The sequence below is a fragment of the Diceros bicornis genome, chromosome 5 (genome assembly GCF_020826845.1).
Source record: "Diceros bicornis minor isolate mBicDic1 chromosome 5, mDicBic1.mat.cur, whole genome shotgun sequence".
Taxonomy (NCBI): Eukaryota; Metazoa; Chordata; class Mammalia; order Perissodactyla; family Rhinocerotidae; genus Diceros; species Diceros bicornis.
In genome coordinates, this window is record NC_080744.1 from 26,326,344 (window position 1) to 26,398,432 (window position 72,089).

The window sequence follows — 72,089 nt, forward strand, 5'->3', positions numbered from 1 at the left end:
TTCTCTTTTTTTCCTGATAATTAGCATCTTTTTTTTATTTTCGGCTTGAAATTCTACATTTAAGGGACTGAGCACAATTCTAGGCATGAAGAAGAAAAATGTTTCATAGAAATCCAGGTTGACTAATTTCCTTATATTCATCATGTAAGTGAAAAGCATAAAAATGGTGGTGAGTAAGTGTTTGAGGTGAATGGAATCCTATAGCCATTGGGCTGCAAGGAGATAGATTTCATCTAGTTCTAACTTGTATTTCACAAATTAAGAAATCTGAGTGACTAGTAGAATTGCCCAAGGTCATACAAATTGACAATGGAAGTAGAATACAAAACATCAATGTATTCTTTATGGGTTAACACACTTGCTTTATTACCATTCATTTGTAGCAAAGGGGAATCTCATGTAGGTAACTTTGGCCATCTAGATCACTCAAGTTTGAAGCTGGAAACTGCTTATGTTTTTGATTAACTGACAACCAACTGGAGATCCCTGATTTAATCAACGTTTGTGATATTTCCCATATCTATGTTCTTGTCGTCCTTGAATAACCTTGGCCTAGTTCTTCACTCTCAACTTTGAGCTGCATCTTCAATGCTCATTGCCATATATCTATCTGAAATGAGAATCAGGATGGCTACCAATAGCAAGATCTTTATAGTTGACCAGCTTCGTGACATGCCTGTGTTTGTTATTATGACCCACAGGACAACACCTTGTACTGATCGACAGTGTGTCAAATAGTTTGATGTCTTCCTGGGAAAGAGAGTGCACAGTAAGTGATTTACTGAAGCCATGCCTGGAAGTAACGTATAAGTGAAGAAACAAATAAATGTATGTGACTTATACGCATCCCCAAATGCTTTAATGTAAAGCCACAGTTAATCAGAAACAATAATCAGGGATTATTGTGTTCCTTTTACACAAAATGAAGCACGTGATTGCTGATACTCAAAGGCACACAAACATTCACTGGGAGCACTTGCAGCAGGACCCTGGCTTCCCCATCTCCAATGTATCTTTTCCTTTAGGATACAGGGGAAACAGGGTATTCTGATTCCAGGAGCTGGTGGGAACAAAGCATCACCAGAGATGGGTTCTTTGGTTAAACCAGCAACCTCTCTCTGAAAGTAAAAAAGGAGAATGGTTAGCCTCTTATACACCCTAAGACCAGGGACTTTTATCTTAACTCATTTAGGACTTGTCACATATCAGTCTTCCTTAAAGCTCAGCTTGCTCACCTACTTTAAAGCAAAGCATCTCTTCCTGACATGTGTAAATGGAAACAAGTATGTGTGCCTCTCAATCTGAGACAACAAAATAGAGGTAGGCTTGGACTCAGCTGCAGGTTTGGGTACAGGCTGCAGGTGCCTGGAGAGCACTGTGCACTCACTGTGCAGAAGTACAAGGCAGAGTCTCCAGGCTGAGATGCTGCAATGTGCAGAGAGAGATGTTTGGCACTTTTGTTGAGGAAGACTGTGAACTTTCCATCTTCATTTTTATCCCCAACTGAACGTATTGATATCAGGAATGCAGGACCTGTAGCAGGGTATTTTTTATACCATAGGAAGTAATCCAACATAGTATTATTGTAGTCACAGTTCAAAATAGAAACTCCTTCTTCTTGCACGCTTAGGGATGGAGAATTTTGCTTAACTTGTTGCTGGTCACCATTCTTCTGTTGACTGTTCACCCCTGTTGAGAAGAAAGTAACAGGTTTTAAATTTTATTCTTAAAGTCTCCACAGAAAACCAACATGAGCCAGAAAACATAACAAAACAAAACTCCCCGTTATCTCATCTCCCAGCCTTGTAGTGTTCCTTGGAGTTTTTCTACCATATTCAAACCTGCCACCCACAACTCACAGTATGACTGAAGCCACAGAATCAACAATGACTCCCTCAGGAGCTTGCCCATTTCTCCTGTGAAGACTCAGGTTGTGTTCTCTCCTTGCCAAGCAACTGCAAATCTGACTTCAACTTCCTACATTTCATTCATGTCCTTCCATAGAGCTTTCATATATGTATGATTCTGTTTTTAGCTAAAGGATGTATCTTTATGAAAAGAAGCACTGCCCCCTTTAGTTCACATATAGAAAATTTCTGAAAATGTATTTCTATATTTCCTAAAGATCAAGTTGCAATCCATTCTCTATAAAAAAGTTAAAATGAGATTGTAAGAAAAGGAAATGTTTTCAAAGATCAAAGAATTCAAATATATATATATATTTGAAATAGTAGTAAATGATAACTGAGAATATAGAGAATTATATAACATCAAATGATTGGCAGTGTGTCAACTGGCATACATATGAAGACACCCTATTTAAAAATATTAAGAAGAATTGGTGTTTATTGAAGACACATATGGATATGATGTTTTATTTAATACAACAGTTACAAATTTAGAACACAGGGAGTTTGGTGGTTTTGCCTTTAATGTAATTGTATTCTGACAAGGTCTTCAGAGGGGTCCTTATTTGCTCTGGTTAGATAAATGCCACAAGATAATTAAATCAGATATTGATTCTGGACAGGTCTCTTAAAAACACAAATTAACACAACAAAACTCATCCTGTGTGTGTAATCACTCTCTGAACTGAATTATCTCTCTTGGGACTTGGATGAGATCATTTATTTAGTGTGTTCTTTATTCTCAAATGAGAAACAATGAAATAATCCTGTAAAGTCTATAGACAACATGTGTCCATAATCTTGAAAGTTACCAGAAGATGCCCAAGAGGCAACATATTTGTTTGCCTTCACTCTTGATCCATATCTAGTATATTTCTCCACAGTTTAATTCAATGGGAGAGGGAAGAAAAATCTGTAGTGCTTTCAATGGTAAATCAGTAGAGCAAATGATTGCAGCTAAGGAATAAATCCCCAAATAATTTTTTTGGAATTAATTTGAGCAAAGACACAGGGCACAGAATAAAATAATTTCTGATGTATGTTTTATATGAGAAGAGATGTTTCCAAATTTTATTTGAATAATAATGAAACATATTCTGGGGAGTCACAGTGTTATTAAGTCTGCATTAACTAACCAATTCAGGACAATATGATAAGTTGTCCATGTTTCACATTATGTAGTTTAAACCCACATAATTCAGACTTTCTAAGGAAAAAATTTTCACTGATTCATTCCTGTGTTTCTCTAATCAATCAACATTATTTAGCTTCTACGAGGCACTGGTACTATGCTTGGTTTGGAGTTTCCGACATGATTATGGAGAAGTCTTCAGTCTTAAATATCTTGTGGTCTAAATAGAAAGAAATATATAACTACATCTATACAACATGGGATGATTTATAAGGGTTTTTAAAGGGGAAAACATAATGGTGATCAATTAGTTCTACTGAGGAGGATTACAATATGGAGTCAGGGAAGACATCACAAAGGTGGAGTTGTCGCTTGATTTTAAGAGATTAGAGAAGATTGACAAATTAGCTATGTAGGAAAAGATATCAGCGATTTCAAAAGCAAACGGGCAAATTATAGCCAGGAGTGCTCAGGCAACTCTCTCAGTTCATTATAGTTGGAGTTAAGTGTCTATGAGTACGAAATTTATGAATTGATGTTAGAAAGGGCAGTCACATGCAAATCATGAGGAACCATGTATGACAGACTAAGATGTTGATTTTCCAGGTCCAGGTAGACTACTAGATTATGATGCACACACACTCTATCTCTCTTACAGACACACACACACACCCACACACATGTACACACATATACGTTACTTGTATAAATAAAAGCATGCAATACACAATGCACACATTTACGCACAAACCACAAGCCACATGTAGAAGCACTGGAGTTGGATAATACTCCCTCTCTATACTGGAAATTGGTTTGATTGGGAAAGGGGAACAAGTTATTTTTAGCAAGCTATGTAGGTGATTGTGGCTTTTTGACAGCTGACGGTTTTATATCTGTAGTGAATTACCTTTGTAATGCTTTGAGAAAAAGAAACATAGTGATGGTTGTCTGTGGACAGATATAGAGGTTAAATGGCAATATTCCTGAAGTGTCAGCTCCCCCTGCAGTTCTTGTCATTGTACCACTCAGAGTGCAGCACAGTAGCACAGTACATGGTGCAGTAATATGCACCTGAGTCTTCCTCAGCTGGCTGTTTCTTCAGATGGACAGATATCTCATCCTGATCCAGATCAGGTATGAAGCCTCTGATACTTTCTTGTGAGATGTGTCTCAGGGGGAGCAGGATGCCTCACATGGAATACGAGACATAGTAAGAGAAAACAGGGACTCCGTAGTATGAGTCATTGAGAAGTTCTACTGGCCCTGGAGCCTCTAGAAGAATAGGTCATGAGCCTATAGAATTTATTGAATGCTCATCTTTCTATCAGGGACAGTCCATATTAATGCAAAGAGTAGTTTTCGCTTTCCACTGCCCAAAGCATAATCACTCCCTATAATCCTGCCCAAAGCATGCTGTGAAAAGTTGTGCTGGTCTTTTGTTCCTAAGAAAATAACCACGTTAAGAGCCTAGACCTCAGCCTTGTTCAGTGTTTGTGCAAGCTCCATGCAGAATCACATGACACATCTGTCTTCATAGAGATGACACATTTTTTAATTAAACATGTTATTATTAGATTCCTACATGGTGATAAGTATGTCTTCTTACACCCAACATTTCATGGAAACATAGGAGACCACAAACCATATCACTCTTTTTCTCTCAGCTTTCTGTTGCAACTCGTATTTCTGAATACATTCTTCGAAGGTCTACTCTTTTCCTGGCTATTCTAGATATTATAGGAGAAAATGTGTCCCCCCAAAATTCATACATTGAAACCCCAACTCCCAGTACCTCAATATGTGACTGTATTTGGTGATAGGGCCATTAAAGAGCTGACTAAGTTAAAATGAGGCAGTTAGGGTGGGTCCTAATTCAACCTGAATTGTGTCCTTAAAAGAAGAGGAATTTTGGACCCACAAAGACACCACAGATGTGTGCACACAGAGAACAGACCATATGAGTACACAGCAAGAAGGCTGCCATCTGCAAGCCAAAGAGAGGCTTCAGGAGAAATCAAATCTATCAACATGTTGATCTCGGACTTCTAGCTTCCAGAACTGTGATAAAATAAAATCCTGTTGTTGAAGCTGCTCAGTCTGTGGTATTTTGTTCCGGTGCTCCTAGAAAACAAATACACTAGGTTTCTGATTATTGTTTCTTCTGATAAGTATCTAGACACACAGTATTTTTAAAAAAAGAGAAAATTCTCATTCTAGTCATTTGTATTTGCCTAGCGTAACAATCAGGGTACAGTCAGTGAAGCAGAATCAGCACAAGTGCTATGAGATAGGGGCTTTATTACAGGAATTTTACCATACACAGTTGTGAATTGACCAGAGGAAGTCAAGGTCTAAGGGTAGTTGGATGGTCAGAGAAGGAGTCCCTAACCCGGCAATCTGAGAAACCAGCATGTCTAGCTGCTGAAGTGTGATTGGAAGGGAGAGTTCACGGAGAAATTTTGGGAGCTATTGCCATATGTAGCTACCATCTCCATGGGCCCGTTGATGTATGGTTGTGGTTTGTCAACAGAGGCAGCAACAGGAAGAAGTGCTAGACATATTAGTCATATTTGTTTTGAAATTCTTGGGTGTATTAACTCCAAGTCTGAATCACCTTTGGGTCTGCATCTATTCCTTATTTTATCTCTTGATTAGTAGCCTTGTTCCTGCTTTATTACATTTTTAGTAATTTTTTTTTTATTGTACACTATACAATGTGTGTAATAATATGCAGAAGCTCTGGGTTATTTTGTCTTCCTCTAAAAAATATTAACTTTGTTAAATTACCAGAAGATCACTTAGACTCTGATGAGGCTTACTTTAATCTCTGTTAGGGCAAGGTTTTTTTCAATTTTTCTTTTGTCCTGGGAGATAGTCTTTACTCTTAGCATGCAGCCCTTATTGTGGTGACTCAATTTAAAGTCCAAGGTGTTTACCAATATTTCTTCACTCTGGCAAGGCCAGAGCTCCAACGTCTTCCCAGACTCTAAAATCTCCTTGGGGCTTTTAGACCCTCCGAAGCTGTTTTCTACTAGGCTTTCTAATATCTCTCTCTATGTACATGTAGTTTATGTGTAGGCTCAGGAAACCCCTTGTACAGATTTTAGGCTCCTTTTATATGAGGCTCACTTCTCTCTAATACCCTTTTACCAAATCCCGGTTATATTAAGATTTCTAATTCTGATCTCTGTTTCCTTCATCCGGCAAAGCAGCCACTCTCTGATGGGGCACCAAGTCTTTATTCTGAGATTTAGAAAATACCCCCAAGAGAGAAATGCTGAGTGAATGCGGGAGTCACTTTGCAGGCTTTCTCCCAAGGATTGCAAACTTTCACTGTCTACACTCTGTGAAAACAATTGTTTCATATGTTTTCCAAGTTTTATAGTAGTTTACAGGTAGAAGATAATTCCACTACCAGCTATTCTGCAAGAACCAGAAAATCTTTCTTTCTCTTAAAGTAACATTGTCGTAAACATTTCCTTTTTTAAAGGCAATTTTCAGTTTTATTTAATAGTCAAAATGTATTATATGAACGTATCATATTTATATCTTGTGCAGCTTAGTTAGAAATGCTTTCTGAATTGAAAAAGGAATTAGAGTTTCTAGAAAACTAATATTTCTTATCTTTAATTAGTTTCATGATTCTTTTCATTGGTCTTCAATGTATTTATCCCTATCTGTGCTCTGTGAGTAATAGATGTCCTTAGTGATTTTTGTTCCCTATATCCTTCATCTTACCATATTATAACATGCAGACAACTCATTTCAAGGATTATTATTATTATTATTATTTATTTTAAGTCTCCGATAACATGAGAACCACCCACACATAGTGTATTATCACTTGCAAAATATATTTTAGGTCTTAAATTTGCAATGATCTGCTTTGCTGTATATCTATGCTTTTCCTCAGCTGGAGGACTCTTCCTCCACACTCTTTTGTCCTTCAGCCTGGTTAACTCCCATTAAACTGCTGGGTTTCAAGCTGAGGCATCACACACTCCAGGAAGCTATCTCTGAGTACATCTATTTGTTTTCACAGTATCCTTTGTTCTCCCAATGTGCTTTTTCTCTTACTTTACAGGAACTGTGTGATAACAGAAATGTGTTACCCACTAGACTTTATATTCAACAAGAGAAGGAACTCTTTATTTATTCAAATCTCCCTATCCAGTATCTAACAGGTATTCAATAAATATTTGTTAAATGATTGAATATGTGAAACTTGTGAATAATGGTGGGTGGAAAATATTGTCTTCACATACACGAGGATTCTGAGATGAGGTCAAAGAGGGTGACTCACTTGTTCATGAGGATATAGCATTCTCAGGACTGGAAATCAACTTTGTCCAGTGGCCTTTCCAGAACATACCAAAGAGAGAAATGACATAAATACACACTACTGCATATAAACAAAGTGAACAGTTAAATGCACTATAAGAATCTGGTACAAAAAATAAGTGAAGGATGACAGAGCATAGCATTGCTCTTTCTTGGACAGTTAAGAGTTTGGTTTTCTTATGATTTCCTTTCATAGGTGAGCATAATATAGGGTAAGAATAAACAGCATTCAGAGTGACAATATCCATTTTAACAGAGTCTTACAACTGTGTTTGAGCAATCCTCTAAGTGGAATTGCTGATTCATTGATTCTCTGACTTAGGGATTAGGATGTTAGGAATGGTTCTGTTTAGGGCAGAGATAGTTACTAAATTGACTATTCATGAGCATTTCCAATTTATTTGAAAGCAAAATCACTTTGAGTTATTAAGTGTGCACTTCTCAACACCATGTTAGAAGTGAGTAAAAACATGCAGACATCTCTACCTTGTTGGGTTTGGGGGCTGCAGTCACATGTCTGGGTTCAGGCTTCAGGTGTCTGAGAAGCACTTTGCCTCCACAATACGGAGGTAGGGGCTGTCTCTGGTCTGGTATGCAGAAAGCCTTGACCACCTTTCCTAATAATCGTGGCCCTTTATTTTTTCTCCTCCTTTTTTCACCATTTACATGTAATAGAAAAAGGATCATGGAGCTTTTCCCAGGGTTCTGTCTGTACCAATGTAAACTATAACGATGTAGAAAAGAAAGTATAGGTAAGATTGGTGCTCTCTTGCTCTCAGAGATGGAGGGATCGAGAACTCTGCTCCAAGTTGAGTTGGCTGCTCACTCCTGTCCACAAAGACAGAATCAGATAAGACAGAGTTGATCACTATAGATTTTACCTAGTAACACTATCTCCACAGAAATCTCCAGATGAACCATGTATGTGCCTGCACTGTAGTTTCAAGTTGTAGCTCATTTAGCAATGCTTTCTGCATAAGTCAGGAGATGCAAGGCAATGGGAATGCAATTCTCATCACATTGGGCCCCTGCTCCCACTCTGGGGGTTGGGTTAGGTCTTCAGCTATGGTTTCTGTCCAGGCTGCAGGTGTCTGGAGAACACTGTGCTCCACAGCACAGAAGTAAGTGGCTGAGTCCCAAGGCTGAGAGTCTGTGATGTAGAGGTGACTATAATGGTCCTTGAAATTGACTGTGGATTTTAATCTTCCTTTTTGCTGCATTCCAGAAGCTATGTAAAACAAGTATATGAGGCGTCCTCCAGGATTTTGTTGGAACCAATGCACGCTGGTCATGGAGATAGTGTAATTGCACATCAGAGAGGTATTTCTCCCTTCCTGGGGGATAAGGACTCCAGGACTCTGCCCCACCTTCATCTGTACTCTTAGCCCTGTAGAGAAAGAGACAATAGACACAGATGAGGGTCACTGAAAAATTACTGTAGCTGTTTTCAAGGGTAGGAAATGTTTCTCTAATTTCCATCCTCATGGTAGAGAACACAGCCCAACAGACTTGTGTTCTCCCTCTTCCTCCATCTCTGCTTTCCTCCCTTGCTCCTTTCCAAATTCAGTTGTGATATTCCTCCAAGTTCCCTCTGGGATGTTCTTAAATCACAGCAGTTTTGTATCCATAGGAGGCCCAGCAAGACTCTTATTTCTGTCTTCATTTTCTTTCTTCTTTTGTTACAGGGACACACCTTGATGTCAAATCCCTCTTAGCAGCAGTCACTCTAAGTGGTGTCATTCAGCTTTGTGGTGGGAAGCTCCGCCTACCTGTGGTGGCTTAGTACACCTTCTACACACTATGGTGTGTGTGCATGTAAATGTGTGTGTTGGGAATAAAGGAAAGGGTATCTTTTTAGGGTTTAAGAATCTGTCTTCTGTAAACTCTGGGTATATGTAAAATAATTTGTGTGAAAAATAGGGAGAGAGTAGCTTAGAGGGGAATAGAGAAACAGTTTATATATCTATGAAAAGCCATAGGTAAGAGATATTGATAAATTAAAACCTGAGACATGATTGGACTGAAAAACTTTTCTCAGTTGTGAATGGCTTGTTATATAGATCTATATAACAAGTATATATTATGCATACTTATATATAATACAAATATATATGTATAATACTAATATATAAATAACCTATTTCCATTTTTTACATTCCATGTATCTTATTTGTTGAATTCATTTAAGTTAAATGATATAGTAATATTCCAGGACGTATGAACACTATAGAAATAAGAAATATGTCATAATAGCAGAAAGAAAAATATTTCCTTCCTCAGTCTTTTTCATATATATAAAATATGAAATATATATGTGAAGTATATATGAATATATATATGAAAAGGACTGAGGCAGTGAATGTTAAATGGTGTAGATGTTAAATTGATAGAGTAGAAACCTTTAGGACATATATATATAAAATCCGAAATATTTATCTATGAAATACCTATCTATCTATCTATCTATCTATCTATCTATCTGTCTATCTATATCTATATATCAATCTCCTAAGAGTTTCTACTCTATCAATTTAACATAAAGACCATTAGATTTCAACCAGGGGTGTTGCCCTCCAGGGGACATTTGGCAGTGTCTAGAGACATCTTTGGTTGTCACAACTGGGGAAAGGAGGGGGTGCTACTGGCATCTAGTGAGTATAAGCCAGGGATGCTGTTAAATATCCTACAATACACAGAAAAGCCCCTCCCCACAAAAGGAATTACCTGGCCCCAAATGTTAATAATGCTGCTGTTGAGAAACTCATATAGTCAATGATTTTCGGGTCAAACAATCCTTTGCCATTTTCTTTTACCCTTCATTTCTCTACCCTTTTCTTCCCATATATACTTTACTTTTTCTTTATTTGCCTCTTTCTTTCCTTTTGTTTTTCTTACCCTTGAATTTCTGATCTTATATGAGGTATCAGGTTGGTGTAGAGAAGAAAAACAATCAGAGGTTGGAAAGAATTCCTGGACAAATAAATCAAAGCTCATATTGTTCTCTGATACTAAGAAATATGGATTCATGAAACTACAAAATTACAGAACTATGAAGCAAATTGTCTTGTCTTAATCTCAGGTTTCATTTTCACTCTGAGATAAGAAAAGAGAAGTCGTGATAAGAAAGCAGGATCCTGTGCGTTATTAACAATTTTCTGGTCCACATATTCCCTGTTCCCCCTCCTTCGCCCTGGCCTAAATCATTAGCTCTCTTCCTGTTTCAGAGATTCTCATTCTTCATTCAGCAATAATCCTGGAAGCCTGAAGAGACTTTTCTCAGGGTAGAGTGTCCCCTCGTGGACTAACACCTAGTGCTGCCACCACTTCATATGCAGCAATGCAGCCGCCCAACCCAGGGTTTTGAGCTTGTCCCTAGGCATCAACAGTGTATTTCCATTCATTCCAGAATGCTTCAGGAGCATGGAGAATTGTTCTTAGAAATCATTGCTCTGAATGGAGGTTGTAGATCAGAGGAGTCTTTAAGTTACGAACTCTGGAGAATGATGATTGTGGGAACTAGTAAAAGCCCTCTGTCACCATGAGAGTGAGTTCCTTGAAAGCAGGAGCTGTGTCCTTTCCATATTCCCCATACAGAACATCAATCAGGACACAAATGAAGTTCTGAGTGTACTTTATTGAAGTTGTGGTTCCTGCTTTCAAGTTTTTTATTTTTTAATCCATTGTGCTAGGTGATTCACAAAACGTTGTTAATCCTCATAACAATAATGTGAAGTAACTGCTATACTTACTTACAAAGTACTTGTGAGGAAATTGGTGCTCATGAAGTTGATATAAATGCCCAGAGTTGCACAGGCAGCAAGTGGCAGAGCCCTGAGAAACTCTCGCTCTTCAGTGTCCTGTCGCTTTTCAGAGAAAGAGACATGTAAGAAGAGTGATCATGGAAAGACACTGGGCGACCTTCTGCGGACATAAAAACAAAATCTCCTCCGAATCCAGAACACCTCTCCACAAAGGAAGAAAAGAAAGAAAACAGTTTTACACTTGGATAAGCATTAAACCAGAATGTAATGTGCATCACAGGCAATTTGTTAGACAGATTGCAGAGAGAAAGAAATTTTAACCCTTTATACAGCAAAAAAGATACATTTTCTCATTACATACATTTTCTCACAGTAAACAATAACAAGTCCTCAAGTAAGAGGACTTGACAGCACTATTTGTCATAGTTCGTCCTCAGTTTACCTGCTAATTGGGGGAGCCACCTGTGTTTGCTAATTGCCTTTATCTGAAGGAAATATTACTTATATCTTTATGACAGGAGGCAAGTTTGCAACTTAGAGCGAGGTGCCTGCTGAATTTAGGCTTCTCTCCTCCTGCAGAGACAGGGAGACAGGGGCACTATCCTCCTTAATGATACATTTCAAAGAGATGTGCTCAGGTGCTTGAGAAAAACATTCCTGGATTGTAAAACTGGCAAGAACTTTACTAAACTTTTTAAAAGATTTACAAACATCACAAAGGGACAGGGAAACAATTCACAATTACGAGTTTTCTAAAGTAAATACTCTAAGAAGAGGGAAGGGGAGAATGTCTTTCTTTTTTTATATAAGGGAGAATTAAAACTTATTTTTCTTATTTTTAATTTATATTTACCCTTGCAATTTTCAAAACGAAGAAGTCCTTTGTAATAAAACTTTCAAGGGATGCCTTTGGAATAGGTTACTAGGGTATATGAGGTTGAAAACAAGAAAAACAAATAACCTTTGGAATCTAAAAGTGAGAAAAATGTAAGACCATAGTCACCAATTTTTTGCATGGAAATTTATATTTTCTACGATTAAAAGACTTAGGATGAAAAACTGAACTCCATGGTCTCCCATGAGTGTAACAAATTGATGGAAATTTTAAAATGGGTCCTCTCTGAGTGGAATATGAACTTTTTTTCTTAATTAAAAAATCAGAGGAAGATTAATACTTCAAGAAATACATATGATCAATATGAATGCAGGTCACTTGTTTGTATAAACACAGCACTTTGTTCATATCTCTTTTTCCACACTTACACATGGACAAGAAAATCACAAAGCCATTTATGTCAATCCTCCCACAGTTAGAGTTGTGTTTAGCTGCAAGTAATAAAAAATCAACCAAATAATGGTTTATTAAAATTTTTCCTGCAAAAATAATCCGGGGGAGGGATTTGACTTGGCATCTGGAGGACGATCATGCATGGGATTGGGTAGGGGCTTTCTGCTTGTGCTTTGTTTTATGGTGAAGTTGTCACTTCCATGTTTCAGCAAGATCAAAAGTTGTAAAGGGGGACAGGGAAGTGTGGTGCCTGTACCAAAAGAGCAAAAACATCACAGGAAATCCCTGGCAGGTTTCTGATTAGGTCTCATGGGTCAGAACAGTGCTATATGCAACCCTTAGTTATAAGAAAGGATGTGAAATGCAGTGTGAGTTTTTTCTTTTTTTTTAAAGCTGGGTATACAGTTGCCCAAATCAAAATCAAGAGTTCTGTTCATAAGGAAGCAGAAGAGAATGATGATTAGGTTGGCCACTCGCAGTGTCTGCCTTTCTGACTACTAAAGTTGGGATTCAGAATATTAAGCAGAGATTAACTCACTCTTCCTTGAGGAAGTTCAGTGGAAGTTTCACAGTAGGGGTAACATCTATTTAGAGGCATTTATAATAACATTATTTACAAGGACATTTATTGAGTGCATATGTTGTACCTGGGACTTCATGTAATTTTATATATTTTATCTCATTTAATTCATAGCAGCTCAGCAAGATAGATGTTCTCATAACATGTATTTGAATGAGGAAGCTTAGATGAAAATGAATAATTGCCCAAGGACACAGGGATAGAAAATCTCAAATACAGGATTTAAACCTGGGTTATTGTGACTCCAAAACTCATGTGCTTGGTATTATTTTATCTTGTTTTAGAGAAGAAATAGGAATTCTTCAAATATAAAAATGGACCAATGGGGGGCCGGCTCTGTGGTCAAGTGGTTAAAGTTCCACATACTTCGCTTCTGCAGCCTGGGTTCATGGGTTCTGATCCCAGGAGTGGACCTACTCCATTCATCAGCCATGTTGTGAAGGCATCCTGCATAGAGGAAGATTGGCACAGATGTTAGCTCAGCGTTAATCTTCCTCAAGCAAAAGAAGGAGGAATGTTGCCAAGGGATATTAGCTAGAGGTGAATCTTCCTCACGAAAAAAAATAAAATAAAATAAAAAATGGGGCAGTGGAAGGCTTGAAAGTAGAAATAACTGTCAAATTCCATCTTCTTCAGCCTTGAAAATTTGCAATGCTTGATATCTTCCGTTCAAAGTCTAATCCCCAAGCAAACCGTGTGCAGACACAGGCTATTGTAGTTAATGTTTTAGCAGTTTCAGAATCACCAACTGGGGATATTGCTTTGGAATCACAGTTGGATATTAATGAAGTACACTTTGGGCATCTTTCTGTCAAAAAAAGTAGCAACTTTCTTCCAATCATTCTTTACTATACTACAATTTAATGGACTGGGAACATAGCATTTTCATCAACTTCAGAGATCTAGAATAAAGCTGGGAAATCATCCATTTCTGACTCCTTGTACTAAACATTCCTGGCTGTGGTCTTTACAAAAATAGAATGACCAGTCGAAACTCTGATACACCCTGTCTAATATCTTCCATGTGTCCCTCGACATCAACTCTCTTCATCCCCCCACTGTCTACACTGGAGAGCTGTAGACACATATTTTTACCAGTTCAAACAGTGAGCTACATTTTCAGAAGTTTGTCTTATAACAGAGGGATCTTTTTCTCCAGTGTATGTGGGATATTTTCTTGAAAAGCATTGGAAATGGTTCCATGAGCAGTGAGGTTGTTATCATTGTTCATGCCAAGAGGTATGGGAGGAGGAGCTGGAGGAAGGTGGCAGCAGTGTGAGTGGGGGCCTGCAGCAGGGTTTGGGTACAAGTAGCAGCCTGCATCCCCAGGATGGGCTGCAGCGATGAGCAGGGAGCTGTCCTTCCTATCCTTACCAAACTGAGCCCTGAGTCTCTTCTGCTCCTTCATTCCTCCACCCTTAGTTAATGTCATCAGGAGGACAGGACCTTCCCCAGGCTCCTGTCTGTACCACTGAAAGCTGGTAAAAATGCTTGAGGAGTTGCAGTACACGGTGAAATTTTCTCCTTCCTAGATGCTTAGAAACCAAGGACTCTGCTCCAGCTGCTGGGTGCTCTCCCCTGTTCAGAAACAAGGAAGGCATCAGGAAAGGGAATCAGGGACTTTTCACAACCTGAAATGATTTTTCCTCCATCTTTCCCCCCTTCTCCCTCCTACTCTTTCTCTTTCTTCCTTCCTTCTTTAATTCTTCCTTTTACACTTTACTATAAAATAACCTGCCCTCAAGGATTTTTCCATCTCCTTAGGACTTCCTGTTAATGTAACTGGGAACTTCTCAAACTCATATGCCAATTGAATCCAAAGGATCAATACTGAGAATGTCAGGAGCACTTTTTCTTCCTATCACGTGATGGCCCTGTTCACTGACTTTAGCTGCCCTGGTAAGATCCTGTCCTAAAAGAGGCTTTTTTGGGCTAGAGGAACACTTGCCACCCACTTAGATATGAACAAAAAGGCTGAGGCCTCTGTGTGACAGCCAAATGAATCATTTATCCTCCAACCTCCCCTTTCTCCAACCTAAAACTCCGATTTGACTCTGAGAAGGAACTTGCCTTTTGAAATTCCCCCCTCCTGTGGAGAGAGAGAAGAGTGATTTACGTTCAATATTGCTTCTGTTTCTTCCAATTTCATTTGGTATGCACAAGTACCAAGATTTAAATAGAGTCTAATGACCTTATTCGGAAATGGAAAATATGTTCTTTTAAAAATAGATCATTTCAGCCACAATAACAGAAGGTAAAGGAAATATTAGCCTATCGTTTCTGGTATTCTCAACAAGCATGTTGAGCAGTATGGTGTCTGTAAACTGTATTTGTAAGTGTATGTGTGTTTAGTTGTATATGAAACTATATTACATTTTCTGGGTCATATGGCGTGGGTAAGTACCTTGTCATAAACCTCTTTTTACCAAATTAAACATGCACAACCCTGCTGTGTATTATTTAATTTAGAACACTTTTCTGATATCCTACTGTGTTACTCTGCATTAGGTCCCTGGTTCATGACTATCCAAGTCCTCAACATACTGTATTGTGATTGCACTTGCTGGCTTCACCTACAAGTTCTTTGATGAAAAGATTGTGTCATTTTCACTTTTGTGACCCTAGCAATGACTAGGCAGAAAAACATTAATATATAGTTAACAAATTATTGAATTAATGTGCAAAAGTATGAGTATATGTGCATTAATATAGTGATTCAAGTATCTAGATATTGTGGTGTGGGTGCAGTGTGCATTCAAATACCACAAAATCTTGGGTAAATGACATTATGTTTGTTTTAGCTACTGCTTATACTCATTAGTAAAAATAATTAGTGTTGACCATGTGACTATTTGTTAATATCCCAAATGGGATAAAGCTAATGCCTATGGATTTTCTTTTTAAAAATTTTTGCTCTGAGTAGAGTGTGTAGGAATCCAGATTCCTCAGGTAGGGCTTAAAACATAGGGGTCACTCTTAATCTTTTGAGGCTGATGAGAAAAATAAAAGGGCTGCTTAAGGATCACAAGCTATTGACTGATTTTTTGAGGCATTGTATCACCCAACACTTTAGATATAAGTATAAATTTCTTTCCAAAGTGGAGTTATTGGTTTAGCTTCTAGGTGGGGATGAGAATAAACTTCCCCTGACACTGGGTATAAATTTCATAAACATTACACTTACTGGGAATCCAGAAGGATCTTCTTTTAGTGCCCAAGTCTCGTGACCCCTTCATCCAGAATAAGAGCCCTGCTGTGGTTTACAAAGGGTGATGGAATCCAGGACAGCATGAGTGGGACATATCTTCTTCCTGAGATTATGACTGAAGTAAGAATTTCCAGATGTAAGGTAGGGAAACAGGGTCATGGATTGGCCTCAGGGATATAATGAAGTAGAGGTATCTTCACATGTTCCTACAGTAGAAAATTTCCAGCTCACCTAAGCATAAACTGGTTCTCATTAATCAGTGCACTTGCCAAAAGTGCACTGTGTTCAAGCTGTAGGCCCCTGTACTGAATGCTACTTGTATGTCAGGGATAGTGATAACAGCTGGGATTAAAGAGAATAACATGAAAGAGCACCTATCCTTGAGGAACTTGGACTTATGAAGAGGTAAGAACCAAAAGAAATATTCATAACATGATAGATAGGTACTGTTGCAAAACTATGCACAGAACATTAAAAGAGGGAGAGGGAAAATAAATGTAATTTAGATAACTTGGAAAAAGCTTTTTAAAAGTAAATGTGACATTTAATGAGCTTTGAAGATTGAGTAGAATTTTGCCAACTTTAGAAATGAATGATAAAAAAAAGAAGAAAAGATTAGAGGGAGTTTATTTGATATGGCTGATGTATAGAAATCATTGGGTAATGATGGGGATGAGGATGAGAAGTTATTGGGAGTAAGAATGTAGATGGCCCCACAAACCTTGATTTTTACTCTTGGGTAATTGGGAGCTATAGAACGTCCTGACATAGGATAGTGATCTAATCTGATGTGTGTTTTAGAATGAGGGCTCCAGGGATTATGATAGATTGGAGAGGGATGAGCTAAGTGGTAGGGGATACACCTAATAAGTTATTCCAATCAACCAGGTGAGAGATAATGAGAACCAGGGCCAGGATAGTAACAAAAGGCTTGAAAAGTAGTGGTTGAATATGAGAAATATTTAAAAGATAGACTTGACGTGACTTGGTGTATCAGTCAACTTTGTACAAACAACCTCAAAATCTCAGTGGCTCACAAGAACAAAGTGTAATTAGTTGTCCATGGTATGTTAGTTGTGGACAGTTGCAATTCCAACACGCTGAGGCTCTGGTCCTGGCCACAAGTGGATTCAGATCTGCTCCCATGAGTTGTCTTTTCATTCTTGACCTTGAGTCTGTTCCACATTGTCGAATAAAAGCTGAAAGAACAACCAGTACATGGGGGAAAAAACAAAAGGAGCCAAACCTTGTGAATCTATTTAATTTTTGCTTTGATATGGCATATCTCCTATCCACTCACATTCCATTGGTCGGAGCTAGTTATATCGCCAAGTCCAAAGTCAACAGTGTGGGAAAGTACAGGAAATATACTCTGGCTCAAGGTTAGCAAGGCAAGAGTGGGAAAGAACAAAGAGTTGTCAACAAATAATACAATGTACTACTCTTGGAAATGAGCTATGTGAGAGTGAGCTCAAAGGACACTCCGAGGTTAACCAACTTATGAGAAAAAAGGTATGTTAACTTGACTCTAAAATCTTTAAGAGAAGTTTTTGTGAAGACCTAGGAGAAATTAAGAATAATAACAATTTTTGCTTTTCCCATCTCTCTTTTTTGTTCTCTCTTTGTATGTTGAAGGACATGCTTTCAATGAACTAGTTGCTCATATTAAGAGCCTCTTTTGTAAGATCTTTCTCCCTTTATAAGAGGAGATGGCTCTGCCCTGGTCATGAAAGCTCTATGGCTCCTAAGTTCCCAGGTCTGTACTCAAATATGTTGTCCAGGAAGCCATGATAATGAGGCAAATATGATTTTTTAAGTGTAGTTTTCATTATTGTCCAATTTTCCTCAACTCCATGTGACTACATTATTAACAAAGCTGAAAGACTAGAATCCACCATATCAAACACTTGACCTAATAATTGAAATTCAAAAATTTCCCTCTACACCCCCCAGCAACCAGAAACATTTGTTTGGCTGATTTACAGCCATTCAGAATGGTCTAGAATCATGCTGTAAAGTCACTGTTCTCCATATTTCTGTTTTCATTCCATAGGCATCAGAGCAACTTACAAAAGAGCCAGATTGGCCTTTATTTTTCCATTTTCTGACTTTTCAGAACTGTCCTCTGGCTCCTTTCTTTGCATTTCTAGAACTCCCCAAACTCGTAGTTCGACTGAAGCCAAGCCATACAGTCTCAAAGAAAACTCCCAGAAGCTTTCTTAATAGCCCTCACACCCAAATTTGGTGAGATTTTCTTTAGGGTGATGATATCGATTAATGTTTTTGCTCCTTCCCTGACATGTTGTGCTCTGTCAGGTACTATTGAGTTGTAAGTACTATATCATCCTTTTCTCATGAGCTATGTTATTCACAATATTTGACAGAATGAAATCACTCTATTTAGCTGTTCATATTCTGAGGTGAAACGGAATCACTATTAACTTTGGTCAATTGTTTAAGAAATGTTTCTCTCATAAATGCACCCATTATAAAGGAATCCATCTGCAATCAGATACAGTCATGTGTTGCATAATGACGTTTCAGTCAACAATGGGCTGCATATGCAATAGTCGTTCCATAAGGTTAGTACCATATGGCCTAGGTGTGGAGTAGGCTATACCATCTAGGTTTGTGTAAGTCCACTCTATGATGTTCACACAAAGACCAAATCACGTAACGACACATGTCTCAGAATGTATCTTTGTCTTTAAGTGACACGTGACTGTATTAAAAAGAACATAAAAACTGGTCATGCTCAAACAGCAAAATTCTCTCTCTCGGTACACAATGAAAAGAAGTATGGCTCCGTAGGACTACAGGTAAAAAAAATACTTTCATTCCTGGTTGAATGAGCAAGCCATTTCTCCAGTATTTGACTTGCCAACTCATTATATTCATTCAATAACCACAGTTATAGGCACTGTGCTAGGTTTGGGGGATATAAATTTGACAAGACACTGTCTCCGCCTTCCAGGTCCTCACAATCCAAAGGCACCATTGTCAAAAACAACTTTTAAAAGTAATGTGTTAGAAAAGATCTACACTAGCATTACAGGCAAACATAGGAAATGTAATAACTGTGCTAAAAATTGGATCATTGAGAAAGACTTTATTCAAGGCTTAAAGAGGCAGCCCAACAAAAATTCAGTTGCGGGGAACCTTCCCATTTGCCCTTACACACTGATGTTGAGCTAAATGAGAAGGAAGAGAAATAAAATAGTCCTTTGCAGGCTGGGCTAGAGAGGATGGGGCTGGGGTCAACTGTTGACCCCTGGGATATTTCCCCCATTTCTCAGAACTTAAATGGAACCACCAACCACAACACTGAGTCCCTCCGAAACATGCAGTGTGAGCTCCTTGGCCCATGTGGACAATTCTCCTTTCACTCTGAGTCCTCCCCCGGGAGCCACCGGTGCTGGTGCTGGTGGTGGAGAGAACCTGGATTCCAGGGGCCAGTTATGTATAAGCCTCTTCTCAGTGTCACAAATCTCCTCAATGGCACTCAGGACTCATCAAAACAGATAGAATAGTGAATATAAAAAAAAAAAATTAGCAAAATGTTTTGGTGTTGGAGTTGGAGTCAGGCATACTTAGATTAAAACTGCGTTATTTCTATTTACCAGCTAAGTCACATCAAACAATTTATTTAATCCACTCATGTAATAGTTTCCTATTCAGCAGAACAGGCCTTACATTACCTATTCCATGGGTATGTCTTGGGGATACATTGAAATTATGTATATAAGGCCATATTGTGTCTCAATCAACCTATTTAGATGATTCCCTATTGAGGTGATTCATCTCTACTCCTCCCATTAATCCTCAACAGGCACTTAGCAAAAGGCCAAGCTTGGTCCTTATCCAGAAAAATCCAAGAACACATCAGCAGCAGCAGCGACATTCATCTTAAAGGAAAAACAACCAGACTGTGTGTGTCCTGCCCTGTGATAAGGGTTACGTGAAGAGGTGGGACAAACACACAAAATCCAATTAGCCACCTTTCCCCTTTTTAATCAACTGGTATACAAAGTACCCAATTAGTTCAAGACATAGGTATTTTTGATTTGGTAAACTGGGTAAACTGTATATACAACTAGCAGTGCTTTGGACTCTTCTAAACGCTTTATATAAATCAACTCATTTAATCCTCCCAACAACACTGGGAGGCAGCTAATATTATTCCGATTTTATTTTTTTTTTTTGGATGAGGAAATTGAAGCACAGAGAGGTTAATTAACCTTCCCAAGATCATCTGACTAGTAAGCAACAGAGCCAGTCTCCAAATCTAGGCAGTGCAGCTAAAGAATGCACAAACTTAACCACCTTAGGATACTGCTTCTCAGATAGTGTAAACCTTGCTGTGAGCGGCTGGAAGACCAGTAGCACCAATATCAACTGGGAGCTTATTAAAAATGCAGACTTTCAGTCCGTCCTGAATCATAAACTGTACTTTAACAAGATCCCCACGTCATCTACATCAAACTCTGAGAAGCTGTGAAATAAAAGTGATACAGGAACAGCCCCAGATCACTGTGCTAATGGTGAGAATAAATATGCATCCAAGGTGGATGGTTGATGAAAGATAGACACATATGTACTCACTTATTATAACTCCCTGGAGTTTTATAGATATTCTAATGTACACTCCCCTTCAAGCAGCTGTTGATATTCTTTCCTTGACCCACTTCCTCAACTCAACCACTGAGATATTTTTATTCCCTCACGTCTGTAATGTGCATGCTGGGGACATCATGCATTTTAATCTTCTCAACTTTTGCCTAGGAAAATCTATTCTATCTCCTTTTACCCAAGGCTGAGATTGAATCTTCTCATTCCAAGGAAAACATCTTTTATTTTACTCAACTTATTCAAGTCAATGAGTAGCTTTACATAATCTCAAAAATCTTAAAATGACTTCAGTGCAAAGAGCTAGAGCTTAATTTTGAAATCTAGAGTTTAATGTCCTTGAGTGTTCATAGATGCTATAAATTAATTAACTGGCCTGTGTTCCTGGTTAAGTCATCCAAGCAACTCTCTCTAAATCTGTTGTATATGAATAACTGTACATCTTTAGCAACCCCTAAATACACTGCAACTTAGTGTATAATCCTTTTCAGATGTAGTCTACATTTTACTTCATCCATACAATGAGGCTCATCTCAACATGTATATGATTTTTATTAGTCTCATATTATTCGATAAATGGACATCTTCATTTTAGAAGATACTTTAAAACAACTCTGTGAAAAGTAGAGTAGGTGAATCTGTCCCCACAGGATAGAGGTGGAAGCCTGTCTAAGATCACAGAAGACGGATGGATGGATCAGAGTCAGAAGTCAGTTTCCTCTTGCCTGCTCATTCTGTGGCAACACAGAGAGGCAGAAAAGGGAAATGGTGAGACAGGACAAAGAAAGAAAATGTCCACGTTGATGAATTAGAAGAAACTAGAAAAGAAGTAACTAGAAGTTAGATCAGCACTGCATCTACTGGTAGGAGTTATTGAGATTTAGGCCTAAATCTGTGTGCGTGTGTGTCTGTGTGTGTGCAGGCGTGCACATAAGTGAGGAAAAGTCACATTGCAGGCCCCATTTATGCAGGGTCAGGAAATAAGGTAATATTACCAACATTTAGGGGATAGGAAACTATGAAAAGCCACTATTACAACTCAGTGTATAGGCTTGAGTGACCTAGAGTGTCATATTACATAAGGTCAAAAAATGAGAGGATAGACTCAGTTAACTGACATGGCTAATACACAGGAAGAGAGGTTGATAATAGTCCATATTAAGGCACAGCTATGTTATTGAATGCTATGTATTTGCATTTTGAGATCATTTTTGCAGACTACTAAAATATTTGATTTACTGAGGTTGCTTTTCCAAAGCACCTGTTTAGGACAAGTTTGCTGCCCTGATGCTGGATGCCACAACCCCAGCAGCAGGAGTGGGGACAGGCTGCAGTTGCCAAAAGAGCACAGAACACAGAGGCAGGTGGTTGAGCCTCAGACTGGTAGACTGAAATGTGGAAGAAGCTCTGAACCTCCTTAATACTAAGGGTAGCTCTTAGTTTCTCTCTTCCTTTTCACCCCAACTTAAATTTATTACAAACAGGATATTGGCAGTCCTTCCTGGGATTCTGGTTAAAGCATAAAAAGAAACAGGAATAGGAACTTTCATCTTCCTCCCCCTTTGGCATACAGGGATCAAGAACTCTGCTCCCTGTTGATGGGCAAGACAACATAAGACATAAATTTGATCTCACTACAGACTTTATATCTTTTTTATATCCTTCCTTTGGGGAACCCTGGATAATCACAATGAGCATGACTGTGCTACATCCATTAGTCTGTTGGGAAAAATCTTTGACAGCTTCTGTGCCCACATCCGAGGTGTAGCCACAAGATCCCAGCTGAGGACTCCAGGGTCTTCTGCATTTGTCCTGGCCAAGAATCCAAACCTAAGATGCTCTCAAGTTCTGAACTGTTGACATCTTATACTTCAAGACACAGAATTTTGTGTGTGGTTGTGAAGAGAATCAGAGACAAGCTCCACTCTTTGCCCAATAATCCTTCACACAAACTGATTTAACTACAAATGGTGTCACTGAAGTCTGTGGCTGAAAACACAAACATGACCCTTTTAGGGGGATTCATAAATACTAAAGATATTATCCAATGTACCGTAAACTATCTCTGTGAGGTGGGTATTCCAAGTTGAAGGCTTCTGTTTTTCAGGTTTATGGGGCCCCGAGAATCTTTTGCAAGCCTGGGAACTCTTCCTATAGTCACCAAATACCCTTCCCGTGCTGGGTTTTACTAATTCTTAGAAAATTGTCAAGAAACAACGACATGACCCCTGCTGCTCCTGGACATCCAGACCTTACTCTTCTGTCCTGACAAAGTCACTTTCTCCACCTATTTCTGACTACAAACCCTCTTCTAACTCTACCACTTCCATAAACGTTATACATTCCTGAATGAATTTAGATTTTTCAAGATGAGCCAGAAAGCCCTCTAGGCAAACACATCTTTCTTGCCAGACATGATCATTTACATGTCGACTCACAGAGACACCATCTGCCTGAACAGAAGGAAGGAGAAACACACAACAAGAAAAGAAACATAAATTAATATAGCTAAATAGTAGGAAACTACATTTATGTATATATAAAAAATATACACATACGAACACACACACATAAATGTGTATATATATGTATATATATGCTTTTCCATCATATCAAAGTTTTAGAATTTGTTAACATACAGTAATGTTAAAAGTGATATTTTGTGAAAAATGATTTTTTCTTCCATATCTTTATCTACCATTTTTTTCGTTTTAAATTATGTTTATTTGTGTCTTCTTTTTTTTCTTTTTTTATTAATCACTCCAGTGAGAGAGGTTTATCTACTTTGTTTCAGACTCCAATTTTTAAAAAATTATTCACCAGTGGCCGGCCCGGTGGTGTAGTGGTTAAGTTCGCATGCTCTGCTGCAGTGGCCTAGGATTCACAGGTTCAGATCCCAGGTGCAGACCTATGCACTGCTTATCAAGCCATGCTATGGCAGGTATCCCACATATAAAGTAGAGGAAGATGGGCACAGACGTTAGCCCAGGGCCAATCTTCCTCAGCAAAAAGAGGAGGATTGGCAATGGATGTCAGCTCAGGGCTAATCTTACTCACCCCAAAAAAAAAAAAAGATTACTTGTCAATTCTATTTTTTTCTCACCAAGTTATGCTTTCACATTTATTAATACTATTTCTATGCTTTCCTTAGATTTGTTTTGTTTTTCTTCTAACTTCTTGATTTGCATGCGCTCTCATTTTTTACTTTCTTTATGGGTAGTGAAAGTGATGTGGAATGAAAGATTTTAATATCATCAACATTATCATTATTACCCGGTCACTTGACCATGGAAGTATGCCCTAGATGGGCTTTCTTGTCAAAGAGAAGGAATAAGCATTCTGATCTTGGGAAAGCATTTTGTGTGTATTTTCTCAACTGCCTTCCCAGGTAGTGCCCTCTCTGTCATGGAGCTATTTCACAGAAGCAGCCTCACTTGTCACTCTGTGACAAGTAAAAGATAGCCAGTAGACTATCTTTTAGAGCAGTTTTAGGCTTACAGAAAAATTGAGCGGAAGCAGAGAGAGTTCCCATATATCCCTCTACCCCCACACACAGGAAAAAATTTGATTTTCATACTCCTACAGATCAAATAGAATGCCGTGTTCCATAATGCTTTTGACAGTTAAATAAGTCAACATGTTGTTATATTGTTATATGGGATGCATTCAGCAAAATTAAAAATAAAGTGGGCACACTGCAATGGAGAGTACTTCTTACCTCCACTCCATTCTGTACCTATGAGCTCCTGGGATGCTGGTCCCAGGTAATCTGTGGCCTAGCTTGAGTGTGGTTTCCTCTCTCGGCCTTATTTACTTCTCAGATTGACCCACAGCATGACTTGAATATTCTTGTGCCTGTCCCTTCGAAGGCTAAGGGAAAGCACAGTGGCGTAGCTACATGTGATAGTTAGCAATGTCCCACCTCAGGTGAAAACATGTAAATGTATTGTAGGGTACCCCATAATGTTCTGGTGTAATTCGTCATGTGTATAACACATTTATTTTGCGGCAGATCATCTTCATAACTGGTAATTTTTAAAAAGATAAAGGAAAAAATCTTTCCTGTACCCTCTCTGAGATCATTACTGTAACAGGAATGTTTATGACCTGCTCCAGAATTGTGGCATCTGATGCAAATAGACGTGATCTCAATTTAATCGTTGATTAAATTGGAGCACAATACAAGTTGTAAAAGGCACAACGTTTTCTAGCTGGGTACCTGGTGAAGGAAGAGCAGAAAACACTCTAGTTTTCCAGAACTCAACACAGACTAGTGCTTCTGGATTGCTGAGATTTTTCTTTTCTGTGTAGGACATCGTCACCTGAGACATGCCCAAGGAGGAGATGTGGTTATTGATTTGAGACTTTTTTCTTTTTCTAATGTAAACACCTACTGGTATAAATTTCCTTCTATGCAATGCTTTCTGTTGTTTAGTGGAGTGTTCTATAAATATCAATAAGTATATATTGGTTGATAGTGTTGTGCAAGTCAGCTGTATTCTTGCTAATTTCTGACTACTTATTCTATTACGTATTGAGCAAAAAGGGTTAAGATCACCAAGAGTAATTGCAAATTTGTCTATTTTTCCTTTTGGTTTTAACAGTTTTATCTTCAAGTATTTCAAAGCTCTGTTGTTAAGTGCATGCACATTAACATTGTTATATCTTTTTAATAAGTTGGTCCATTTATAATTATGTATTAAATGAACATGTTGAAGTTCCTGTTTATCCTCAGGAGCCAAGCACTCCCCAGGGCTCTGCTCCTCACCCTGCTCACTTTCATCACATGAGAGACCTTGCTAAAAACAGATGAGGCTGTGTCCTTGAGTCTCTGAAAACCCCAATGTCTCAGGAGGTTTGTGTTCAGCTCCCCCTGCTGTCTCAGTCACTGTGTCACTTAGAGCACAGAAGTACTCAGCTGAGTCACTCCAATGGGCTGACATTTTCCTGAGGTGGAAGGAGGTTTCACTATTCTTAAATTCAGCCTGGAAACCTTTGATGCCTTTAACCAAGGTAGCCCCTGTTATGTACTTGAGGAGCAGCTGGAGGCCTTGGCTGGGGTACTGAAAGTACCAGAATAGATAAAGAGATCCACTATAGGAATAGTTGCACTTCAGCTCAAGATGGTCTCCTTCAGAGACAGTGATGTAGTCGTCAGGCTGGGTCACTGACTGGGCTCTGGTTCCTCCTGAAACATCAATGCTGAGTCAGTGAGACCAGGACAGACAGACCTACTTGTAATGAGACATTGTCTATTCAGATTCTAGTAGGAACAATGTTCCTTCTAGGGAGGCAGGAGCATGGAATACAATGTTACTTACTCACTGTGAAGAGCGTTCCAAGCAGCAGAACGGTCATTGAGAACATGGCTGGGCAGTGAGGAAGGAGAGAGCTGTATCCTGGAAGATCTTCCCTGAGGATCAGGGAGGAATGTGCCCGAGTATGTTGAGTCCTTGTAACTGGGAAAATCTGAAATTCAAGAGACCCCTATTTAGGCAAGTTCTACAGACTATTAGTAAGAGATGCTTCCTTGACAGTGACTGCTCCTGGGATTGAGCCTACTCAGAATGTACCCCTCTACTAGTAAGCTGTGAGGTAAAGAAGCTCATCGGAGTGAGGTAGAAATTTAATAGGGGAGACATATCCAGTTTATGCAACATCACCCTCTGGAGGTCAAATATGGAAACAAATGGAGTCTTAAGGTTTTTGTGCCCCATCTCCTTCCTGCTTCTATCTAGGCTTAAATTTCTTAACATTATCACCGGATGAGAGTGTTTTCAGGAGTCTACTTGTTAAGAGGATCTTTTAATCTTATGAATTAAGTAGCATTAATTAATCCTATGAAGTAAATCATATTATCATCCTCATGTTATAAATGAGGAAAATGAAGCATGGAAGGAAGGATGCAAATTGTCCAAGGTCACAGTAAGTGACAACTGGAATTTGTCCCATTAGTATGACTTAAGAATCCACATTATTAACCACTGATAATTTAGCACTATAGCCCTTTAGAGTAGATATTATCCTCACTTAATAGAAGGAGAATCAAGTCTTTATGAAGTTAAACAATTTGACCAAGGACACACAAGGACTAGAACTAATTCTGTTAGACTCTAAGCCCAGCTCCTTACCTCCTATGTTGTCTATGATATAGTACCACTCTTTAGGAGCAGATGTAATTTCACCATGGCAAACACTGGGAATAAAACTAAGAAGAGAAGAGAAACTAAAGACAATCCCCAAACACTGAATGGATGGGCAGTGAGAAAAGTATCAAAGAGACATCAGAGGGTAATCCAGAGCAGTACGTGGTGAATCAGAAATGACTGATGTCCTAAAAGAGAAGGGAAAAGGGGTTTTAAGAAGGAAGGGATGTCAAACAGAAAATGCTGAAGAAATGTCTATCCAGAGAGATGATAACTAAAAGTGTCCACTGATTTTTAACAGCACAAACATCATGATTTGAGTCTTTTCAGCAGAAGCTAAACTGCTGTGGGATGAGGAATGGCAATGAGACAATGAACAGAAAATCTGAATATAGAAGTCTCTTTCCAGAGGTTGAAATTTGATGGGGAGGTAAGAGACGTGGTGTTAACTAGACAAGGATGTTGAAGTGGTAATAGAAGGGTTTTTAAAGATTGGGGCATATTAACATGCTTTTGGAAAGATCTATAAGCAACGGATCAAGGTCCCGAGGAGAAAGATAGGATTAAAACGTGGACCAGAGGCAGAAGGACCTAGTTTTGGTGCAAGGAGGAAAAGTTATTTCCAATTTTGGGGAATCAAGGAGGAAAATATTGGCATATATTCCTGTAATTTTTCAGAGTGTGAAGGCAGAAAGTTGAAACATCTGTTAATTTTTAATGGAATCTCTTTTATTCTTATGAATAGAAATTAAGTGCCTCCCAAGAGAGGGAATGCAGGAGGTTCTGGGTTAGGGAGTCTGAGGAGTATGAGAACTTTTGAAATAGTCACTGTAGGAAATGACAATGAGAGACAATCGTAGAGAAAAATAATACTTTTCTGGCAACACTGTGGCCCTAGTTAGTGTTGAAAATGACAACAGGTTTCAATGACACCAGTCTGCACCCCTGTGTGATTATCTTGAACTCTGCTTAACAGACAAAGTGTACATTATAAGAAGGCGGATATTGATCCATGATTGGGAATTAATAAAATCACTGGTAGGACACAAAATTGGGGCAAGAACAATGAGACTAATGACTAAATATTGATTGAAGTAGGGCCATGGAGTTTAGGCATTTATATTAGAAAACAAATGACAGGAAGCCTCTGAGAAATAAAATGACAGTCAAGAGATCAGAGTATGAAATGATCATATATCATCAAAGAACAAGTGCTGTAGAAGGAACTGAGTGTAAGAATCTAGGGATGCGAGGTTTTAAACAGAATGTGCGATTTCAGAGGTGGAGCGGCATCTACTTGGAGAATCAGCATCAGATGTTTCTAGAGTGTGGCCATGGGCATTAAAGGCTAAAAGGGATTCTACTTAGCAGTCTTTACAGTTGATGAGTTCAGGTTTCTCTTTGAATTGTCCATGTGGACTTTTAAGTCATGTGGTATTTTAGGTTACAGTGGAATCTTCTGAGCTCTGTTAGGTCTTTAATATATAAAGAAGAGTGTCTGGTGTTTATAAAGATGGTAGACAAAAAGGGGTAGGGAAAAGTAGGGGTGAAAGACCTGAGCCTCAAACGTGCACAGATCATAATCTGGGTTTTTTGGGGGGTGGTGAGGAGAATGTTGTCTATCTCTAAATCTGAGATGTTGTAGATGAGGGACAATAAGGAGCAAAGACAAGAGAAAGAAACTGTATTCCAAATGAGACAGGTTTCAGTTAAGGCATGTGGAAAGAATTCTCACGGGGGCTATTGAATGTTTGTTTACAATGGAATGTGGATATAGAGGCCAAAGTAGAAAGATTTTCATAGGAAGTTAAGAGATCCTTAGGTCAGTTCAGAAAGTAAAACAGTCAAATTCCTTGGTGAATCATTCCTCTCTGGAAGGAGTCAATCACAGGCAGCACTGAATGTGCTTCCAAGGGGTCCTATCACAGAGGAATCCGGCCACAGTGAGATTAGTTGCTGCTCAAGTCTCTCAGCAGGTGCCATAAATCAGTAAATTCTGGCTATCCAGGTGGATTCAGCTCTCATCTACTACATTACATTACATTATGTTACGTTACATTACATTACAAAATCTACATGTGCTTCTATTTATAGATGGAAACACTAGAGAAAAGTATCTCTACCTCACATTCAAAGCCCACGTGGTGGAGGGCACATTTGGGGCACAATCCCTAGTGCCCCGAGATCGCTGCACTCATTGCTTATAAATAATTGCCGGGTCTCTGCAATGGAGGCTGTAATGTGCTGGAAGACTTTGGAATGTTTATTGAAGTTGATTGTGAATCTTCTTTCTTGCTTTTCTATCTATTAATAATTTAAGTATCTGACCCCTTTACTTTCTTTCATTCCTCTTTTACCTTCTCTTGCTTCCTTATCTAATACAGAATCTGAAGACAATCATTCTAAAGCTCTTTTACAAATGCCATCCATCAACTCATTCCTGTTTCTCTTCCATTTGACCTGCCAAATCCAAAGACCAGATGAACTCTCTTACCCACTGTTACTGCAAATTGGAACCATGCACTAAATTCTGGGGTAAAGTTAATTATGGCAAAGATGTTTGCTAACACATTTTATTGGCCACATAGCATGCCACAGTGCTATGGGATCCCTTTAACATTTAAGGCTATGGCAGGTACTGCTTGTCGCCTACAAATAGTGGATTTACTTCTTCATCCTTTCTAACAGAATCCTGATGTTCTTTTAGTTAGCAATGTTCCTAGGTAAAAATACATACCTTCCCAGACTTTGCAGCTTGGAGTCACCACATACTCTGTTCTGATCAATAAGCTGTAGCTATCCTGAGAGATTTTCCATCCTTTCCTATTCAACAGACTTTTCTACTTTTACTAATAATCCAAAATGTCTATAGCTAGACTCCTTGGACTACATATCAAAGGTCAAAAGTCCTACATTTGTATCCCAGATAGAGGGAAAAGACCATTATCACATTTCTCATCTATGTTCTTTTAATAGAGGGCCAGAGCTTACTCATGGTCTGAAGTAATGCTTGTTTACCAAATGTGTTCTTACTCAAATATTTCAGGCATAGAAAAGAAAAACTAGAGTGAAAACACCTTAAACTTTAGCTCACATATCTTATAATTAATATGAGGCCATTGTACAATTTTAAAATTGTTATTTGAGTATAATACACATATATGAAAGTATAATATATTGTAAGTGTACAGCTTGATACATTTTCACAAAATTGACACACCCTTATAACCAGCATCCAGATCAAGAAACAGAACCTTACCAACACTTCAGAGCTCCCTTTATGACCTTGATGATACTGTCCCATGGGTAACACCATCCTGACTCCTAACAGTACAGATTAGGTATGTCTATTTCTGTACCTTATAGAAATGACATATTTATTGACCATTCTTTTGAGAAATGCCTGCTTAAGAGTTTTGCCTTTTCTATCAAATTACTTGTTTTCTTATTGATTTGAAGTTATTTTTAAATAAAATTGAGCCCTTTGACAATAATATTTTCTACAAATATCTTCTATTCACTAGCTACCCTTCTAACTCTTGAAATAATTTTAATGGCAATTTAATATAGTCCAATTTTGGTGCTTAAATATTTTTGTATCCTATTTAAGAAATATTTGTCTAACACAAAGTAATGGAAAAGTTCTGTATTTTCGTCTACAAGCTTTATATTTTATTCTGATGTTCAGATCTACACTCTATCTGAACAGCTATTTACATATGATGTAAAGGCCAAAATACATTTTTTCTGTATGATAAATTATTAAATGCTATTTATTGAAAAGGCCATCCTTTACCCTTGGCAAATATTGCAAATTTTTTTTTCAATTTTTATTGTAACGGTATTTCAGTATTTATTTTATAATAAAATTGTATTTTATCACCTATCTCCATCTGCTCATCTTATTCTCCTCTATTTCAGTTTTTTCTCTATTTTTAGATTTTTGCCTTATGTTTTATAGTCACCACTTATTTATTACATTGATGACACAGTTTTCTAAACTTCTGTTGTAATTACTAAAATAAAGTATTTTTAGAAATTTTCTCCTTCTCTTTGTGTCAGGATATTTTCTTTTCTGTCTGTCATATGTGTTTATACTTGTTACTTAGTTTCTTACAAAATTCTTGTCTCTTATGTACTTCTGGTGGCAAGTTAATTTGAAAATCATTTAGTGTGTTGGTCATCTCATGCAATTCTGGTGGAACGAATCAGATACTCTCCTAAAGTTAGAGTTCGTCTCTCAGATCTGCGTAATAGGTGGAGTTTGTGGGACATTAGAATCCTCAGTGTGCACTGCCAACAATCTCTTCCTGATTCAATCTGTATTTTTAGAAAGTTAAAGTCAAAAGATACAATGTGCCAATGGACCTTAGAGTTCTTAACTCTTGTTATTCTCTTGTGAGACTATCTACCAATTGTAAATCTCTAGTGGTCAAACTAACAGCAGAACTAATAATAGTTCAGTTAAAAACTATCCATAATTTTGTAATTTATGAAGATAAAGTTAGCAACACATTTTAAAGCAGAAAAAATTCAGTGCAGAGACAGCCACATGATTTTTTTGATTGGCAGAGGATTATTTCTGAATAGGGATGAAAAAGACAGGAATATAAGAAAAGTATTTTTTAAATCTGTTCACTACTTTGGCATTAGCAAGCTTTGTTTCCTGCAAGCATAACTTTGCTGAATCATCATGTGTATCTTTTATGCCTTTATTGGCTTGTAGTTTTGGCAATGGCTCAATTGTTGAGTACCAATTGATGTCTAAATGTCTTTCTTTTTTTTTTTTTTTTTTTTCTATTTCCTTTTTTGTAAAGTTAGGAGAATCCCTTGCCCCTTTCCAGGAGATTCTAGCTAAATGCCATTCTAACCTTTCGAAATATCTGATGTCAACCACCTTATGACAAACACAGTGTATTATTAATTTTAATGATGGAAGTAGAAATTCTTACCACTTTGCATAATTTATGAATAACGTCACAGATAAAGAAAATTTTGAATTGGAATGAATTGAAATTTCACAGAAAGAGATTAACAAAATACTTGGGGGACCTATTTTACTAATAATGATTGGAAAAAGGAATAAAGGAAGGAACAAAAAGGGAGTGAGAGGGAGGAAAGAAGAAAGGAAAATAGGAATGAAGGAATGAATGAGTGTATTAATAAATAGGGATTTTGGAATATACCCCTATCTTCATTACTATATGCATGTGATAATCTTGAGCTCTTTCTTAAATTTTTATAGAAGATCTAACTGGTGCCCAAGTATTTTATTGTATCTTAGCATTTGTCAGTAAAATTTTCAGTCATGAATATTTATTTATTCAATAAATATTTCTTGAGTGCCTACTGTCAGGTACTGTGCTAGTTACTGAGGGTACTTCGGTAAACAAAACAGATGAAAGCATATGTTTCAGGCCTTTGTGTTTTCAAACATAGGTACACAGAGGATGGTCTTAGAATGAAATGAAAGTGAGATCAAAGGCTGTGAAGACGAGGAAATAAGCAAAAAAAGTAAGTTCAGGATCTTGAAAGAGATATGCTAATGTTTGGCAACTGACACTAGCCCTTCCCACTGAACTTTCTAAGACTTGAGTACAAATATCTGTTCCCTCATCTCTCACTCATGGAATCCAAGCAATTGCCAAAGTATGATAATCATAGCAAATTACATTTATGTACACATCTTATGTACCAGGACAAATTTCTCAGTCTTTGTGAAGGTCCAAGAATATTTTGAATGCCACTCACATCAAGGATCAGAGCTCCTCTCTCCTGTTTTCTCTGCCTTGCGTACTAATTTCTTCTCTATCCTTTCTATTTGGGAAAATGTATGACTAATACAGAGCTAAAGATGCTTCAGAATCTCTCATATAAACAACACGTATTGCTGCTGCAATTTGAATATTTAGGGGGCTAGCACTATATCTTTATAGGATTAGGGACCATTGCTTTCCTCAACTCATAACTCATGATACCTACTCTAACATTTTGACATTTTGTTCTAAAATGTGTATCACCTTTTGGGATGGGTGCTATGATCCATTCAACTGACTATCCATTTGATTCATTATTTGGGGGTTTCCTTCTTACGATTGTTTCCAGTAAGACAAATTGAACAACATGTACTTAGATTTTGGAGCTTGACAATCTCAGGTTTAAAAATAAACTAAAAAGCTGATGCTAACACTTATTAAGACTGTGAATATTGGTAAGTTTCTAAATCTCTTTGAGGTTTAGTTTTCTAATATGTAACATAGATCTCAGAATAATTCTTCAAAAAACAGTAATGAAAATTAAAAGACAGAACATATTTAGGGCTTTCTTAAAAAGACATTGAAGCCAAAAAGAAAAAAATACTTTGATAGATTTGACAATGTAAAAATTAAAGACAACCATTTTTAAAAATAAACAAAATAAAAAGTAGTATTGTTAGAATAAAATATTCAAACAAATATAGAAGGAAAGAACTAAGATATAGAAATAATTTCTGCAAATAAAAAGAAAAAGAAAAAGAATCTAATTATAAATGGTCAAACGTTAGGAATAAGCATATGACCAAGGTCAAACAACAGGTGCCAATATATGGAGAAAAAGTTGCTCGAAAGCATTGTGAATCAAGAAAATGCATCTAGATAAAGTAGATTTGGATTGTTAAAATAAAAAATACTCATAATTTCCAATTTGTGCAAGAATGTAAAATGAGCATCCTCATTTACAGTTGGTTGGAGTATAATCGTTTAATACCATACAGAGGGCAAATTGTCACTTTCTCCCAAAATTTTAAATTCACCTTTCCTTTGACAAAGCAATTCCAATTTCAGAAATTTCATTAAAATAGATACTTCCAGGGGTGGCACAGTGGCATAGTGGTTAAGCTCTCCCACTCCACTTTGGTGGCCCAGGGTTTGCAGGTTTGGATCCCGGGTGCTCTAGACCTACATACCACTCATCAAGCCATGCTGTGGTGGCGTCCCATATATAAAAAATAGAGGAAACCTGGCACAGATGTTAGTTGAGGGCCAATTGTCCTCACCAAAAAACAAAAAACAGTAGATATTTCCATGTATACACAAAAGTGCATCTACAAATAAGTGTAAGACATTTTTTATGACAGCAAAGAAATAAAGAAGAATTTGCAACAGTAGGAAAGTAATTGATTAAATGATGGAATGTTTCAAAGTACTAATGGGCATCAAAAACAATGAAGTGGATTCTCTACATTTTTTCTACTGTAGAAAAATCTCCAGGACACTTTATTGAATTAAAACCAAAAGACAAGTTACAAAAAAATTCAAATAAATCCAATTTACATGGCAAATTGTTCTCTTGTGATTATATGGGTGTGTGTAAAGGAGTATGTTGTTGCATCAAATTATATACCTATATATATATATATATAATTGAAAGAAAACAAGCTGGCATAATACACTTTAAACTATTGGAACTGGTTTCTCTGAGAAGGACAGTGGGAGCTGAGGGGATGAAGGAGATGCACCAGGGGCTTTCACTTTTGCTCTGCCTGAGTCTTTTACAATGAGATGGATCTGTGTGTTGCTGAGGGAAGATCAAAAAATGATGAAAACTCTTTAGAGATGCAGGACTTCTAAACAAATAAAAAAAATTAACATTCACTTAATTTTTGTTTCTTTCCAAAAATATTTTTTTCACTACAAACATGCATGTGCTAGACTAGCAACAAAAAATAGTTCAGATTTTTCTCAGAGAAAGAGCAATTTGTTTCTGGTAAGTGGAACAATTATAATAGAATGTGTTTCAGAGTTTGGACTTGTCCCTGGGTCCAAATGAAAGAAGCCTTTGGGACAAGTAGAATTATTTTTATTTTCCTCACCTTTTATATCGAGACTAACACACTGAAACCAACATTTTATTGACATGAGGAGGAGCTGTGACAAATTATTAATACCTCTTTACTTTACTTCTATGTTAGAATTATGATTCTTAGTCTCCTCATAATTCTTCTCAGCCACATCAGCAAATGAAGTGTTTATTCCTTGTCCTCTCTCCCTTCATCCTGTCTTTCTTCTTTTCCTTATCCATCTTCTCCCTTTTTCCTTCCCTTCATTTTCTTCCTTTCTTCTTGCTCTCTGACTCTCCTACTAGATGGCTCTAGATTTGCTCTCCATGGCTGCTGCCTCCCTGTTGCCCCCTCCAACCAGGGAGATAGTGCACAGGTGCAGCCCCATCTGTCCCAATGTGCCCCTCTCACGATGCAGTAGTACACAGCAGAATCTCTCAGGGTGACCTGGGGCAGGATCAAGGTACTGGACTTTCTGTCTGTTGCGATGGTCAGAGAGGCCATGCTGTTGTTCACAGTGTTTCGTAAGCCGTGAATTATATACTGTGGACTCTGACTGGGATTTTGCCGATACCAATGTATATACTCCTCTCCACTGATGGTAGAGTGGTTACAAGGCAGGTTTACATCTTCTCCTTCAGCATAATCCATGGAGTTGGGCTGGGCGGTCTTAGCATCAATCAGAATCCCTGAGGGGTCAAGAAAATCAAATTAGCTCCTGACCACAAATCACTGTAATTCTGTGGATCAAGGGCACAACACTCCCATAACTCTCTGGCCCTACCCCATAGTCCAGTGTGTTTATTTATATCCTGCTAGAACACAAAAATATCATCAGTGTTCATTGTGGAGACCAAAGATACATGCCACGAACCAGAGACTCCATAGGCTCTGTTTCGTGGGTCCTTGACTCAATAAACCCAGAGATTTCTTACAACCTGCATACTGCTAAGGGCACTTTTGGGATCATGGCTAGGTTCTACTCATGTAGAAGTTAGTGCTTCCCAGACAAATGCACAGATCAGTTCTAGTTCCATCACTACCATGTTGGATAAAGCACAGGGAGAGGAGTAAAGAGCAATTAACCCTTCAAGGTCCATTGGCCTCAATGCCATCCCTTGGTAGACACAGAACACTTACCCAAGGTCAGAAACACAGTTACTCCAGTCACCAGCTTCATACTTCAAGGACAAAACAGAATCACGGTCCCAGAACTCAGTCTTTGTGTCTGATCTTAGGCTTAAAGAGGTTCCAGAGAACAGAAGCAACAGCTATTAGAAAAGGTTGCAAGGAGTGCAGCTACCACTGTGTTGTTGCCAGGACCTTGTCAGCCAATGAGAGAGAAGTTCCTTCTTCTTCCCCTGCTTTAGTCATGTCCCCAAGAAGAAGGTGAGAATATCAACCAGACATCCACAACTCATAGGGTGTCCACTGCAGCCATTTGTGAGGTTTAAAACATGGCTCTGGATAAGGAAAATCAATCACAAGGAGGTGTCTATCTAGAACCTTTCTTCCATAATTTCTTCCTCAATGTACCAAAGAAATTGGCTGATGCTCCACAGAGCTTGTGGACAGGATCATTTAATCCCAGAAAACTGTACTCAGCTCTGTGCTGTAAGAAGATGAAAATCTCCATCCGCATTCTAGAAAATGCATGTTCAGAAGTAGGCAGTGATGTGCTCATGGGTATAAGAAAAATTAATAACATTGTTACTAAAAGCAAAACCTCTTGGATCTCAGGTGTCCTAAAAAGGTCCCTGGAGTCAAGTATCCACTGTTGTCTAGAGAGATATTTCTCAATACCTCTGCTCTTGGTAGAGTAACTGATGACAAGCATGGTGCTCACTCTCAGCCTCCTGGAACAAACATCCTTAATACTCATCTCCTCTACACCCATGCTTATGGGTGCTGGGCACCAAGGACGCTGGGGAAGAAAGAGAAGAGAGAAGGGAATGCAAACAAGGGAGGGGGATAGTAGAAAAGGTTAGAGGAGGGAGGAAAAAAGAGTATAAGGAATGGGGAAGGTAAGTGATCATCAGGGAAGGGAAATTGAGAGAAAGTGTTTAAGGGGGAATAGGGAAAGGTTGGGGGCTCAGGCTATTGGGCTAAGGGCCCTGAATCCTTGACCACACAGACTCAACTAGAGATTATAAAGTACAAGTGGTCTAAAGAGGATGAAATATGTCATTTTTCCTGTTTTCTGTGGAAAACATAAGCTTACCTTCCCTTCTCCCAGGAAGGAACTAAGTTTGCAGATGAAGCAGCTCCCTCTTGTGAGTGAATACATGAACTGCACAACTCAAACCAGGCCAAACATCAGCCAGCTATCTTCTGAAAGATGCTTTCCTCAGGGTTGAAGGTGGACGTCTTAGTTGTAATACCTCTCTACTCACCTTTGTTTTCTCCAAACACTCCAAGGAAGGTTTGATTACTTTATTTAGGTAATATCCCCATTAAGATTCTCAGTTGTTGGCTTCTCTTTAATTTTCCTTTTCTCTCTAACCTCATGTTTAAAGGTTGGTTCAAAAGCCCATATTATTCTATGTTTATAAGAGAGGTTGGTACAGAGGAGGCCCTCAAGAATTACCTGTTTCCTCCATGAGTAGATGAGTCATTATTAATTAATTTAGTAGGTGAAGTTATTCTTAACAACTCCTTAAATTATTCTAAATACAGTCTTCCAATCTTATGGGAAACATTTTGAAAAAAACACTCCAATCAGATAAATATAGGGATAGATTTGTGGACAAAATTCAACAATAGGCAGTAAACTTCGCAAACCTAGGGAAGGGAAAATCAGACTATGCAGATACAGGAGTAAATGTCATATTAATCATACTTCATTTATATAACAGTATTCATTGGGAGCCTATTCTGTGCCAGATCACACAAACATGCACACAGACACAGATAAGTCAATAACATGCTATGGCTGAAAATATAAGAACAAATAAAAACTGAAGTTACCTAAAGACAGAAGAAAAATAACCAACAATATCTTTTTTGTTTGTCGGTTTATTTGCCTTTATCTTTTAGAAGACAGTAGTGACCACAAACAAGTGGCATTTTAAATAATATTGAAAGACAAAAAACACTCTTTATGACTCTGGAGAATTTAAAAATATGTTTGTCTAGCGTATTGCCTTTTTTCAGAGTCTTGAATTTTAGAAGATCATATTATCTCTAGGACCATACGAGGTGAGGTTATCTTCCTTTGCTTCATGAAAACCAGAATAATGTATTTAATTTACTTTGAGAAAAGCAAGAGAATTTGACAAAAGGCTAACACCTTTGCATGATGAATACTCTCAACAATCCAGAAATGGAAGAGAAATTCCTGAATCTGATAAAAGGTACCTGTGAAAATGTCCAAAGTCAATATTATCCCCACTCAGGTCAGGAAGCAGAGAAAGAGACACTCTCACTACCTCTATTCACTATCATAGTGGAGAGCCTGGCATCGTATCAGGAAAAGGAAATTAAATATATAAAGTTTGGAAAGGGAGAAGCAAAACCATTTTTATTCACAGATGATGCATCTGTATATGGAGAAAATATAGATGAATCTATAAACAAACTACAGGAACTAGAACTAATAGGTGAATTAAACAAAGTTGTTAAACACAAAAATCAATTTTATTTCTAGATCCTACCTAAAAGCAATGGAAAATAAAATTAAAATGCCATTTATCAAATATCTGGAAATAAATTTAATGAAGATATGCAAATCCTCTAGAATAAGAGCAACAACACATTAATAAAAGGAATGAGAGAGGATCTACATAAATGAAGACGATAGCATGTGAATCTGAGGACTCTGTATGTCAAGGCGTCAATTGGCCCACATTGACCCATAAGTTTGACACAATCCCAACCAAATTACTAGCAACCTTTTGTGGTGGAAGTTGAGAAGCCAATTCTATAATTTATGTGGAATTACAAAGATCTAGAATAAGACTTGAAAATGAAGGAGGAAGTTTGACTTCATTTCCAGATTTTAAAACTTATACGAAGCCCCAGTAATTAAGACAGAATGGTCTACTGATATAAGGCCAAAACAAAGAGGTCAAAAAACAAAATCAAATCCAAATATAGACCCATAGACATATACTGTCAATTGATTTTCTCCAAAGGTACCTATATAATTCAATGAGGGAAAACATGATCTGTTTTGGATAAGTGCTGGAGCAATTGGCTATTCTTGTTTTTTAAAAGTACCTTGACCCCTCCCTCATACCATACAAAAAATTAATTCTAGATGGAAAAGAGCTCTACATGTGACTGGTGAAACTGTAAAGTTTCTAAAAGAAAGCAGGAGAATTTCTTTATCGTCTTGCGAGTGGGCAGAGAGTTCTCTAAAAGTACACAAAAAAACACTAACTATAAAAGAAAAGATAATAAATCGTACTCTTAAAAAATTAAATATTTATATTTCCCAAATACACCATCGAGAGATTGAAAAAGCAAGTCACAGGACAAGGCTATAATATTTATGCTACATATATCTGGCAAAGAACTTGAATACAGAATACAAAAACTTGTCTATAAATTTTAAAATAGTAAAAAATAAATAATCTAAAACCCAAAGAAACATGGACAAATGATGTGAAGTGACACTTCTCAAAAGAAATTATCTGAAGGGTCAATAAGTTTAGGAAAATGTGCTCAACATCATGACTCATAAACAAAATGTAAATTAAATTCATAATGTGATACAACTACATATACATTAAAATGGCTAAAATTTTGAAAATAATAATAACTTCTGCTTCTGGAAAGATGGAGTTGTCACAAATTTTATTTTGACCATTTTGATACGTGTGTGGTGATATCTCATTGTGGTTTTAATTAGCATTTCTCTAATCGCTAATGGCGTTAAATATATTTTCAAGTGCTGATTTGTCATCTGTATATCTTTTACAGTGAAATAATTCTTTGCCCGTATTCTAATTGGATTGTTTGCTTTATTTACTGTTGAGCTTCGAGAGTTCTTTATATGTTCCACATACTAGTCCTTCATGGGATTTATGATTTGCAAATCGTTTTCCTTAGTCTACAGCTGGTCTTTTTCTCCCCTTAAGAGGGTCTTTGGCAGAGCAAAGGATCTTAATTTTGAAGTCCAACTTATCATTTTTTTTTTTTAACTTTTATGGACTGTGTTTTGGTGTCAAGTCTAAGGACTCTTTGCCTAGATTTATGTATCAAAAATTTTGTCCTATGCTTTTTTCTAAAAGCTTTATGGTTTAACATATTACATTTAAGTTTGTGATCCATTTTAAGTTAATTTTTGTATAAAGTGTAAGACTTAAATCAAGGTTCATTTTTCTTGCATATCGATGTCCACTTGCTCCAACATCATAAATTGAAAAGTTTGTTTCCTCTATTGAACTTTGGCACTTTTATAAAAAAAATAAGTTAGATGTATTTGTGTGGATCTATTATGTGTTCTCTAATTCTTTTCCATGGATTTATGTGTCTGTCTCTGCACCAATAACACATAATCTTGATTGCTGTCATTATAGCTTGAAATCAGGTGGACAAATTGCTCCCATTTTATTCTTCTTTTTTCAGGATTGTTTAAGCTATTCTCATATCTCTACCTTTTCATATACATTTTATAATAATCTTGCCTGGAGCTACAAAAATCCTGCATGGACTTTAATAGAAACTATGTAAAATGTGTATATCAATTTGGGGAGAATTGACATATTTACTGTTTTGAGTCTTCCAATTTATAAACACAGGCTCTCTCTTCATTGTCTTCTTTGATTTCTTTCATCAGTGTCTTGTAGTTTTCAGCATGAAAGTTCAGTATATGTTTTGTTAGATTTACACCTAAGTATTTGAGGTCTTTTTTGAGCCATTGTAGACGGCATTGTATTTTTAATTTAGATGTTCACATGTTCATTGCTGGTATATAGAAACGTATTCGACTTTTGTATGTTTATCTTGCATCCTGTGACCTTGCTGAACCCATTTAATAGTTGTAGGAGTCTTTTTGGTATATTCTTTGGGATTTCCTACATAGTTAATCATGTTATCTACAAATAGTGGAAGTTTTACTTCTTTTCTGATCTATACGATTGTCTCTATTTTTACTTGCTTTAATGCACTGGCTAGAACATCTAGCACTATGTTGAAGGAAAGTGATAAGAGTGTATATTCTTGCCTTGTTCCTGATGTTAGCGAAAAATATATATTATTTTACCAGTAAGCATACTATTACTTGTTGTGGAAGTTCCCCACTATTCCAATGTTTCTCACAGTTTTTACCATGGATGAGTGTTGAATTTTGGCAATAGTTTTTTCTTCATAGATTAATAAAATCATTTAATTTCTCTTTTTAAGCCTGTTAATATGGCAGACTCCATCAATTGATTCAAATATTGATGTGGCCTTGCTTCTTTGAAACAAAAATCCAGTTACATATAGTGTACTATTCTTTTTATATATTGATGAATTCTACTTGCTAATATTTGTTAAGAAATTTTTGCCTATATTCCTGAGGAAAATCTCTCTGTAGTTTTCTTTTTTGTATGCTCTTTGTCTGATTTGGGTATTAGGGTAATACTAGCTTCATAAAATGAGTTAGGAATTATTTTCTTCTTTCCATTTACTGGAATAAATTGCGTAGAATTCATGCTCATTCTTCTTCAAATGTTTGGTGCAATTCTCCAATGAGACAGCCTGGAATTTTTTTTTTTAATTAAAGATTTAATGTCTTCATAGACATTGTGACTTCAGTTTTCTCTGACTCCTGCTCTGAGGAGCGATAAGGAAGAGCTGCTCCTGGACCCCACAGCAAGGTTTGGGGACAGGCAGCAGGTGCTTCGAGAGCACTGTGGCCCTGCGCAGAAATAAGTTCCTACATCAGTAGTCTGGGCAGCGGTGATGTGCAGGGAGCCGTCCTTTCTAGTCTCTCCAATCCGAGCTGTCAGCCTTTCCTGCTTCTTCACGTCTCCACCCGTAATTAATTTCATCAAGAGAACAGGACTTCCCCCAGGCCTCTGCTTATACCACTGAAAGCTGCTTAAATTTCAGTATGTGGTGAAGTTCTCTCCTTCTTGTAGTAGCAGGAATGGAGGAATTTGCTTTATCTGTTGTCCATTCACTTCTGTTCAGAGACACAATAGGAAGGATCAGAGAAAGTCTGATTAGATCTCTATTCTCTGAGCTACAATGGTCTCTCTCAGTCTTGTCTATTTTTCTCCTTTCCTTATCTCTTTTCCCAGCTCCCCCTATCTTCCTTCTTTTCAGTTTTTTTTTTTTTTCCAAATTCTTTGCCCTCAATCAGCAAGTCTTGTTCCTGCAGATACCTGCAGATAATATTCCACTATGTCGAATTCTTTGGAAGCAGTTAGGGAAATCTCAAACTCACGTGATACTTGCATCCATATGATCAACACTGGTACCGTGAGTAGCATCTGCCTCTTCATCTTTAGAAACCGTTGCTGAATCTGGCTGCTCCTAAGTGGGTTTCCCTTGTACAAGCTTCTTCAGGACCCAAAGAAATGTGGTCTACCACTGCTTTTTGGAAAGAAAGGAGAAGGAGCGACTGTAAATTTGAGACAGCCAATCAGACGTCACTATTCTACTCACCCACCTTTAGAGGGGGGTCTGTGTTTGCAGATGCTGCCCCCCTGTGGCTGGACTCAAAATTGTTGAACTTGTAACCAATTCCTTATACACTGCTTTCTAATTCGAATGGTATATACACTTTTCAAGGCTTGGAAAGAAAGAGTACTGATGCAAATATTGTTTAGGAAGGAATAGTTTACCTTTTGAAAATGGATTCTGTGATTTAAAACTGGGGCATCAGAAGGAAATAAAGAGTTTCAATTGTCATTTCCAGTTTCATCCAGAATCATGTAATGTGTGTCTGTGCTAATGGAACATATTAGGTCTCTGACATTTTAAGAAATGTGGAAAAGACTCATAATTTATTGTTAGACAACTCATGATGTCAAAATGGAAGATAAAAAGAATCTATATCTCTGTTGTCATACAGATTACCCCCATTGTAAATTATAAAATTTAGAGCTCATATCTATTGTCTCACTATGTTACTTTTCCACATATCAGGGCTTTTTAAAAGTCTATATAATTAGGAAAAAACCTCTTATTGATCAGATATGAATTTCTTTAAGATGGCTTCCTTAAAATAAAACACTTGGATAGAATAGGGGCTGGCCCAGTGGCATAGTGGTTAAGTTCAGGTGCTCTGCTTTGGCGGCCCGGGGTTGGCAGGTTCACATCCTGTGTGCAGACCTATGCACTGCTCATCAGATCATCCTGTGGCGGCCTCCCATATACACAATGGAGGACAATGGGCACAGATATTATCTCAGAGCCAATCTTCCTCAGAAAAAAACAAACAAAATACACTTGAATAGAATAGCTTTGCATGGCTCCATGAGTTTCAGTCTCACTTTTCACAGCACTTGTCACTTTCTCTTATAACGAACTGTTAATTGTCATAGCTGGCCTCCTGTGCCCTGAGAGTATGTACATATCATCTTCAAGAACTATGCTTCCCTAAATGGTAGCCACTAGCCACAGGAGACTACTTAAATTTAAATTAATTAGAAGTAAATAAAATTTAGTTTCTCTATCCTACTGGCCCCATTTCAAGTGTTTGTAGCTATGTGTGGCTAGTGGCTATTGGACAGTGCAGACAGAGAACATTCCCACCATTTCAGAAAGTTCTGCTGGACTGTGCTGCTCTGGGATGTAGGGTCTGTGAAAACAAGGAATTTTGTCTGTTTTATTTGCTGATATATCACAAGTAAAGACTCTGATATGTGGTAGGAACTCAATAAATATTTGTCTATTGGTCATCACCATGTTCCCAGAAACTACTCTAATACCTTCTAAATAGTGGATACTCAAAGATTTGTTTAATGATAAATATATATGTTTACATATATAATATTTGAGCGTTTGAACTCAAAATATTTCAAAGACCAATCTAAATGTACCCGTCTATGAATGTAAACAATCAAGAAATGGTTTTAGCTACTTACAAATGCTACTTTTGTGAGACCCTGTTACTTAGCTAGGTCTACTATAACAAATTACCACAAATTTGATGGCTGAAAACAACAAATATTTATTCTCTTACAGTGCTGGAGGCCAGGAGTCTGAAGTCCAGGTGTTGGCAGGGTCATGAATGCTCTGAGAGAGAATCCTTCCTTGCCTCTTCTAGCTTCTGGTGCCTCCAGACATCTTTTGGATTGTGCCTGCATAACTACAACTTCTATTTCCTTTGAGGAGACTTCACAAGGTCTTCGATCTGTGTGTCCCTTAAAAGGACACTTGTTGTTGGATTTAGGACCCACCTGGATAATCCAGGATGATCTTATTTTGACATCCTTAACTTAATTACATTTACGAAGGTTCTTTGTCCAAATAACGTCACATTCACAATTTCCATGGATTAGGATGTGGACATGTATTTTGGGGCTCCAACAGTCAACATACTATAGGAACTCTAGTGTCTTTGAAGTGTTGTCATGTAGCTGTATTAATGGTAGAAATCTTAACACTTCATTTAGAGTCAAAAGTGAATCTGGATCTGACTTAATGAAAATTATGGAAACAGAAAGAGAAGCAGTTTTTAGGATGTAATAGAAAATGAAAGTCCAGTGAGTTAAGATAAACTTTTTTGAAATATATACCACTGGGATACTTTTTCCTTCTCAAGGATGTTGGATTTGGATCCCAAAATGAAGACAAAACTATCAATCCTATGGTAGCGAAGAATCCTGGAGTCTGGAAGGGGCACATGTGGATGTTTTAAAAGTTCTGTTATCTTCACTCAGAACAGGAGCACTGCTGCAGTTTACATAGGGCATGTACACCAAGACAGAAGAGTCTCATCCAGGAGAAATTTGCTCTTTCCCAACTCACGCCATGGTCTCTGTTGTAACTTCTCTCTGGATCTCATGGCTTGAAGTAAAAATTTGCTAAATGAGGAGAAGGAGACCTGGCCGTGCATTGGTTTGAGTACAAGGAATTTCTGCACTCCTAGTAGGAAAAACTCCCACTGAATATAAATATGTGAATATAAATATGATAGCTCTACATAGCAAATATTCTTGTCAAAGCAATCATAAGGGAGGACCAGATCCAAGAATATTTACAATAAAATGTTACAAGTGTTATCCTATGAGATTTCAGATAAGAAATAAACAATGTTGCCTGAAATGGACCATGAAGAGTGAGTAGATGTGTGCGTTTAACACTGGGAAAAGTATGTTCTGGGCAAAAAGGGCAGCATCTGCAGAGGCACAGATTTAGAAAAGAGCTTAATATGTGCAAAAATGGTCAGAATTTTAAAATGGCTGATACACATCTGGAGTATGTGGTGGAATAGGGTGGATGATGAAAATAAAAGATGACTCTGAGAAAAAGTGTAAATGACCTTATATCTTTTAACACAGAATTTGATCTTTACTACTTCTAATGGTTCCTTATTAGCCAAAGATAAGCAGGATGTGATCTGATCATATGTTTTATAATAACTCTAGTGGCCGTGTAGAATTTAGATTCAAGGAATTGAGACTAGAGGCAGGAAGACAATTAGGAGGCCACAGCAATCACCCGAATGAGACGTGCTGAATGTCTGAATTAGGAGAGTAGCAAGGAATATAGAAATAAGGAAATGGATATGAGTGCTATCTGAGAGGAACTGACATGATCTTGAAAATTACTGGACGTGTGTTGTACTTCATCAGCATTCTGTTACCTATCTGTCATAAGGAACATGTTTGTTCTGCTAGCTCTCGTGGTAGCTAGTGGCCAAAGATGCCCCCAGTGATCCTGTGCTTCCTGATTTCCATGCCTTGTGTAGTCCTTTCCACAATGAATCTGGGTTCCAGGACTCACTTTTGTAAACAGAATGCAGCACAAGTCACATCATGGCAGTTCTGGGACTGAACATTAAGATGGCCTGGCAGCTTCCACTTTTGTGATTTTGGAAGCTTTGAGCCACCAGGTAAGATGTACAGCTTCCGCTCTAGAGAGACCACATGCAGAGCCCATGTGGGAAGGAACAGGCCCTGAGAATAAATTGGGTGAGACATAAGCCCAGCCATCTCTGCATTCCAGCCTAGCCCAGCCTTCCAGGCATTCCCTCTAAGGCTCCAGACATTTAAGAGAGCAATTTGGGGTGTTCCAGTCCAGCGGAGCCCCCAGACATCACCTGGAGCAGAAGGATCATGAAATAGTAAAATGGTGGCTGTTTAAAGCCACTGAGTTTTGGGGTAGTTTGTTATCCAGCAAACCACAATGATGCTGAAGTCCTTTGAAGAAGAGCCTTATTGAAGACCTGTGAGAAATTGGTGAGAATAAAAATGTGTTTCCTCTATCTGATCCTGATTGTCTCTATAGCTCCACCTGAAACATCTACCTATTTCACCAAACTTCTTTTCAGATGTGGTCCTAGCGCTCCTGCTCTGGCACAGAAGACATGGTGGCAACACTTAGATGTAATGAGAACCCCGGGCCTCCATGGCACAGGCAGGTGGCTGATTGCTCATATCGGGGCCAATAAACAAGGAAATGTAAATATTTCTTGTTCAATGTGATTTTTATATTTCACTCATTCTTCTCATTCTATGTGACTAAACTCAAAAAAAAAAAAAAAACGATGGACTATTTATAAGGGCATGCCTGTATCTCTATAAATAATCAAAATTTAACAGCCTGCTTTCAATTTCAGATCAATTTTAGAACCCAAAGAGGCTGAGAATTTTGGTCTATGTTCCCTTGGTTACACATGACATTCATAAATATATGGATATTTTTTGTAAGGACTGCACTCCTGATATACATTTTTCCCATGTTTATAACAGTAGATTTTCCAAATTATGTGCCACTGTATCCAGGAATTGATTACACATGTGGGAAGAGCTTTATACCCTCACATCTGAAGGTAAGAGGGATCCCAAGGAAGTTGCAGTCGTTGGCCAGTTTCAAGTGGCATTCTCTGTGGAAGTGTTGCATAAATGCAATCAATTCTATATGTTCTATGACATGAGAAAGGCTGTGAAGCAGTACTGCAGCAACGCACAAATGAACCAAACTTCGTCCTTGAATTTTCCTGTGCCTTTTTTTCCCACCAATTCATAGTTAGCTAAAGGCACAAGATCATTACCAAAGATACTAGAAATTCTTCCATTGATCTTTCTGTCAATAATGGTGGAGACCTGGTTTGGGAAGTTCACCAGCAGTTCGAACAGCGATTGCTCTTCTGTGTGTGTGTGTGTGTGTGTGTGTGTGTGTGTGTTTTTCCCTTTTCGCTTCTCTCTTTGTCCCCAGGCACATTGTAACTGGATTTTGTGTGATGAGTTAACAATACATAGTAGTAGTGCCTGAGAATAAAAGGAGAAGGCCTTGAGGTACACTTTGTGGTTGACTGGGGACTATTGTGAGGCCCATGTCTTCAGCTCAGGCTTCTAAGCTCACTCATTGGGCCCCATTAACTCCCTAACATCACTCCCACTCCTCCTGGAAGACAGCTGCTCCTCTGCTTGTCACTCACTTGAATCCTCCAGGATTGTTACTACCTCCACATCCATGCCCCTACAGCCCCCGCTAGTGGGTCTTTTCCTCTGATCTTTGTTTATCTGAGCACCACATCTTCACAAAGACCCCCTCTCCAGTGACCCTTCCCTCCCCTGAACTCCTTAAGTAACTGTCTGGGCCTGTTCATTGGTATTACTCCACCCAGACGTGTAAGGTCGTCAGTCATGATACATAAATGAAAAGCAATAGCATACATTGGAGAATATGAGGAAGCCATTTGGTTTAATACTGATTCAGCCTGACCTTATTTTTCCAAAAGGGCCTGACGTTGCCTGTTGAGCATGCTTTGTACATCTGCTTTAAAGGTTTACCATGGCCCAAAGATAAGAATAATGCCCCAAAAGATAGGGATGCAGCTTCCCCTCCTCTCCGTTCTTTAAGGATAAGCATCTCTTTCTGGAAACTAAGGATATATTATGGACCTGCTGTACTCACCTTGTAGTCACTGACCTGCTGACCACCGACCTGCTGTGCCAGATAAGCATCTTGTGACAGAAGGAAAAGAGATATTCATGTCATATGTGATGTATGCTCTTTGTTCCAAGACGGTATATAACCACTCTGTACATCCCACTTCTTTGGTGCCTTTCCTTCCTTGGGGAAGGAAGGCATTGGGCTAGTCCTCAGGCCTGGCTCGTAATAAACTCATCTCAATTTTGATTTTTAGATTGATTATGGATTATTTGTACCAAAAGTCATGTGAAACTGCCATTTTAGTAGTTAAAAAAATCCAATGTCAGTCATAATTTGCATTTGGTCTTTGAGAAAGTGAACAGCATCTTACGCATTTATCTTTTGCACTTGGTCACTTTTCAATAAATGATAGTTGTTGTTTGAATGCAGAGCTAATGGATGAGTCTGATACCTAGGTTTCACCTTTGGCTTGTAATATGTGATTTGATCTGGGTCTGTCCCTGGACTGATGGAGGCAGCATCTTTAGCAGGAAAGCATTTGCCTGCAGGGCTGTGATGATAATGAAGGTGGAACAGGGAGGCTCCATGGAGTTGGAATGTGGATAGTGGGGGATGCCAGAGGCACCCCAATCCTACCGTAGAGTAAGCCCTTCTTTTCAGGGCTTCCAGTTTTACCAGGCCAGGCCAGCCCCCACAAATAAACCCCAAAAGAAAAATGCTGTTTTCCAGGAGGGCTGAGAGCAGAGGGTCCTGTCCTGGCTCTTCCTGAGCTGCTGTAGAAGGTCTCCATGTTTCCCTCTCTAGATTCTTATTTATCCTTCCTGTGACTTTAGGCTTTGGGTATGTAGAAATAAGGCTTCAGAGTGAAAATGAACTGGGAGACAGATGGGGCCCAGCAGAAGGTGGCACATCCAGAGCATTAGAATGAGTTAACCCCCTGGGTATCTGCTTTCTTGCAGAGGTTTTGAAATTGTTTTTCCATTTAGAAGGAAAGCCCTTTGGCTCCATTGGAAAATGATGCTGAAGATTCCTCTCACTGGGAGAAGAGTTAAGACAGGCTTCTCTGCCCCTTTTTGTCTCCTATGTTGGGGGAAGGGTGTTTGGAGCAGGGGAGGAGAGAACTGGCAGGCTGAAGGGACAGAGAACATCACCCCAGTCATGGCAGCTGTCACTAGGAGAGGGATTACTCCTTGGAGGAGAGGACCATGGCAGGTACAGAGCACAAGGAGATGAGTTGGCTCAAGGGGTGGAGACTGCAAACAAAGAAATTGAACACCCACATAGAGAGAAAAAGGGAAAGAACGGGGGCGAGGAGGGGCAAGAGCACAGAAGGAGGCCAACCTTCCCCCTCTCCCTCCTCTGCCCCTCCAAGCACTGAAGGTTCTCCAGGTTTCCCTGTCACATATGGGCCTAATTCAGGTAGAGTGAAATCTTGAATTGCTCTGGTTAAAAATTACTGCTTTGGATAATGAAATCTTTGTCATTGGAAACTCAAAAAGAGAAAAAAGTCCCTTCAAGCAGTGACTTATGGGTATTGTAGTGATGGAAATGGATTCATCATCCCATTTCTCCGCATCAGAATCAGAGGACAAGCTTGATTCACAACTGGGCCATGTGTGGCTGGTCTCTGAGTGCAGGGTTAGAGCTGGGCCTGCCATGGAGCCAGTGGGGGAAGTTCCAAGAAAGACTGATGAGGGTGTGGGGAGTGAGCGATAAGCATCTCATTGGCATGCTCTGGCCTCCTGTTTTCCTGAGGATTTGCTTGAGCTGTCAAAACATTTCCGGGCTGTGCGGAGACTGCTTCTAAGAGAAAATCCCTTAACAGCTCTACGAAAGGAAGTATTTTATTGTCGTTGTTTTTTTTTTGTTTACTGAATATTGAACCTCTATTTACAGAAGGCATTTTATAACAGTTTAAAAGTATTCCCAGGGGGCCGGCCCAGTGGCACAAGCAGTTAGGTGCGTGCGCTCTGCTGCGGCGGTGCCCCGGGGGCCACCGGTTCCGATCCCCGGCAGGCACTGACGCACCGCTTGGCAAGCCATGCTGTGACGGCGTCCCATGTAAAGTGGAGGAAGATGGGCATGGGTGTTAGATCAGGGCCAGTCTTCCTCAGCAAAAAAAAAACAGGAGGATTGGCAGATGTTAGCACAGGGCTGATCTTCCTCACAAAAAAGAAGAAAAGTATTTCCATATATCCGTGTGGTCAGTAGAGATACCTCTGCATCATTATGTCTGTTAATTATTTTTGCTCTTTCTGTTAAATATGCATACATTTTTTGTATATTAGTCAAAAGTATTATTCACAGACACAATTCATCCACCACCATATTCCTTTTCTATGACAATATTGTTTGTTTTCTATGACAATTTTGTGTTGTTCTGTTTCACCCATGCTAGTGCACAGTGAACCATGGGTTCTCCTCACTCAGTCCTGTGCCATACACTCCAATTCTACACACATTCAAATAACATGAGAGATCCAAGCACTTCCAGTCTGATGGTCAAATGAATTCATCACTATCTTGTCAATAATTTTTGAAAAAAAATCTTTCCATATGCATGTCTCTTAAATGATTCCAGTCTGAGGGATTTATATGCAATCCAGTACTGTTTATAAAATACATATTATTTCTTTCTTAAACATGTGATAATGACAGTAATGACAATTCAAACAACATAAATCTACAAAAAGAAAAAGAGAGAGAGCAATAGCAACATAATTGAGGAAGCTGAACTGGAGCTGGGTGAGTAGGTATGAATGTAGATGTCGGGAGAAAGCTGAAACTCAAGCTACGAGATGAGAGGCCCAGAAGCAAGTTTACTCATGTTGACAAAGCCCAGAGACGCTCCAGAACAGAGGCCTCTAGAGTACCAATGGGGTATTAAACTTGTGGGTTGTTCATAAATCTGTAAAATGAGCACAGCATTCAACCCGCCTCATATACCTGGAAATTACAAATGAAGAAACTTAGATAATAGGCTTCAGTTACTTATTAAATATCACAATCAGAGTATAAACTGGAGGATAGACCAAGTTTAGTAGTGGACTTCCCTTATCAATGCTGCTTTCAGAAATCCCAAGTGATTTTTTAAAATGTAAATAGCCACACATGAGAAGAAATGAAATACAGATGTTCATGTAGGAGGGAGATTGAACTAAACCAAAACCAAAATTCCCAATGAGTTAAATGAGGTAGACTTGCCAGTTCTGGTACAAAACATGCAGATTTCCATGCCAAGTGTGTAAGCAGAGGGCATATCCACATGTTCCATTCATGCATCTGAAGAAATGTGATAGAATGACCTGCTCTTAGGATGTAGCAACAACAAGGGGTAAATATTCCCCTTGTTTAACCAGCTTATTTCAGATAGGCTTGAGTAACCATCTAACTCATTTGGAATCATGCCAAAAAAGGAGAGAAGGGATCAGACTCTGATATGGCTAATATATTGGTGGGAGCTGAGGCTAGTGATGTTTAGTAACAGTCATTAGCTGAGGGAGCTACAATGACTAGAATATTTGTTCATCTATGTTTGCACTTTCCCCTGATCTTTGAAAACACTATAATGCACTGAATTTGCCTTTTCCACCATATACATGGCACTTTATAGATGCTGGTCCCAGAGCAGGACCAGGCACGGGTTTGAGTACCAGCTGCAGGTGCCTGAGAAGCACTGTGGAGGCACAGAGGTATGTGGCTGAGTCTTCAGGATGAGATCTTTTGGTGTACAAGTAGCTGTAACCTGCCTTCGCATTAAGAGTGACTCTTGCTCGTCCTTCCTCCTTTTCATCCCCATTTAAAGTAGTTACAAACCAGGATCTTGGGGCTTTTTGCCGATTCCCATCTGTACCAGTGTAAGGCATAAAAAAAGCTGGAAGGGAAACTGCAGGTGAAATTGGTGCTCCCTCGTTCCTGAACATGCAGCAACTGAGGACTCTGCTCCACATTCTATATGCTTCTCACTCCTGTTCAGAAAGACAGGGTCAGACATAGAAATTGGTCTCTCTACAGGGTGTCATTTCTTCACACATTCCCAGACAAATACTAGTCAGTAGAGGTGACTGACTGCATCCTCCTCCTTCCCCATCACCACCCCAGACTGTTCAGAATGTCTTCAGCAACCCCTGGACTTATGACCAAGATGAAGCCACAGGATTGGCAATGAGGCTGACAAGGGATTCTTCTCCATTTATCCTGCCCAAGTATCCTCAGCAGAGGAACGTTCTGCAGCCTAGATCTGTGGAATATTCTGCTTCAGAAAAGAAGGTTCTGCATCTGGTTGTCCAGCCAATCTGAGACAAGATCACATGAATGTCCTAGAAACACACCAACAAATTCTTCCCTAGAATCAGTTTCCTGTGTTTCAAAAGGAGGGCTCAAACACTGCTTTCTTGAGAACAACTTCACAAACATTGAGGAAATCCACCAAGAGCTCACAACACAAAGAGAGTTGACAGCTTTCAGAAGTGGGCTGCCTAATGGTGGTCTGCTGTTATTCTACTTTAGAGAGAGCTGAAGGTGGGATGGCAATCTGTGATAGAGAAAGCACTGCAGTTAGAAATCTTTTATATAAATTTTCAAAAAATGTTTAAAAACTTTAAAATTTCCCTAATTATAAATGTGCACATACTATGTGCTAAATTATCTTTTGCTTTATGTCCATTATTCTAACACAAAAGTCATGCAGTAGAAATATTATTGTTTCCAATTTACAAGCAAGAAAACTAAAGCTCAAAGAGATTAAGTAATTAACTCAAGACCAAACATCTGGTAAGTGGCATAGTAAAAATTAGAGCCCGTATTTCCCTGGCGCTGGAGTCTTGATGTTTGGAATCTGCCATGCCACTAGATTTGTGATGTTCAGTGAATGTTTTAAATGTTAGAAAAGATATGTTCTAAAAATGATGGGAGTCTAACTTTGTCTACTCTTCCTAATTGCCAGAAAAAAAAATAGAACAACCTCAATGTCCATCAGGTGGTGAATGGATAAACAAAATGTGGTATATCCATCAATAGACCACTATTCAGCAATAAAAAGGAGTTAAATACTAATATATGCTGCAGCAGAGATGGATCTGAAAAACAGTGTGTTAAGGAAAAGAAGTCATACACAAGAGACAACATATTGAATGATTCTACTTGTATGAAATTTTCAGAAAAGGAACTTATAGAGATATAAAGCAGATCAGTAGTTTCCTGGGACCACGCATGGGTATAGGGATTAACGGTAATTGGGCATGAAGGATTTTTTTGGGATGATGAAAACGTTTAAAACTGGATTATGGTAATGGTTTCATAACTCAGCTAATTTACTAAAAATCATTGCACTGTAAATTCAAATGGATGAATTTTATAGAATGTAAATTATACCTCGGTAAAGTTGTTTAAAATTATAATATGATCTATCTTGCCTGTGTCATAGCCCAGGTATAATGTTAGTTTGAGTCAACATACACATATTTGTTTGAACAGTGATTTTGTGTCCAGAATTTCCCTAGGAGCTCTGAAATTTATAAAAGCAACATTCTCTGTTCCCTGTGAGCTCAAAGTATAGTTGGAAAAATAAGATATGTCCAGGGAAATTTTAAGAGTATAAGATAGCATTGATTTCCATTGTTCAGAATATAAATTTACTTTTGAGAAATTGATAATATAAATTGACTTCAAAACCTTCTTTCCAGTGAACAACTGAATCATGTTCTGAAAAGTGGAACAGAATTGGAAGGCGTCTCAGTGGCTAACTTCTAGCTTTCGTTTTTAAGAAAAGAGATGCAGTTATGGTTAATAAAGGAAATCCTGAAAAGTCTCCTTACTATATCCTAATTTAGAAGTGTAAAGCCTAGGGTCGGGGTGGGCTGCTAGACAAACAGAAGCCCCTACAAGTCAAGTTCCTTTTTTCTCCTGATCACAGCATTCAGATGACTTAGTGATAGGAGAGTGAGGGCATGATCACTCCATTCAGATAGCCCACTAGCTGTGAAACTTGTTTCTGATGAAAATACTGACCATTGATAAATTCACCCACATATTGGAGGGGCAGTGTCCAGAACAATAAGGGCATACCTCCAACAGCAGGGAACATTCCTACAACCAGTAGGGCAGAATCCTGCAATCCATAGCCAATCACTTTACCTGAACTAGAGGCCAAGCCAACTGATCGCTAGATTTATTGCAGTTATAACAGGAATAAAATAGTGTTTTTTTGAAATCCAATATTGAGTTTTATTTAGTAGACTCTGAAGAGGATTAGGCTATTCAGTCCTGTTGGCTCCACAAGTAGAATTGTACTTATTAGATCACATGTTCTAGAATTGTCCTGATGTCACATTTTTTATCCCATTGGTTCAAAGTGTTCAGTCTCACTTGTTAAATTTTGACGCTGATAATTTTTCTCTTTGTAAAACATAGTCAAGATAATCGTGCCAGATCTCTCTGTGATGCATTAATGCTATAATCCATTCCTACAGAATGCGATAGCTATGGGCTTCAAACAGTATATGTCAACACCACAGAAGTTGGTAACTGAAGTTTTGTCTACTGTCACATGTTCATGTGGAATGCAGCTGTCAATCTTCCACTTGATTTTATTATTTTAGTGGGTGAATTAATATAAAAGGACCAGAAATCAAATAGACAACTAGAAAAGAAAGTACAGACAAGGTCTTTAAAACGTGCCAGTTCTTTGATTCTAAGTTCAAAATAACTTATCAATGAGTGGTGCAGGGAAGAGAGTTTATGATTAGTTGAGACATCTACTCCTCTGTCCCCTTTCACCTCTGAGTGCTGACAGGCAGCTGATGCCCTGGTTTGCAATGATCTGTAACTAGGCAGAGGAGACCATGAACGCTCACAGCAGCCTGGGGTGCAGCATGACGGCAGGATTTCCCTCTTGTTGAAATGGCTTGGCTCTGTGTTCCCAACAGTACGTGTACAAGGTCCCTCAGCTGCATATAGTAGCTGCCTATGAAATGCGGTTACTGGCTGGGTCAAGTTGAATGTGTTATGACACTCAGCTTGGGAGATTTGGCCTGTCCTAAGTGTTGTTTTGCCTTTTCCTGTGATTTAATGATAAATGATTATATCTGGTAAAGGACAAGCCTAATGTTTAATATTGAAGGAAGTATTGGAAGGAGATTTATTACTTAAAATTTCCAAGTTTAGTAAATCAATCTGTGACAAAATCTGAGCGGCTTATCTGAGACAAATTTATTATGAATCATGACGTGATTGCAAATATTCATTCATGTTTTGATTGTTTTGTCTCCAACCAGATTCTGAGGTGAAATGTGCTTACTAATCCTTGACTTCGATACAAAAGGCAAACAGGAAGCCATCATCTCCCTTCCTTCCTACCTATCCACCAACCGTGGCTACTGGTAACTTCACAACAGCAAACATCGCTCAGACAAATGATAACAAAATAGGCTTCTGACTTTTGTAATCTCTCCAGTTAAGTATTGGAATATCAAATGGTAACAGCAGTGAAATCATATTCATTTATGGGATGTCACTCTCTGCTTAGTTTATTAGAAGTTCTGGGAAGAGAGAATCCCATAGGTCCCCAAAATTCAAATATTCGGCCATGTTGTTGCCATGAGTACATGTATATTGTTTGGTGCAATTCTATAATTTTGGACTGTGTAATCCAAAATAGTTACCATGAAGAAAAAAACCTTTCCCAAAAAGCAATTTTATCAGTGAAAATATTAAAAACTATAAACAGTATAAATGTTTTCCAAAATAAAAATATTTCCCTCTCTAGACATTGAAGGATTCTTTTCCATTTTCTTCTGAAAATTCATCTAGTGAAAGCATTTATGTCAAATTATCAAATTCCAAACATTTTATTTTTGCTTGACCATCTCATAAAGAAACCCAAATGAGAATAATTGAGTTATTCTATGGTAAACTGTCCTCAGACTTTCCTTGGCTCCTCTATGGAAATCCCCAAACTCACATACCATATGAAGCCACAGAATCACTATTGAGGTTCCTGGATCTTCCTGTTCTCTCTCCCTCTTACATCGTTGATAATGATTGTCCTCTGATGCTGCCCATGCAATCCAAAATAGTCATTATTCTATTTTAATCTTGTATGTTTCAGTCCAATCAATGTTACCACAGTCAGACATGTGTACTATTCCAAATTTCTCATCCAACTTTTCAAACTACTAGAAAAAGAATCAAAACAAACTTTAAGAGACAGAGGAGTTGATACACTGACATTGTTTTTATTACGTATAATTTTTTTTTTTTCTGAAGCAGATTTGCCCTGAGCTAACATCTGTGCCAATCTTCCTCTACTTTCTATGTGGGTCACCACCATAGCATGGCTGATAGCGGTGTAGGTCCACACCCGGGATCCGAACCAGTGAACCCCAGCCTCCGAAATAGAGAGTGCCGAACTTAACCACTACATCACGGAGCTGGCCCCAATGTACATATATATATGTATATATATGTATGTACATATATATATATATACACATATATATATAATTTTTAAACCGTAGTCACCATGGTGTACATTACATCCCCAGGACTTATTTATCTTATAACTGCAAATTTGTACCTTCTGACCGTCTTCACCCATTTCACACCCCCCCTCCCCACACACACACACACACAAATCCTGCCTCTGGCGTTCACCAACCTGTTCTCTGTATTTATGAGTTTGTCTTTTTTTTTTAATTTTGGATTTCATATGTAAGTGAGATCATAGAGTATTTTTCTTTTTCTGTCCAACTTATTTCACTTAGCATAATGCCCGCACAGTTCATTCATGTTGTTGAAAATGGGAGTAATTCCTTCCTTTTTATGACTGAATAATATTTCTTTGTATATGTATATACCACATTTTATTTATACATTCATCTGTAGATGCACACTTAAGTTGTTTTCATGTCTTGGCTATTGTAAATAATGCTGTGATAAATATGAGAGTGCAGATATCTTTTCTAAATACCTTTTCATATAAACTGTTGGCCATTTATTTGTATGTCTTCTTTGGAAAATTATCTATTCAGATCCTCCATTTTTTAATTGGATTTTTTTTTTTCCTATTGAGTTCTGTGAGTTGTTTATATATTTTAGATATCAAACTCTTATCAGATATGTGATTTGCAAACATTTTCTCCCATACTATGGGTTGCCTTTTGATTTTATTGATGGTTTTCTTTGCTAAGAGCTTTTTAGTTTGATGTGGTCCCACTTGTTTATTTTACCTTTTGTCGCCTTTGCTTTTGATGTCAAATCCAAAAAATCATTGCCAAGACCAGTGTCAAAGATCTTACTGCCTATGTTTTCTTCTAGAGTTTTTTTTTTTTTTTTTTTTTTTTTGTGAGGAGATCAGCCCTGAGCTAACATCCGCCAATCCTCCTCTTTTTTTTTTTTGCTGAGGAAGACGGCCCTGGGCTAACATCTGTGCCTATCTTCCTCCACTTTATATGGGACGCCGCCACAGCATGGCTTACCAAGCAGTGCGTCGGTGCGCGCCCGGGATCCGAACCAGCGAACCCCGGGCCGCCGCAGCGGAGCGCGCGCACTTAACCGCTTGCGCCACCGGGCCGGCCCTCTTCTAGAGTTTTTATAGTTTCAGGTCTTACATTCAAATTTTTAATTCATTTTGAGTAGAATTTTGTTAATGGTGTAGGATAGAGGTCCAGTTTCATTCTTTTGAATGGGGCTGTCCAGTTTTCCCAACACCATTAATTGAAGAGGTCCTTCCCCATTGGATATTCTTGGCTCCTTTGTCATAAATTAATTGACCACATATGTGTGGATTTATCTCTGGGCTCTGTATTCTGTTCCAATGGTCTATGAGTTTGTTTCATGCCAGTACAATATTGTTTTGATTACTATAGCTTTGAAATATAGTTTGAAATCAGGATGTTTGATGCCTCCAGTTTTTTTCTTCTTTCTGAAGATTGCTTTGGCTATTCAGAGTCTTTTGTGGTTCCATACAAATTTGAAGATTGTTTGTTCTATTTCTGTGAAAAATATCATTGGAATTTTGATAGGGATTTCATTGAATCTGTAGATTGCTTTGGCTAGTATTAACATTTAACAATATCAATTCTTCCAATCCATGAGCATGAAATGTCTTTCCATTTGTTTGTGTCTCCTTTAATTTCTTTCCTTAAGTCTTGTAGTTTTCAGTGTACGAGTCTTTCATCTCCTGGTCAAATTTATTCCCAGATATTTTATTCTTTTTGATGCAATTGTAAATAGGATTGTTTTATTAATTTCTCTTTTTGATAGTTTGTTATTAGCATATAGAAATGCAACTGATTTTTGTGTATAGATTTTGTATCTTCCAACATTACCGAATTCATTTATTGGTTCTAACATATAGTGACATCTAGTGGTCATGTCTATCATTGCTAACCCGATTGATATGATTATTTTTTTCACTTTCTGTGTATTGAAAAACGTGTACATTGCGGACTGGGGGAGGAAGTCTCTGGGTTGTTTATTTCAGGTTGAACACCCTTTAATTCATAAACAAATTACAATATCTTCTGGTGACATTTTTATTGGCATTTATGTGGTCTATTGGGATTACACTTGTCAAAGTTGTAAATAATAAGGGTTCCATTCTCCATTCTATGAAATGGTTGAACTAGTAAAAACAGTGGTATGTTCTATTCATTTTAAAAATTTATTTTTTTAATTTATTAAATAATTATCACGTGGAAAAGTACAAAAATATTATTTAGCAGACACCTTTGCCCCCCAGCAATGAGAATTTAATTTTGCTGTGTTTTCTACAGACAACCCAACTCTCTCTCTCACTCTTTCTCTCAAACATTACAAACTGAAAGTGTAACCCCTGTTCTTTCTTCTGTTTCTAAAGTAGTAACCACTACAAGTTTTATATAAGTTCACTATAAGTGAACATAAGTTTACATTTATCTAGCATGAGTACCCAGCAGTAAAGTAAGTGAATGTTCAACTTTATGTGAAACTGCTGAACTGTTCTCCAGTGTGACTGGACCACTCACCCACCAGCAACGTATGAGTGATCCAATTTTTCTGCATGCTTTCCAGAACTTGGTATTGTCAGGATTTTTTATTTTAGCCATTCTGATAGACGTGGAGTGGTACTTCATTGTGGCTGTAATTTGCATTTCCCTAATGGCTAATGATGTTGAACATCTGTTCAGAAGCTTATTTATATACTTATTTCACTGCCACAAACCCTCACTGGTGAAGTGTCTATCTGAGTTGTTCATTTTTTAATTAGATTGTTTGTTTTCTTCCTGTTGAGTTTAGAGAGTTCTGTATATTCTGAATACCAGTCCTTTGACGCAAAAGCTTTTTGCAAATATTTCCTGCCAACCTGTGGTTTGTCTTCTTCATTCTCTTAACAGCGTGTTTCACAGAGCAAACATTTTTAATTTTGAGGAAATCTAAGTTATTTATTTTTTTAAGATTGTACTTTTTGGTGTCATGTCAAAAATTTCTTCACAAAACCCTAGGTCATGAAAATTTTCTGACATTTTCTTCTAAAAGATTTATAGTTTTCCATTTTACACTTAGCTGTATGATCCATTTTGAGACTTTCCTCAAATTTTTGTATAAGTTGTGAAATTTAGGTCAAGGTTTAATTATTTGCCTGTGAATATCTTATTGTCCGCACACCGTTTGTTGCTAAGACTATCTTTCCTCCATTGAATTGCTTTTGCACCTTTGTCAAAAAATCAGTTGCCCCCACTTGTGTGGGTCTGGCTTATACTCTGACTCAGTGGCATAGAAATGTTAATGATATTCTTTTATTATCCTTTTTATGTTGTAGAATCTGTAGTGTGGCTTTCTTTTTCTTTCCTCTTTCTCTCTTTTTCCTTTGATAATTCTAGTTAGGATTATATCAGTTTTATAAATTGTTTTAAGAAAATGAACTTTGTCATTTGTTGATTATCTCTGTTGTTTGTTTTCTGTTTCATCAATTTGACTCTTATTATTTCCTTCTTTAAGCTTACTTTGAGTTTAGCTTGTTCTTTTTCTATCTTCTTTTGTTCAAAGCCTAGATCATCATTTTTCAACCTTTCTTCTTCAGTAATACAAGTATTCAAAATGACAGATTTCGAGGCCAGCGCCATGGCATAGCGGTTAGGTGTGCACGCTCTGCTGCTGGAAGCCTGGCTTCGGATCCCGGGCGCGCACCGATGCACCGCTTGTCAAGCCATGCTGTGGCAGCGTCCCATATAAAGTAGAGGAAGATGGGCACAGATGTTAGCCCAGGGCCACTCTCCCTCAGCAAAAAGAGGAGGATTGGCATGGATGTTAGCTCAGCGCTGATCTTCCTCACACACACAAAAATAAATAAAATAAAATAAAATGACAAATTACTTTCTATGTACTATTTTAGCTACATCCTATGTATCTCTAGATGTATGTATTTTCATTATATTTTCTTTAAAAATACTTTCTAATAGCCATGGTAATTTCTTCTTTGACCTATGGGTTATTTTAGACTTTAGTGCTTAAATTCCAAATATCTGGGAGTTTTCAGAGACATCTTTTTGCAATTGATTTTCTAAATCGATCCGTTTTGGTCAGAGAATAAATTCTGTGTAATTTCAGTTCTTTTAAGTGTATTAAGACTTTTTTTGGCCAAACAGATTGTGTGTGTGTGTGAATATTTCATCTACACGGTAGGGTCTGGCTGGAGTCTCAGCTGCAGGTTTGGGTACAGGCTGCAGGTGTCTGGAGAGCACTGTGCACTTGCTGCACAGAAGTAGGTGGCTGAGTCTCCAGGCTGGGAAGCCGTGATGGTCAATGAGAAGTGTTTGGAACTTTTACTGAAGAAAACTGTGAATCTTCCATCTTTCTGTTCCTTCCCAACTGACCGTATGGCTATCAGGAACGCAGGGCCTTCACCAGGGTATTGCCGGTACCATGGGAAATAGTCAAATGCACTGTTCTCATAAGTGCAGTTCAGAATTGAAATCTCTCCTTCCTGGACTGTCAAAGACTGAGGGCTCTGTTTCACCTGCTGCTGGTCACTTTTTTCCTTCTGTTGGCCACTCACCCCTGCTTAAAAAGATAAAAAGTCATTAAGCCCCTACATTTATATTTCCTGCTTAAAGTTTCTACCTGCATGAGTTTGTCCGTACCCCAATTTTCTCATCCCCCCAAGTTAACGACATATCCTGGGGTTTCTCCTCCACAACTCACAGCCCAGTTGAAGCCATAGAATTAAACCTGATGCTCCCAGGATCTTGTCCATTCCTCCTGGCACCGAAGCTCAGTGACAACTCAGATGTCTTCTGGTCTTCTCAGCCAGCTGGAACTCTGACTGTAAGTTCACACCTGCTTTAAGTCTTTCAACAGTCCCCACCCTTTCACAAGTCCTTTCAGTTAAAGCTCTTTCTTTCAAAGGAAGCACTTCCCCATTTTGCCCTGACTTAGAATTGCTGAAAATTCTTTCATTGGGAATCAGAAATCCTCTCTTTATACATGGATAAGGATCAGTTTAGAATTTCTCTTCCCCAAGGCCCTTTTCCTTTTCCTCACACCTAGCATGTTAAAAATCATACACTAGGACATCTTCACATGTCAATAGAGATTACATTATTTTATGATGGGGAAAGAGGGACTCGCATGAAGCCATAAGATGAGCGTGTATAGGGGCATTTCTTTTTTTATTACAAATACTAATTAAAGTCTATTAAGATCACACAAAGGGCATAATATCCCATCACAAACTAGGGTCTGGGATCAGAACACAGAGAATATATGTTCCCTCTGCTCTAAGGAAACTTTAATTTTATTACAGTTTTTCAGATGTGTTTATATTTTACATAACCCTAAGAAATAATAGAAGACAATTAAACTTCAATTTCGTTATATTCCTTCTAAAACACAAATCAGCTAAGTTAAATATTTCTAGGAATATACTTAGGGAAAATATATTGGGAAGTACTGGAATTATCTGTTCTGGAGGAGCTTCGATCTCCAAATGGATAAGAGAGGATGGAAAAAAATCTGCAAACTTCAGAAGATAGGACCATCCAGTAATGCAGCATTCTTGGTAGCTCTCATGCTGTGCTTAAACAAATATTTAATATATTTTTCACACTTTGTCTTCATCGGTGAAATATGAAAATAGGAAGAATTAATGTGGCTTTTGATGTTAACACAGCAGGACATAGACACAGAGATTGAAGATAAATCCCAAAGTCCGCCCTAAAAATAGGAGCGATCTGCATTATAAATAACAGAAGGTAAAATAAATAAAATCACATTTTTTTCCTGAGGCACAGAGAGAATTTTGTTGTATCTGCACTTGATGTCATCTTAAATCCAGTCAAAGGAAAACACCATCCCAGACAATGGTAAGAGTCCCCATTCCTCAATCTACAATCTAATCCTACTCTAGTCCAGTACTCTGAGGGGATTTTTTTATTGTTTGTTGAATTTTTGCTGTGTTTTCTTTTTCATTTATTCATTTATTAGTGCATATCTTCAGTATATATTTACCAAGTGCCTATTGTGTGCCTGCTAAATGCGGAATACTTGGGTCTCGTTCATGAAAGAGACAGTCCTAATCTTCAGTCAACTGAGTCCCAATACTCAAGTACAGCCAGATAAAACCTACCAAAGAGAACTGTGTATCTATATGATGTGACAAAGAAAAGAGTAATGAACTCTGCTTCTGGGCCCAGTCAGAGACAGGTTCTGGTGGAGGAGATGCTTGAACTGGGACTTACACCATCAGTAGATTTCCCAGTAAAAAGAATGTGATAAGAGAATTCTGAGCATAGATTAACTCAGTGAAGTTGGAGGTTGGGCTGTATGTGGGTGAAAACATTATAAATTTATATTAAAAAAGCAAACGTGCCGCTGACCTTGAAGGACAGCACATATTATTCAAAGTGTTGATTTCCAAAGTCATATTTTTCAAACTATTAGACTAGAATAAACACAGATACTATTTAGGTAGAAGGATAGATAGACACATAGATGCACACCTACATACACAGATGATTGATAGATATAATTTGAAGCAAAGTTGAAGATAATCACTAGATATTTGAAGGATAATTTCTGGCTACTTGATGCACATGTGTATGTGGGACACATGTTAATCTTCTCTGAAGTAGCATTGCCCCTTTGTGGTCACATAGAGAACTTACACTGAACAATTTTCTACAGCTTCTTAACAGTTCATGTTCAGCAACCCCTGCAACAATCAGAGCACTGAAATAAGTGGCTGAGTTTTCTTTGTGAGCCAATGATTTCTTCAGAAGAAAGGAGATTTTGCCCTTGTTGAAACCGCCTATGAAACCTTTGCTGTTCTTTGCTAAAGTGTGTCTCCGGCAGATCTGGATGCCTTGGTTGGGACGCTGGGCATACCAAGAGAGAATGCGGCTCCTGAAATATTCATGGTAGCACCTCACCTGCCCCAAAGTCTCTTCAAAGGCAGAAATTCACCCTCAGGCTGAGTCACTGCATGAGGTTGTCCTTCCTCCAAAATGTCAACATCAGATCAAGGAGAGCCCTCACACCGAAGAGAATATGTCCTTAAATGGATTCTAAATTAAACAGTTGCTCTACAGTTTTGCTAACACTTGACGTAGTCAACTTTTCATTTTTAGCCAACATAATGAAAATGTAGTGATCTCTTCTCAGTATTAACTTGTGTTTCCTTGATGACTAATGGTGTAGAAAAAAGGTTGGAAAACTTTTTTCCATAAAGGGTTGAATAGTAAATATTTTGGGCTTTGCAGGCCATTCAGTCTCTGTTACAACTATTCAACTCTGCCATGGTAGCATGAAAGAAGCCATTGATAATAAAAGATCATTTCTGAGTTTCATTGTAATTAAAACTTAATTTACAAAAATAGGTGGCTGGCAGGATTTGGTTTGTGGACCATATTTTGTTAACATCTGATGTACAGCATATTTTTATATATGTATTGATCATTCACCTATCTTTTATAAAGACTTTGCTCAAATATTTTGTCCATTTGTAAACTGGATAACTTATCTTTTATTGTGATTTTTCTTAATGACATATTCTTAATGCAATGAAGAATCTTGTTGCTATGTGGAAACAGTCACCCTAAAAGTAATCCATAAGTGATTTGAAAAAGCTGATTTTGGACCCAGTGACTTAGTAGATGTACAGAACAGCAAACATGAGAACTCTGACTGGTATGAGCTGCAAAGGGAAATTCATTTTTCCATAATCATAAATGTGAATGATTTTATAAGTTCCGATATCATGTCAAATACTACTGCTGCTGATGAGTTTCAAACAGGAACAGACATCATTGATGTTTGATTCGTTGTGAATATAGGAGAAAAATAGTAAAAAAATGTTGCCCAAGTCCAAATATCCCACAAGACTATATGCACTGACAGCTGTCGAAAGATGAGACCACTATCCAATATAGGAAATAAAGAGACAAAGCTGAATTTATTGTTTACAATAGTAAGGGAGAGTTGTGCAAGTCAGACACAATCTTGCTGAGCACAACATGGCTAATTTATACTGGGTTTGGGGGAAGCATGGAATTCAGGGATTGGCAAACCTTCAGAGGTGTAATGTGTTGACATCATCTTTAGAGGATGGTCACTATTGTGAAGCTGTTGGGATTGGTCGGCACTTGGGGGCATGTTTATTAGAGTGAGTCCATCCCTGTTTGGCTGACTTTCAGAAACCAGGAGCTGACATTTGTTGGCTTGCAAAAGTGTGTTCACTAAGATGAGTTCTTGGTCAACTGAACGGGTATAAAACTCGGTCTCGGGCTACTTGCTACCATGAGTATGCAACAATCTGTCTTTTCCTAAGTCTGAGGGAACAGTTTTATTTTCATTGCTCTCTGTAGTTCCCTTTTCCACACACACACTCTTTTGTTCCTAATTCAGCCAAAGTTGCAGAAGAGACTTTCAAAGACTGTTCAGATTTTCCCACAGTTGTTGATTTTGCATGACAAAGAGTTTTGACCTGTGGAGATATGATTTTTGGTTTGCGTGAATTTAGTTGGTTTTTGTCTTTGGATTACTTGTTAAATCTATTGTCTAGACAGTGACTGCACAGAAAGAGTAAAACCCCTGCAGAACCATGCAATAAAGTCAACTAGAACTATTCTAAAAAGGGACCGTAAGATACTTTGTAACCATGACCCAAGATTTCCCAGAACAAATTAAGAAAACAAGTCCAAATGATTTTCTGAGTCTATCTTAGATAAATAGATTGTTTCTATCTATCTATCTATCTATCTATCTATCTATCTATCTATCTACCTATCTATCTATCATCTATCTATCTATCTACTTTTGCTTAAATTGGTTCTACTCATCTGCAATAGTAATGTAGGGTCAACATGAATTTTTAGCAATGTCAAAAGATTTCTCCTGATTGCCCTCTAAAAAATACAAGATTTTTCTTGTAAACATAACCCTTTGGGTTAAGGAATTTTCACTGGTTTGTTGTGCCTTCAGGACTTTGTGTTTTATTTACTATGTCAGCTAATGTGAGGAAAGAATTTTCAATGACCACCTCAAGTTGTCTAATTATTATGAATGGTGTCACTACCCTAAGGAGTCTTTCTTGATAAAAGTTTGCATCCCTTTAGACTCTATATAAGGAGATTTTGTCTGTATAGAATGTTTGGCAGTCATGCCCCTGGAATGGCCTAATAGACCTATGGAACAATTAGCCTTGATTCTGGGTTGGCAATGAAGAGACTGACTCCCCTATAGGGTATAGAACCTAGGAGCTGTAGGTACACTATCTCTGGGTATCATTTTGACAAAGAATCACTGTAGTATGTTATATTTTTTCTAATGTAAGGAATTTTTTTCACTTATGCTTTGCCTACAAAGAGTATCATATTGGTAGTGTTAGTGTGACATGCCTTTGTATCATTCTCCAAACTGGCAGTAATAACACTATCTTTGGAGGATTGAGTGAATTAAGTTGATTATTCTCTGTGGTAAAGACTATACTTACGTAACTTGTTATTAACAATAAAAATAACATGATTGGGGACCAGCTCGGTGGCACAGCAGTCAAGTGCGCGCGCTCTGCTTAGGCAGCCCCGGGGTTCGCAGGTTTGGATCCCGGGCGCACACCGACGCACTGCTTGTCAAGCCATGCTGTGGCAGCGTCCCATGTAAAGTAGAGGAAGACAGGCACAGATGTTAGCCCAGGGCCAATCTTCCTCAGCAAAAAGGGGAGGATTGGCAACAGATGTCAGCTCAGGGCTGATCTTCCTCACAAAAAATAAAAAAAATTTAAAAAAATATGATAGGCTAAAGTCAGAGTTTATAACCTTAAATTAGTAAAGAAAAGATATGACTAAACAAGAGTATGCAAAGGGAAATGACACCTGAAGAAGTCTCACGTTCCAATGGTGTTGGGAAGAAGCTGTCTACTCTATGTTCTGAAGTTCTTGAGTTAGTAGTCAACTTCTGAGAACCATTTGCTTATGGAGGTTCCTTAGAGAACCTCAGCTGAAGATGCCCAATGGGTCTAACTTTCTAGTAGTGTTAAAATCCATTCCATTTTTCCAGAGATTTTGGAATAAAGAGAGAAATATCTTTGAGAAAGGCTAAAAGCATTGCATAATTCCAATTTAGAAGTAACTGGTCCCCTTAATTATGTCCCTGTATCACTAGATTTAAGTTAGAAAGCATCAAAGTAAGAATCCAAAATCAAATGTGGTTTTTTTTTTTTGTTTTTTTTTTTGCCGTTATGAGTGCCATGGCTTTTCAATAGGGAATGCTTCAACCCATATATAAAATAAACCTACTATTACTAGCAATATACACAATCCATAGAAGGAAGTAATTTTATAAAATACATTTGGACAGAGTCACTGATTTTGGTTGTCAGATATGCAAGAACACCAAAAGTGAAGACTCCTATAATTAGGAGTCAGTGGAAACAAGACTCTGAAGAAGTGACCAGATTACTTACCTGTGGAATGGTCATGCTTTTTTTTAGCTCAAGAGACATTTCTGGACCAACAATTGTTCTGTAAAATCTGGTTTATAATCCAGGATTTATCTATTATATTATTAATCTTTCAGAAGAATTTTGAACACCTCATCTATAAAATTAGGTGATCAGAGCAGGTGATTTCTAAACTATTAATTCTACAATTTTTGACTTGGTAGCCACAGTGACCAAAAGGGAAAATGAAATATAATCTGTTAACTCCATGTCTGAACCATGACCTACTGAGAAGACGTCATTCTTCTTCAGGAGGTGTTGATGTCACCACAGTTCTGGGTTTGAAATTATAGTCAACTTCAAAAAATGTAACTGTTTAAATAGACTGCATACTTTAATGTACACCCAGATACTTTCTTCTTGAGAGTGCCCAACTCTTGTTGATAACTGTACATATTCAGTTATTACTAGGACAATAAATGCTTTACCATGCTAAATAAAACCAAATAATTTAAACCTATAAATAAATATATGGATGATAGACAGCAAGGTAGATAGATAGATCAAAACGAACCCTCCCAAATCAGTCGCTATTTCATCATTTAATTTTTTCCATAGAATTAGCACCCTCCAACACACTATGTTTATCTATTTGTGTTGTATATTGTTTGTCTCCCCTAGTACAGGTTATTAGAATATAAAATCATCACAGGCACATATTTTTGTCTTTTTGGTCACTGATCTATTCCCAGTACTAGAATTAGTGACTGGAAAATTGTAGTCTCTTAATATATATTTGTAAAATTGCATTAAATAGAGTTAAAGGTGGAGGAGTGACCCTCTAGAATGTGGCTTTCTCTTAAATTATATTAGAAGCTGCTTTTGACAGAAAAGCTTTTCAATTGGTAGAAAATAAGCCACTCTTCATTTCAAGTTCTCATTATATTTGAAGGATAATCACCATCTAACTTTTTCTAATATCCTGTCCTAGTCTTCTTTCCCAATAGAAACCTATTCATAGAAATATCTTTGTTCCTAGAATAAGTCATAAACTATGTATGTTGGCAAGTGAAGAGGAAAGGAGAGAAGTGGAGAAAGAGTGAAGATAGCCTGGCTCACTTTGATTCAATTAGCTACTTGAGGTTACTAACATGTTTACAATTAGCTAGCACCTTACACCTGTCAGAATGGCTATAATTAACAAGACAAGAAATAACAAATGTTGGAGAGATTGTGGAGAAAAGAGAACTCTCATACACCACTGGTGGGAATTCAAACTGGTGCAGCCACTATGGAAAACAGTATGGAGATTTCTCAGAAAATTAAAAATAGAAATACCATATGATCTAGCTATCCCACTACTGGGTATTTATCCAAAGAACACGAAATCAACAATTCAAAGAGATTTATGCATCCCTATATTCATCACGGCATTATTTGCAATAGCCAAGACATGGAAGCAACCCAAGTGCCCATCAATGGACGAAGGAATAAAGAAGATGTGGTAAATATATACAATGGAATACTACTCAACCATAAAAAAGACAAATTGTCCCATTTGCGACAACAGGGAAGGACCTTGAGGATATTATGCTGAGCTAAATAAGCCTGACAGAGAAAGACAAACACCATATGATTTCACTCATATGTGGAAGACAAAAAACACATGGACGAGGAGAATAGATTAGTGGTTACCAGAGGGGAAGGGAGTAGGGGGAGGGTGAAAGAGGTAAAGGGGCACACATGTATGATGACGGATAAAAAATAGACTATTGGTGTTGAACCTGATGTAGTCTATACAGAAACTGATATATAATAATATATAATAATGTACACCTGAAATTTACACTGTGTTATAAGCTAATATGACCTCAATAATATATTTTAAAAAAATAAAATAAAATTAGAGATTTTCTACTATTGAAGTTAGCCATCAGAAACTCAGCCCTGCCTGAAAATGAAAAAGTTTGAGGATGAAGGAGCTGTGAGCTCCTACCTTAGCTGACAGAGGGCAGCTGGTTCACAATCCTGCTCAGTCCTAGATCGATGGGTCGGAATGAGGAAGATTAACCTGACTGCTAAGTGGAACAAACTAACTCGGTGGTACTCCAAAGGCCTTCAAATAAGAAGTTCCATAACAAGGACAGAAGGGGCGGTCAGTTGCCCCGTGGAAAGCACTTATATTGGGTATACAGAGCCTCACTCTATGCAGCCCAGGACCCTCTTATGTTAGCAGAGCTTCTCTAAGATTCTCAGGCTCTTCATGCACTTCCTCATTCAAGCACAGCTTCTCTTCATCCCTGCTCCATTCCAACCTAAAGGCACCATCAGCCAGAGCCGTCAGGGATCCTCTCATTTCTTTTCTTCTACTATGCTCTAGTCCTCATGAATATTTGAGACCCTGACATCAAGTCATAAGTCATGTTAGGGGTCTATGGATCCCAATGCTAACATTCACTTTACTCCAGAGGTTTTTGATAAGATTTGAAGTATGAAAAGCAAATTTTAAATTACAAAATCTGTACGGATTTGTGACATTTGTGTACTCTCTCTCTTCCTTCACACACATCAGTACCACAGATGGCCTTTATCTTCTAATGTCATTAGGATTACATGACCATTTCTGCTGATATTTCATCTAAAAGAGAATAAAATAATCCATAGCATCTGGATGGTGACTATGATTCTGAAAAGCTGGTAAATGAGAGAAGGGATATCTGGGATCACAGAGTAGGAGATCTGAAGGAAAGCTCAGGGAGGCAACACTGGGTGAGCAGAGAAACCTGGAGATAATGAGTGAAAAATGTCCTGTATCACCCAGAGCGCAGCAATGTTTGAGTATGAAAAATGGACAGTGCTGGGGGAGGATGTGTGTAGCAGTGGCTAGAAGAAGGTGAGGGTTGGTTGAATATGCAAAAAAAATAAAATTAAATTAAAAGACAAGTGTGAACATTGAGGAATTTGACTTGAATAATAGCCAAAGCCATCAAATCTGCAGAATTGTTTCAAAGAATAAAGTTACAGTGGGTGGGTTAGGCATTGTTGGTACCCTGCTCAGACTCTCTCAGGAACATCATATGTGCTTATCCTCCAACTTCTATGTTCATTGCTGCTGGCAGTTTAGATTAATACCTGACTTTTGTGGGTATACTAAAGACCAGCTCCCTTGTCTCTAAGTGGAACAAACTGTAGTAGAATTTATGCTCTAGAGCTCCTCACAAAATCAGGCTGATGGAATGTGAGGAACAGCATCTGAAATCTGACCCTTGTTTGGCCTTTTCCCCTCCCAATTCAGGTACACAAATCCTCATCTCAAGGTCTGCCTCTGGGGAACAGGACCTAAGGCAGTGGGTATTTAAATAGTTTGTTCATTATTTTCATTGGTTAAAAATAGCAGTACTTCTCATAATTATGATAACTTCAAGAGACTTGGTATACCTATAGTGTCAGACGTTGTAAAAATCAACAGTAATGATGTTTTCTGTTAAGGAGAGACTTAGAAAAGATGAGCCTTACTCTTCATTTATTTTGGATAATACCTCTAAGCACAACTAGTGTTTTATTTATGAAAAGATGTGGCATTCCTGTTTTTCATCGTTAATACTCTCAGAATACATGGTTGTTTTATGATAGTAATGCATGATGTGTCTGATTAATTTTACTTGTGGCAGAGTTAGGCTAAGGACAAAATAACAGCTTTCGTTCTCAATGGAGAAAGTGTTTCTCGAAGAAAAGCTGAACTTTTATTTTCTGTTAGCAATGCAAATAATCCATAATCAATCTATAAATCAAAATTGGGGTGAGTTTATTATGAGCCAAATTTGAGGACCATATAGCCTGGAGCCTTCCCTCCCCAAGGAAGGAAGGACACCAAAGAAGCGGGGTGTACAGGGTGGTTATATACCATCAAAGAGCATGTATCCCATATGATTGCAATGTCCCTTTTACAATAGTCACGAGATTGACCTGTCAGATTGCCCTGTGTTTGATGGACACAACAGGTAGAGGGTCTGTTGTTTCGAGTTGGGTGGTCACAGGATGACTGCAGCAATCAAATGCTAGCCTAGGGAGAAATGCTTATCCTTAAGGAAATGCCAATGTGGGGGAATTTGCATCCTTATCTTAAGGGCATTTGTTCTTGTCTTTGGGACATGTTAATTGCTTAAAGTAGATATACAATACATGTTCAAAAGCCACATGCCCTTTTGGAAAAACAAAGTCAGGCTGAATTAGTTTTACACCAAATGGCTTCTTCATATGCTCAAATATATCCTATTTCTTGTCATTTATTTATCACTGTCTAGGTCTATTCTCTATGCTAGCAACATGAATAGGAGGCTGTGAATTCCAGAATGGCAGTGTGAGTAGATCCATGGGAAATTCCCCCAGTGAAGTAATCATAACTGGTAAAAATTATTTTTAAAAAATTAAAATCTCTGGACATTGTCCTAAAGGCGTACAGCAAATAAAAGGGTATACAGAGAAATATTTATTCAGGAAAATCTACTAAATCTCCATAAGAACAGAAAATCTGTGTCATTAGAGCCGTGACTTAGTCCCCACTCTCCAGCTCAGCGTGATGGAAGTTCTACTTTGGGTGGGTGCAGCTAAGAACACAGGGCTCCTCCTTCGCCCAGCTCCCAGCATGAGCTACCGTATCTCCCTGAGAGGGGCTAACTCATTTCTCATCTCCCCTAGCTGTATTTTGCAGAAGCTCTATTGCAAGCAAAAGGAACTGAGAGGTCTAGAGCTACTTTTCCTCTCCTAGCCCCCAGTCATGGGACAGAAGCACTACCCCACACATGACAGATGGAGAATACTGGGCCTCTATTGCCCTCAGCCCAGCTCACACATAGAGTGGTGGTTCCATACTGGAAAAGCAATCCAAGAAGACCAGAGGCTATTGTGCCCCCAGTACACTGCCCACAAAGCTGGGATGTCACTCTAAGACAAGTAGGCCACTGTCCCTTCTCACAGCTCCTGGACAGTGGCACAGAAGTTGTGGCAAGGGAAAGAAGCAGCTTTAAGAAGAGAGAGCGCGTGTGCAAATCAAAACTACAATGAGATATCACCTCACGCCCGTCAGAATGGCTATAATTAACAAGACAGGAAACAACATGTGTTGGAGAGGATGTGGAGAGAAGGGAACTCTCATACACTGCTGGTGGGAGTGCAAACTGGTGCAGCCGCTATGGAAAACAGTATGGAGATTCCTCAAAAAATCAACGATAGAACTACCATATGATCCAGCTATTCCACTGTTGGGTATTTATCCAAAGAACTTGAAAACACCAATTTGCAAAGGTACATGCACCCCTGTGTTCATTGCAGCCTTATTCACGATAGCCAAGACTTGGAAGCAACCT

At 38.1% G+C, this 72,089-nt stretch overlaps 2 gene segments (V, D, J or C); both read right to left on the reverse strand.

Annotated features, from left to right (window-relative positions):
* Window positions 1–27,116: 27,116 nt before the first annotated feature.
* Window positions 27,117–36,094, reverse strand: LOC131405470 (T cell receptor alpha variable 26-2-like). The segment is given in 3 exon segments: window positions 27,117–27,177; window positions 35,167–35,497; window positions 35,949–36,094. Coding segments are annotated over 3 exon segments (432 nt in total).
* Window positions 36,095–60,462: 24,368 nt separating this feature from the next.
* Window positions 60,463–61,084, reverse strand: LOC131405471 (T cell receptor alpha variable 23/delta variable 6-like). The segment is given in 2 exon segments: window positions 60,463–60,848; window positions 60,993–61,084. Coding segments are annotated over 2 exon segments (438 nt in total).
* Window positions 61,085–72,089: the final 11,005 nt, after the last annotated feature.